The 63,403-nt window shown below is 37.0% G+C and overlaps 2 protein-coding genes across 5 annotated transcripts; one reads left to right on the top strand and one right to left on the bottom strand.

Annotated features, from left to right (window-relative positions):
• The first annotated feature begins 28,444 nt into the window (after positions 1 to 28,444).
• On the top strand, positions 28,445 to 41,172 carry LOC127851082 (DET1 homolog). 4 transcript variants are annotated; one of them, XM_052384559.1, is made up of 6 exons: positions 28,450 to 28,613; positions 28,812 to 29,021; positions 34,691 to 35,603; positions 36,637 to 37,116; positions 38,029 to 38,176; positions 40,140 to 41,172. In XM_052384559.1, the coding sequence occupies exons 3-6, from the start codon at positions 34,754 to 34,756 to the stop codon at positions 40,333 to 40,335; spliced, it is 1,674 nt and encodes a 557-aa protein (XP_052240519.1). In that variant the 5' UTR covers positions 28,450 to 28,613; positions 28,812 to 29,021; positions 34,691 to 34,753; the 3' UTR covers positions 40,336 to 41,172. The 4 variants fall into 4 exon arrangements, with proteins under 4 accessions (XP_052240518.1, XP_052240519.1, XP_052240520.1 ...); XM_052384560.1 differs by having other exon boundaries at positions 28,451 to 28,613; positions 28,894 to 29,021; XM_052384558.1 differs by lacking the exon at positions 28,812 to 29,021 and having other exon boundaries at positions 28,445 to 28,613.
• A 1,660-nt stretch (positions 41,173 to 42,832) lies between these two features.
• Positions 42,833 to 63,136, bottom strand: LOC127851353 (uncharacterized). The gene is made up of 13 exons (XM_052385080.1): positions 62,789 to 63,136; positions 57,488 to 57,734; positions 57,081 to 57,197; positions 56,465 to 56,654; positions 56,043 to 56,238; positions 55,587 to 55,657; positions 54,051 to 54,227; positions 51,550 to 51,715; positions 50,891 to 51,061; positions 50,300 to 50,406; positions 46,076 to 46,210; positions 45,561 to 45,695; positions 42,833 to 45,433 (listed from the first exon to the last, which is right to left on the bottom strand). Exons 1-13 carry the CDS (start codon positions 62,875 to 62,877, stop codon positions 44,943 to 44,945), a joined length of 2,292 nt encoding a protein of 763 aa, XP_052241040.1. The 5' UTR covers positions 62,878 to 63,136; the 3' UTR covers positions 42,833 to 44,942.
• Between the last annotated feature and the right edge of the window lie 267 nt (positions 63,137 to 63,403).

The following is a 63,403-nucleotide window of genomic DNA, read 5'->3' as shown; positions in this document are numbered from 1 at the left end:
AAACAGAACTCTCCAAATTATTCAATCGTTTCGCGTTGCAACGCTTTATAATTTTTATGTTTTAAAATCGTCAAAAGATGCATATAATGGCTATATTAGACCATGGTAAATGTTCAGTATTACTGTTTCCTCACAAATATCATAACTAAAACGAAAATTTGCGAATCTGAAACAACTTTTTTCAATTTTGTCAATTTACCAAAGCGTGAAAAGATCCCTTTAAAGGCATTGTCACAGAAAATACCATATTCGTAAGCATATCATGGGCGAGCCGAAAAAGCTAACTGAGCTCGTACAATATGAATTATTAATTCTGAGTGCCTCTATGCCTTCAAAGATAAATGTTTATAACATGATTGTCAGTCTCGCTATTGCACTACTAAACAAAAAGATAGTACTACATTCGGCCTACGAACCATTTTTATGAAGGTAACACAAACATACTGCTAAACATAAATTTGTTGACAAGTATTACTTTTATTGTTATTACGTTAATCTAAATGTGACCAACCAAGCGTAACAAAACTATACATAAACAATTTATATACATGCAACCAACTCTCCATTAGCAGTATATGAGGTAAACAGCTTCTTGATAAAACGTTTTTTAACATGGCGGCAGATATAAAAGTAATGCGACCCGTCCATGACAATGATGTTTAAAGTGTAGGGAGCTCGTAAAATATAAGCAAGATGAAACTTCAGCTGCATAGTCGCATAACATATTTCCCTTTAGATAGCGTTCTTTTATTTATGGCAAGGATCTAGTTGCCAAACGGTTTTCTGCGCCTGAAAGAGAATTGGCGCATAAATATACAGCAAAACCAACGATTCAATAATAGTTGGCATTCCAGCAGTGTACAAGTCTTTGGAACATTGATGAGGTTTAAAATATACAAACGAACACCATTTGCTATTGTATAAAACTCTCATTTCGTTGATGTCCTGAGCCAACTTCTTCTTCTATTGTATTCTGATTTGATATTTATTAACGTTTGATCTATTTTGAAAACAAAATCGAGTGTTCCCACTTATCCCCATAAAATAAGGAAAGTGGGTCATCTCATCTTTTTTTCCGTTAACATTTTTGATTCAGGTGTTTTCCACTAAACGAGAATAAACAATGACACACAGATATCTAAAAAATCTTTATATAACATAAATAACATCTATCATTTATAGTTTATTTAGCAATAACATTATCTGAAACGAAAATGTGAGTTTAGCGAATATAAACGATAACAGCAAAATTGATGGAAAACTCAACCTGGAATACCAAGAACAGTTTAGAGTAGGCACAACAAGTTATAATCGGCAGAATTATGGGAACAAAAAACCTTTTAACATATATAAGTGAAATAGGTAAAATATTGTACAACATTTTGAAAACGCCAGTGGAAAGAAATTTCAGATTTGTTTATGACTGGAAATCGGACAATAGAAGCAGCGTGTCTTAAGTGCTTTGTATTTATTTCAACTGATAAACAATTAATAATGTAAACATGCGTCCATGTTTATGAAAAGCCGTAGAAATCGGCTTGCTGAATTATGTGTAATGTACGTGCATGTGACTTGGATTTACAATACAAGTGCATTACTTTAAAAAACAAAAAAATGAGAGCGAACAGCTTGGCAAACATATTTTCTTGCTGAACACAATTAACAGCATACACTAAACAAATGGTTGCCTCTTAAGCATATGACGCACATCGCAACCCATCAGTCTCCGTTGCAAATAATAACAAGTCATAGTAGGGTATGAATAATTTATACTGAAGTTGCCGAATAATCCAAGACATTCTGCAGAGAACCGTCAGTCACCTATTTATTTAATGTATTTAACTAATATGAAGAACATAGGAAAGATACTGCTCATGACAGAAATAGGGCATGCTGTGCAGATAAAAATCCCGCAAAGGAGTCTATCATACATGTGTTCAAACATCTGAACAATTTTAGACAGGCAATAATGGTTTAATTCCGCCGGCAATTATGTATTTCTAGACCGCCAGAACGGATATTCCAATAAACACACTTTATTTGTACGGAAGTGTATCTTAACAACACTTTTTGAAAAAAAAAGCAATAAAAGGCTTGAATTTAGAGATGTAAGCATGGGAGCTGTAATGTTCAGGTATGATTTTTTTTAAAATGCATAAAATTTACTTGGCTCCTTATGCATCTTGTTCACAATCTAAGCATAATAACTACATAGTCATTCCAGCCTTAACAGAAACAACTACCACATTCCAGACTATTTCATAATTGCGCTTATGAATTTTCATAATTTTAGTTCATCGTACTTATTGAATGCATGTATTCATATTTCTGTTTAGAAACATGTTGAAATCATTAATATGTAAACAATTACTTTTAAAGCGGGTATATACGATTTTTTATATGTGTTTGATTGTAATATATTGATAAAATATGTTACAATAACACAAAATAGGCAAGAAAAATTATACATTAAAGCCGAATTTCATAAAATGCAGCAAAGAAAAATTAGCGCTCCGAGCCGATTGTGACGTACATATTTTCCTACAATAACCGAAGCATTCGTCTTTGTATTAGGATCGGAGTTAGTGTTCGCGTGTCGTATGAATAGATATCGTTGCAGGAATTCAAATAAACCGTTAAACTAAGTTTAGATTCACATCGTACATGTATGGTATACATGCTGGCGAATTCGGCTGTACAGCCGTTTTCAATTTCAGAATTTAATATCTGGCTTATTTCGCATTTTTCGACACATGTTCTTCTTAACTTTTATTTTAATTTATATTGAAATATATATATAATACGTTTTTTACACATTTTATATAAATTCATAAATATTTGACAAAATCGTATATACCCGCTTTAAAACGACTTACAGCATTGAGTTGTCATTACAGATAACGTTTAGGAAAACTGAACGTATGTTCAAAAAGAAAATTGCTTCGATGTTTTCTCTTAATTCCTTGTTCAACCTACACAATATGAAACTTTGATCACTGAGATATCGCGAGATCGCGTTATTTCAAATGATTTACGACAATCAGAAATCAGTTGCTAATGAGTTGCCAATGATAGGTAGCGGTGTGATTCAGGCTTGCCCAATGCCATCAGCGCTACTATTCCTTTCATCAGTGATAATTATGACGAGGACAGAGCAAAAATTAAGTCTATCGCTTAAGCCACTCGGTCATTAGTGCTCATACTATTATTGTTGTACTTTTTACTTTATGTAAGCATTCCTCGTAGTGTCACAAAATATGACGACAACAACAGAAGTATCCAAATTATTTAATCAGTTCGCGTTGCAACGCTTGATTATTTTTACGTTTTAAATCGTCAAAAGATTAATATAATGGATATTTTAGAGTATGGTAAATGTTCAGTGTTACTGTTTCCTTACATATATCATACATGTAACTACAACAAAAAAATTGCGAATCTGAAACATTTTTTTGTACATTTTGTCAATTTACCCAAACATGAAAAGATCCCTTTAAAGCGCGGTTGGTGCTTGCTGTATTATATTATTAAGTGCTACATGATATAGCATTCAAATAGTTCCAAGATATTGCCATGAACAGTGATACCATACCATTCGCCTAAATCCTGGTAACACGGCATAACATGTATTTAGACTGTACACGTAGTTTATGTTGACAATATATGGAACAGCAATTTTCATAAATACCATCTGTTCATAATATCCATATATATTAAATGATTGCATATGCATCAGCCAATGGATATGTATACGAAGATGAATATATATGTCAAATATCCAAAAAGAAAACGAATCACACACAAACTTAAAAACACAAATCATGAATTGCTCTTTAAATCAATTGTTATAAACGTCTGTCAGTTCTTTTTGGTTATGTTAGAAAAATATTATATTGAAACAGATAAAACTGTGTTTTACATAATGTCAAATAAAGTCTGTAGATTGTAGTGTGTACACAGTTGGACACACGTATAAAAGATACTCCTATGTAAGACACGCGTATGACTCTCCAAATGACCTCCCTACGCTGACGCAAGGACTGCTGTCAAATATAACCAATACATTGTTGATTTCCATCGGATGTGGTTGTTCCAAATGGAGTCAACATACCGTGAAAGATATACGAGCGTATGTCGTGCCTGAAATAATGACATCGATAAGCAGCGCAGTGTATTCGGAACACCACATTTCTGTGATTGTCCGGCATTTCGTCATGTAATGCTTTGTGTATGCGACAAAACAGAACATGTTGATAATTTGTTACCCCGCTTGTAACGGAAAAAAAATGTAATTCATCGATCCGTCGTTCAAAATTGACTCTTTGATGCCAACAACGAAATAAGTCAACTGTAGCTGCATATATAACGTGAAACAATTCACTTATGAATTCACACAAAAATGAACTGACCAGGAACACATATTGATAATATTTATAATATCTATGTGTTAAATACCGTATTGTTTAAACTTGTATTTTCAACTGGATAAATTCAAGATTGTAGATAAAACTTACATCATGGCGGGTACTGGAGCTAGTATTCATAAAAAGTAATGTATATACTGTAAATAACAAGCTCAACATGACTGCTTATGTTACATATCTGAAACTGTACTATATACAATGTTCAAATTATTGACTTACGTAAAATCTTAATAAATCTAAAGTTGATTTTATTGCTGAGCTTCGTTTGTACAGTGTGCATGAAACTTCAATTATTAATGATTGTTGGTAGGTGATTGGTATTTATAGCAAAGTCATCTTGTCGTATTATTTAAAGCAATCAGTGAATATAACAAACATAAATATTCAGTTTATAAATCACAATTGATTCAATCCAAAACGCGTTTAGTGGAATATTGTTGTTAATGTTGTTAATTATTATCAATTAAGAAATAAATAAACATGATCGATCATTAGTACAGATGTCACTTAATTACAGTGGTGTTCGCAAACGAAATAATTTCTGTTTTATGTCTGCAATCAGATACAAAATAACGGACTTGGAAATTAAAAATTCGTATTAGTTCGAACGATAACGATCTTATGATGTCTAGCGAAGTCATTATATTTTATATAGAAATAAAAGATGCACCAGATCGTTCGTAAAGCACACATCTCTGACAATAGCATCGTCTGCACCGCTAGTATTTGCATTTTTATGCTTTTTTGCACTATAGTTATCAGTGCGTGGAGTATGTTTCATGGAAATGCTGCATTTATTTTGAATATTAAACAAATGTGTTATTCAGTAGATAACGGTAAATACTGCAACAGAAGCATTGCGTTAATTCGACTGTGGGCAAATACCAGCGAGACGGACCACTGAGGACTTTCTATGTGCCATTCAGTTAATACATTAAACTGTTGTTTACACATTTCATAGAAACTAAAGAATTATTACAGTAATACGTGCAACTATTTGCTTTTCATATCCAAGAACCCCAAGTTGTTATGTTAATAATAAAACAATTCGATTTGCAAAACAAGCGCGATCATTTAACGAATTTTTAGCGACTTGTCGAGAAAGTGACTAATTGAAAAACGCACTTATTGAATAATATTGTAAAATGTTTAATAATTATTGTTATGGAGAGGAAACATATATTAGTATACGCAATAAGTAACAAAACGGAATTAGTTATCAACAGATGCTATATTCAAATACGCAGACTTAATATAAAACCATAGTTAGCGTTCTACAACTATTTAAAGTTGTATTCAATCAGCGATATAAAACTCATGTCTGTGTAATAAACATAGAATTTTAGATTTGAACTCAACTTGGACGTAAGTGCTAATACACATTAATGACGTACGGCAAAAAATCCTGGTGAAAATAGTTTTGCATGTGCCTATACGATTTGTTGTTTCACTATGGCTCATGACATACCCCGTCCAGTATAATGCAACAACTAAATGCACTTAGTAGATATATGTGCATATGTAACTTTGCAATATATAATTGGTATTTTGCTATGAACTGAATGACGTCATTAACAAATACTATCAATATATGATAATATATTAAATGAAATCTAATATTGATACTGTAAATCCGTCATTTGGAAATGATGAATATTAACCCATTTATGCCTAGTGGACTCTCCCATCTTTCTAAATTGGATCAATTTATTTCCAAAATCAGGGATTTCTATTAAATTTATTTCTATATTTAAAATACCTCTTACAGAAATTCCTTTAAGCAAACAGCTTAGACCTGAAGAGACGCCGCATCATGCGGCGTCTCATCTGGGTCTACGCTGTTTGCCAATGCCTTTTTTCTAGACGCTAGGCATAAATGGGTTAATATCAGACGGTATTGAATTGATTTGTACGTTATTAAGTTGCCATGTTGTAATCAAACCCTAAAGCTTTATTTCAGAACACACCGAAGAAAAATATTTTAAAAATATGCCAGAATTAATATAATATAAGACTTGAAACGACTTTGAGTAAATATCTGTAAATTACTTTGAAATTCCTTTGTGTGTTTGTTTTATATGTTTACTTTTATGCATATTACTAAAGGAAATATGGCTTTATTCAAATATTTTGACACTAACATGAAACCTGTGATCGCAGAAGAGAAAAGATACTTCTATTCAGTGTTGTAGTTTCGTCAGCATAGCGTATGTTATAACAATTAGGCATATACTACATATTGGTTGTTTATTATCTTTGATCATTCAGGCATAGTGAAATCGCGTTATTTCCTTGATTTGCAATATTCTGAAATCGGTGGCAAATGAATTGTAAATGATGGGCTGTGAGTGTCAGACGTGCTTAATGATATCAACGTTATGATCAGCGAGATCAATCGAACAAGCCAATTAATGGTATTCTATGAAATAGTCACAAAGCAAAGAGATGATATTGGAGATGCTATATTCTTTAAATTATTTTTTATTTTTTATTTATTATTCTCAACATCAATATTCTAAGGATATTTGAACATATGTAGGTGAAATAAAAAACAAGAATTTGCGGTAGCATGTAAACGTAATCGCACTATATGTGTACAACACTCGTATAAATGAAAATATTATTAGTTACACCCCAATTGCATTTTGAAGGACCTACTTTCATAAAAGTGGTGTGGAGTATAATATTGCCCCTGAACGTCTGTCCGTCTCAGTATCGCGGCTTTAAGGACCAAAATTAACAAAAAATATTTTCCAGCGTATTGCTCAATTTTTGTATTGTGTTTCGGTCGTTTCGACATAAACGGTGTTCTGGTCCATTTTGGACCGTAATTGACATTTTCAAACTTGTGTCGGGGTAACTCTAAAGGTTTTAAACTTATTAAACAGCTTGCGAACTTGCGTAACATAATATTTTTCAGAACTTTTGCACAAAAGAATACCAGCAAATTTACATGTGACATGGTTAGTTTGGTTAAGTTATGTTTCATCATACTTGGACTTTAACCTGTCCTTTCGAACATTGAGTATTTGACGTTATGTAAATATGTTCACATTGCTCAAAATACAAAGGTCTGCGAGATGAGATTATACATAAAAGGAATTAATTTGTTTATGCGTTATATTAAATTCGAGAGATAATGCTTCCGTTTCATTGATCAACTGGCAATATGCAGTGCTTCCAGGAAACTGTTTTACGATATTTGCATTTCCCTCGGATTGTTCATCAAGGAAACAGTACCATTCATTAGTCGTTAATTTCATTGATTATTGTAATTTTGAAAATTACATCAGTAACATGCAATAAACTTGACTTGATTTTTATTCTGCTGCTGGTAATACCCTTACGAAAATCCATAATTGAAATTCTGAAAATATTAACGTAGTTATAAGATCTGGACAGGGTAATGATTAATACATTCGCAGAGGAGAACAGATATTATTTATATTTGCGGTGGGAATAGAAGGCATCAGCCGCCCTGTCAGCTGAAGACAGCAGGATCTCTGAAGCTCATAACAGGCAATGATTTCGTACTTTTCTAAACTACATCGGACTTGTGGCTTAATATTGTACTAATTCACCGGAAGTAACCCATTTAACGCGATTGTGGTCGCAGAAAACAAGAACATTAATATATAAGTTACATTACAACTTGGACTTCGCACAATTTATGTATGGCTCAGTCAACGTTAATATCTGTCGTATATAGATCACTTCAATAGACGAATTATGCATTATAATGTTGTCATCTCCCTTATTATTTCCCGCAAGAATTGCCGTACACCAGTAACCGATGCATAACAGCATTAAGCGTTACATAGTATGTGAAGAACATTACTGTTTTATATAGAGTCATTGGTCGGACAGACGTTTTCATTTAACATAATATTTCGCTTATGACGCATATTATATCAATAGTGCACTTACTTTTCAGATACTTGATAGACTTACTGATTAAATCAGAAGTTAAGATGTGGGCTTTTATAAGCCTACCAAGCATAGATACTCTGCTGGAGACAGCCCGCTACATTGAGGTATCTTTGTAGTGATGGATCTGTAGCCGATGATGATACGGGAGCCGTACATAGCGCTTACTTCTGTGAACAATCGACTATAGAAAGTGTAAACTCCATCTTCCCGCTTCTATTAATCATTTTCATGTGGCCGTTTTTATACAAAATAACCATTTATTAAGAAGATATTTAAGTTGCTACGTCTGTCCTTGACTCCTCAAAGGTCAGTGGCCCGGACACAGTCAGCCTAGTACTATTTAAAAAAGGGCCTAACGAATTGCCCACTCATTTATGTAATTTGTTCGACAAGCTTTCATCAAATTCTTAGTTCATTTCATCTTGGATACTTGTTTTGTCAAGTCATTTTCTAAAGAAAGCTGATGCTTCAAAGCCTCTCACTTATCAACCTAAATTTCCATACAGAAACGCATAGAAAAGCTAATAGAGCATCGCGTCCGCAAACAACTATACACATACCTAATTATAAAAACATTCTGACACCATCCCAATCTCGATAAATTAAAGGCGAATGTACCATAACCCATATTGCTTATTTGCGCGACGGCGTTGCTAAAGAACATGATGGTGATACAAGAGGTCCAAGCATTTGTTTATGTATCGAAAGAGTTGGACCTGTGTATAGTATCGAGGTCTTTAATCTAAATTGTATTTTATTGGCATAGGTTTTCTTCCTTACTCTGTAGCAGAAAACAGCGAGTTGTCTTTGCGAATCTCATCCTGGTCGTCTGTTACTACGTATGTCCTTCAGGGATCCATTTTAAGTCAATTGTATTTAGTTTATGAATATTTATGACATGAGGGTAAATATTAGCTATCGACACAAGTCTTCATATCTGTATTGATAATCCTCAATAGTCTCCGAAATCTTAACAACTGTGATGTTTCCTGATCAAATATTATCTCTTTGTACATATTTAAATCAAGCGAACACAGAAAATGACCTCCTTAAAATAAAACCCAACATTCCGACCTTTTACTTAACAACATCACAGTTACGCAAGACAAGACACATGAACATTTTTTATTAACCCTTTCATATTATGCAAAATGGGTCTTGGAACAAAATCGGTGTCCGCCGTTCTTAATAGGGATAATACACGTTTTCGAGTGCATGATCATCTGCGGGCGCTCGAAAAATCCGTTCCTGTCCGAGTGCGCAGCACGAGGGCAGCAACGGATTTTGAGAGCGCCCGCAGATGATCATGTCCGAGAACATGTGTATTTTCGCTATTATTGCATAAACAAATCACACATACCAAAATAAATTAAAATAACACTGAAAACAATATCTCTTCTTCATTCGAGATCGACGAAATAATTCGATTATTTCAATACAGTTCAAGGTTGTGTTTTACATATGCCTTACTCGGTCTACATTCGAAATGACGAGGCTTTACCTTCGGATAGGCAGTTTTCGATTTAAAATGTGTTGAAACAGTGGATAAATGCAAAATTGAAATGCAGCCGCGCAAAGTAAGAAATGGGGAATTATTTTGGAATTTAAAACAGGAACGTTGAAGGTACATTAACACTTACATTTACAGCATAGTCTTTGAAAGTGTTGAGTAAATAACCTTAACTTAATTGACGTTGCCAATAAAATAAAAAGCTGTTGTCAAGAAAGTGCAGATGGTATTATTTGAAAAGTGAATTGAAATAGTCAATGTCATTATCCCTGCATGCATGAGGAAACTGGTGCTTATTCAGTTCCCCATTTATGCTTGGAAAGTCGTCGAAGGCTTGAGAAGGGAAGTAACTGCGCGTGGACCAGATTATGGATATGAAACACATAACAGGGCTTGAACGGCGCGTGAATCGCCTTGTTAATACACGATTTCTCCCGTTCAAGCTCTGCTTTTGCCAAGTTTTTGCACCCCGCCAGAGGGCATTATAGATAGAGTGTATGCAATAATAAAGTTTAAAGCTTCTATGAACCATAACGAAAATAAAGCAGCCAAAACCGAATCGACGAGAATTTTTACTAAGGCTAAAAATTGTGAAGTCTTTACCGTCTCCTGACGGATCTCAACTGGGAATCCCTAGCTGACAAATGAGAAAATCCTTACCTTCTACTACTTTTGAAGGTGACATCTATTTTACTCCACCATACTTTTTCAAGAATATATGCGTGCGTTTTGATTTCTTCTATTCGTGTTGTAACAGGAATGACATACCAAACATCTTTTCATAATATCAGCTGAAAGAGTATTCAATTTTGCCCTCGACAATCCGAGTCTGGAGTTCTCTTCAAACGAAACGCATCAACGGTACATACTTTCACACGCACACTCACAGGCACACAAAACACAAGAGTGCATAATTATTTACCATATTGACGATAGAAAAGTAATAAGCACATCAATGTCGGGTTGAATAATCTGAACCAGTACCTATGTACAAACTAATGGCATTGACTTTACATTACCGACGGCCATTAAATCGTAGCATGTCATGAGATCTCTAATTATTTAGTACAAATTTGTTTTCGCGACCTATAATCATCATATTTGTTTTCGTCATAATTGTGAAGAAACGTAATTAAAGGGGGAGAAAAGACCACAAATTAATAATTTCGAGTAATACGTTTTATTTTATTATTTGAAGTCAGTTTTCTGTGAACATATGACAAGCGTATGCCTGCAAATTAATTGTATTTATTTGAATACACCTGAGATATAATTGAAGCAAACGCGTCGTGAATGGCTTTATAAAATATTAATACCCTCGGGATGAATAAATGTCTTAAGACAAATGTACGTCGTTGGGAAAATAATGGTGCTTTTAATTTTCCTTTACAGACTAGAATAGAGGCGAAGAACCCTTCAAGATGTGTCATTCGAACTTCTGGTTATTACATTTAATATGATATTACGACGTTTGTAACCTGAACTGCGGTACTATTGCGCGATATTTCTGTCAATATGCCCAACCTTTTTAATTTGGACGAGCAACTTTATCATGATATGTTTTCCTGTTTATTGTTATCCTTTTACAAAAAAATATCCAGAGTTTGGATTATATCGGGATTCACAATGTGACTTTGCGCACTTAAATTAAATTACCTAAATTAATTTCTATCAACACACACCAACAAAAAACAGTTTTAAAAGGGATCAGTAGTTGTAAAGTTTATTTCAGGTCAATATATATCAGTTCAATTTGTCCTACATATGTTGTTTAAGTGCGCTATTAGGAAAAGCATACAATAACATTTCGTTTGTCAAGTGAAGGTGCCTATCGCTTTGAAATAAATAATATACGTTTAATAAATATTGTTAGTAAGCTCATGGTGTTTTTGTGTTATACAACATATATTTGTTATGCCATACGTATATAGGATTTTGCCATGTATTTATGCAACAATATATACAATTAAACCACAAAAACTTTGAAATATAGAATATATATATATATATATATATATATATATATATATATATATATATATATATATATATATATATATATATATATATATATATATATATATATATATATATATATATATATATATATGATATCTATATATCATCTCGTTGATGTCATGGGCCCACTTCTTCTTTTATTTGTATCTGATTTGATATTATAATCGTTTAAGCTATTTTGAAATCAAAGTTGCGTGTACCCAGTTATTCACATAACACATAAGGTAACAAGTAAAACGTCATTTGTTTTCACAACCATCGTCCCATAAAATAGGGAATATGGGGGTATCTCATTTTGTTTCCGTTAACTTTTTTGATGCAGGTATTAATTTCCACTTTACGAAAATGCCGGTATACAATGACAAACAGACATCTTTAAAATCTGTATATAACATAAATTATATCGATCACTTATAGTTAATATAGCAAAATCATGATCTAAAACGAAAATGTTGGTTTAGCGCATATAAACCATAAAAGCAAAATTGATTGAAAACTCAACCTGGGTACCAAAAACAGTTAAGAGTGGGCATAACAAGCGTCGATGGTCAGAATTATTGGAACAATAAACCTTTTAACACACATAAGTGAAATATATCAAATATTTTACAACACTTTAAAAACATCATTGGAAAAAATTACATGTTTATGTTTATGACTGGAAATCGTACAATAGAAGAAGCGCGTCTTAAGTACTTTCTTTGTATTTCAACTGTGACTTGAAATACAATACTAGAACATTACTTTTGTAAAAATGAAAAAAAATAAGAGAGCGGCCAGCTTGGTGAACATTTTTTCTTGCTGAACACACTAATCAGCATAAAAACAAAACAAATCGTTGCCTGTTAAGCATATGACAAACATCGCAACCCATCAGTCTCCGTTGCAAATAATAAAAAGTCATAGAAGGGTATGAATAATTAATACTGAAGTTGCCGTGTAATCCAAGACATTCTGCAGAGAACCGTCAGTCACCTATTTGTTTAATGTATTTAGTATGAATAACACAGGAAAGATACTGATAATGACAGAAATAGGGCATGCTGTGTAGATAAAAATCCTGCAATTAGTCTATCATACACGATCAATTTTGAGTTGTCAACGAACGATATGTGTTCAAACATCTGAATAATTTTAGACAGGCAATAATGGTTTAATTCCGCAGGTCATTGTGTATTTCTAGACCGCCAGAACGGATATTTCAATGAACACACTTCATTTGTACGGAAGTGTATCTTAACTTTTTGAAAAAAAATAGCAATAAATGGCTTGAATTTAAAGATGTAAGCATAGGAGCTGTAATGTTCAAGTATGATTAAAAAAATGCATAAAAATTACAGATAACATTTAGGAAAACTGAACGTATGTTCAAAAAGAAAATTGCTTCGATGTTTCCTCTTAATTTCTTGTTCAACCCACATGATATGTGGATCGCGTTATTTCAAATGATTTACGACAATCAGAAATCGGTTGCTAATGAATTGCAAATGATAGGTAGCGGTGTGATTCAGGCTTGCCTAATGCCATCAGCGCTACTATTCCTTTCATCAGTGATAATTATGACGATGACAGAGCAATGCTATTTTATGTAGCAATCTCTATTCATTGAGTCATAAAATTAAACTAATCAATTTAAATAAATTGATCAAATGGGCCTTTTCACAAATTTTGACATGTATTGAAGATTGTCATTAAATGCTTTATATTGATAAATGTAAACATTGGATCTAAAACGCTCTCGCAAAAAACAAGAGTACAATCAATGATTTAAAAAAGTAATCCTCATCTGGGCTCGATCCACTGACCGCTGAAGTTAAAGTCTATCGCTTAAGCCACTCGGTCATTAGTGCTCATACTATTATTGTTGTACTTTTTACTTTATGTAAGCATTCCTCGTATATAACGACAACAACAGAACTATCCAAATTATTTAATCAGTTCGCGTTGCAACGCTTGATAAATTTCACGTTTTTAAATCGTCAAAAGATGCATATAATGGATATTTTAGAGTATGGTAAATGTTCAGTGTTACTGTTTCCTCGCATATATCATACATGTAACTTCAACAAAAATTTGCGAATCTGGAACATTTTTTTTTATTTTGTCAATTTACATATGAAACTCTAATTCTTTCCACTGCTGCTGTTGAAAGAGTGTTTTCTCAAGTGAAGCTCATAGTCACTGAACACAGAAACCGACTTGAAGTAATGACTACAAACAAATTACTCATCATAAAGCTGAACACAAAATCTCATTGTGACATTGACATGAGAAAGGTCATCAAGTTGTTCCTGAAAAAGAAGAGAAGGATAATGTAAAATTCTGTTAAAAACAACAACAAACAAATGAAAACAATGTCATTACGCAGAACTTTCTGACTATTCAACAAAGTGTTAGTGTTTGTGAATCTCCATTTAAGATGCATATAAAGGACTTGTTTGAGCAATGTGTGTAACGTTTTAAATATAAATAATTGTTTAAGAGGGTAACTCATTTAACAGTATTCTAAGACTTCTTTGAAAAGCTATAGTTTGTATAAGATATATATCCTATGGTGTTTAATCTTGTTTTTTGTTACTACATGAAAATATAAAACACATAATAAAATATACATTCTGGATTTTGTTGGTTTAATTATTCAACAATAAATCTCAAAACTATACATACAATGCTTGTGTGTAACAAAGCTTGTTATTAAGTCACTATACAGATATATTTGCGCCCTTTTTATGGATGTCGCGCGCTAAAGTGCCCTTTTTTGAAATTTTGCACCACGCCCCTTTTCCTTCCTGTATAAAACACTAATTTACCCAAACATGAAAAGGTCCCTTTAAAGCGCGGTTGGTGCTTGCTGTATTATAATATGCTTGCTGTATTATAATATTAAGTTCTACATGACGACGCCAATGACTCCCCAAATTACCTCCCCTCGCTGACTCAAGGACTGCTGTCAAATATAACCAATACATTGTTGATTTCCATCGGATGTGGTTGTTCCAAATGGAGCCAACATACCGTGAAAGATATACGAGCGTACGTCGTGCCTGCAATAAGAACGTCGATAAGCAGCGCATTGGATTCGTAACACCACGTCTGTTGAAAGCGATTCGTACGCATTTCTGTGCTTGTCTGGCATTTCGTCATGTAATACTTTGTGTATGCCACAACACAGAACGTGTTTATAATGTGTTACCCCGCTTGTAACGGAAAAGTGACTGTATTCATCGATCCGTCGTTCAAAATTTACTCTTTGATGCCAACAAAAAATAAGTCAATTTTAGATGCAAATATAGCGTGATACAATTCATTTATGAATTCACAAAAAATGAACTGACCAGGAACACACATCGATAATATTTATAATATCTATGTGTAAAATACCGTATTGTTTAAACTTGTATTTTCAACGAGATTAATTCAAGATTGTAGATAAAACTTACATCATGGCGGGTACTGGAGCTAGTATTCATAAAAAAGTAATGTATATACTGTAAAATAACAAGCTCAACATGACTGCTTATGTCACATAACTGAAACTGTACTATATACAATGTTCAAATTATTGACTTACGTAAAATCTTAATAAATCTAAAAATGATTTATATTGCTGAGCTTCGTTTGAACATTGCGTATAAAACGTCAATGACTAATGATTGTTGGAAGGTGATAGGTAGTTATAGCAATGCTATCTTGCAGTATTATTTCAAGCGATCAGTGAATATAAAATACATTTATATTCAGTTTATAAATCACTATTGATTCAATCCAAAACGCGTTAAGTGGAATATTGTTGTTAATGACTTCTAACTTTTATAAATTAAGAAATAAAAAAACATGATCAATCATTAGTACTGATGTCACTTAATTACAGAGGTGTTCGCAAACGAAATAATGTTTGTGTCACGTCTGCAATCAGATAAAAATATAACGGACTTGGAAATTACAAATTCATATTAATTCGAACAATAACGATATGGACAAACAAGCTGGTAATGAAAAGTAAAAAACTTTGTGTGAGAGATACGTGCATAATTATTTCTATTTCGCGATCTTATGGTGTCTAGCGAAGTCATTGTATTTTATATAGAAATAAAAGATGCAGCAGATCGTTCGTAAAGCACACATCTCTGACAATAGCATCGTCTGGACCGCTTGTATTTGCATTGTTCGTGCTGTCTTACACTATAGTCATCAGTGCATGGAGTATGTTTCCTGAAAATGGTGCATTTATTTTAAATTTGAAACAAATGTTTTATTCTGTAAGTAACGGTAAATACGGCAACAGAAGCATTACGTTAATTCGACTATGGACAAATACCAGACGGACTACTGAGGTCTTTCTATGTGCCATTCCGTTAATTATTAATACATTAGACAGTTGTTCACATATTTTATAGAAACTAAAGAATCATGACACAATGAATACATGCAACTATTTGCTTTGCTTTTCAAAGAACCCCAAGTTGTAATGTTAATAATAAAACAATTCGATTTGCAAAACAAGCGCGATCATTTAAAGAATTTTTTGCGACTTGTCGAGACAGCGACTAATTGAAAAACGCACTTATGGCATAATATTGTAAAATGTTTAATAATTATTGTTATGGAGAGGAAACATCAATTAGTATACGCAATAAGTAACACAACTGAATTAGTAATCAATAGATGCTATATTCAAGTTACGCAGACTTAATATAAAACCATAGTTAGCGTTCTACAACTTTTTATAGTTGTATTCAATCAGCGATATAAAACTATTGTCTGTGTAATGAACATAGAATTTTAGATTTGAACTAAACTTGGACGTAAGTGCTTATACAAATTAATGACGTACGGCAAAAAATCCTGGTGAAAATAGTTTTGCATGTGCCTATACGATTTGTTTTTTCACTATGGCTCATGACATACCCCGTCCAGAATATAATGCAACAACTAAATGCTCTTAGTAGATATATGTGCACATGTAACTTTGCAATATATAATTGGTATTTTGCTACGAACTGAATGACGACATTAACAAACTATCAATATATGATAATATATGAAATAAAATCTAATATTGATACTGTAAATCCGTCATTTGTAAATGATGAATTTAGTTTTAACATCAGACGGCATTGAATCGATTAGTACGTCCTTAAGTTGTCATGTTTTGATTAAACGCTAAAGCTTTATTTCAGAACACACCGAAGAAAAAATATTTTCCAAAATATGCCAAAATTCGAACGTCTTAAATATACGTCTTGAAATCACTTTAAGAAAATGTATGTAAATGACTTTGTAATGCCTTTGTGTGTTTGTTTTATATTATAACTGTTATGCATATTACTAAAGGCAATAAGGCTGTATTCAAATATTTTGACACTGGTATGAAACCTGTGATCACAGAAGAGAAAAATATACTTCTATTCCGTGGTGTAGTTTCGTGAAAATAGCGTATGTTATAACAATATGGCATATACTACATAATGGTTGTTTACTATCTTTGATCATTCAGGTATAGTGAAATCGCGTTATTGCCTTGATATGCAATATTCAGAAATCGGTGGCAAATGAATTGTAAATGATGGACTGTGAGTGTCAGACGTGCTTAATGATGTCAGCGTTATGATCATCGAGATCAATCGAACAAGCTAATTAATGGTGTTCTATGAAGCAGTCACAAAGCAAAGAGATGATATTGGAAATGCTATCATCCTGTAATATTTTTTATATTTTTTCGGCATAGCTGTTTAACGTCACTTTTGACCTTACCTGACCTTTGTAAGTGTCCAATAAAATTCAAATAAAATTTCCCGCGGCTAGACACGAATGCATACACTTCATTTATTCCGTTGGCCGATATGAGCATACCACCAGAACATTGGAAACATGACCGCGTCTTTGTAACACTGTTTTACTGCGAGTTCAATATGAAACAATTTTATCTCTAATGAAAAGGCTTGATAGATATAACAGTTTTACACTCAACTCTTGACATCGATACAGTTTGTGCGTGCACCTTTTATTTTCAGAGGATTGCCAGCGCCAGAGCGTTTGTACCTAAAGGCTATGTTGTCATATTTAGTAATTACTTCCATATTCCTGTCTGTGTACTAGTATATTTAAGTTCATAAAAGTATCGTTTTTCCCTATCCTGATATTCCTTTTGGCCAAACCATTTTAAATTGTTTTCGAAATTGAACATTTAACACGTTAAAGTATAAAATGTTAAACAAGCCGTCGTTCCAGCAGTGGAAGCGTGGCCTCACTTTAATGCATTGCATTCCAACCCGCAAGGTATCAGGGTCAGTTCGCGGCCAGTCAAATAATCGTTATATAATATAGACGCTATCGCGTGAACTATGTGAACTGGAATTTTCTTTAGACCAGAAATATATTAAATGAAGATATTAAGCGATATAATTATGGTACCTACTGTTAATAATCGAATCAAATAGCAATGCCCGACAAACCACTAAGACAGGTTTTTTCGAAGAACGCGCGTATAAATATTTAAAATATGTACGGATACTTCGCGTGTTGCCGGTTGACTCATATGTTTTAATTTCACTCCCATTCTTCTTTTGGTTTTCTGTTTTGTATCTATAGGTTTATGACCAGCAATATGTAATTATGTAAAATAAGCCGCGAAAACTCCGCGTAACATCCCGTACTGCGTGTGATGTAGCTAAGAACTGCACAAAAAAAGACATTCGCTATCTTTGATCTCATTCATTGAACTCTTTACCTTTCACCATCTCCAGCCACAATCAACGCCGTATATCTTTTTAAAGATATTTCTTGTTATTTATTATTCTCAACATAAATGTTCTGAAGATATTTGAACATATGAAGATGAAATATAAAAAAGAATGTACGGTTGCATGTAAACGTAATCGCACTATATGTGTACAACACTTGTATAAATGAAAATTATTTGTTACATCCCAATTGCGTTTTGAATAACCTACTTTCAGAATGGGGGCGTAGAGTATAATGTTGCCCCTGAACGTCCGTCCATCTTAGTAATGCGACTTAAAGGGTAAATTAACACAAAATATTTGCCAGCATATAACTTATTTTTATTGTGTTTCGGTCGTTTTCGACATAACAGGTGTTATGGCCCATTTTGGACAGAAATTGAGATTTTAAGACTAGTGTAGGTGGGACTCTAAAGGTTTTGCTGGATGATTTAAACTCCATAAAACCTATTAAACAGCATGAGAACTTGCGTAACTTTATATTTTTCAGAACTTTTGCAAATAATTAAACAGCAAATTTACATGTGACATGGGTAGTTTGGTAAAATTATATTTCATCATTAGTGGACTTTTCGAAGAAAAAAAAAAGAATGTGCATAGGTGTCTTACGCACACACGTTTAGTATTTCTAATTTTAAGTATATTTTAAAGAAAGGTGAATTTATTTGTTTATAAGATTTAAACACGCATTCTATTGAAATGTTACAGTACTCATACGACCGTTATTCGAATTAATACGTACGTGCATTTTTGCTATGCATATCATCTTGTCATATTCAGAAGGTCGACGTACATCTTCAATTGATGCTTAACTTATATGCCATAAAAATCCCCCCCCCCACCCCCCAAAAAAAATCAACAACAAACAAAACTGAAAACAAGCATGTGAAAATATATCACGTTAATGCGAAACATCGTGTTTTGAGTCATAACCAATTCTTAATCAAGGTTGTCTCTTTACTATTAGGCACACATAACTAAATATTAGTGCCAGCAGCAGGTAATAACAAGACAGTTCGGATTATGAATAATTTAGACTGAAATTACACGGTGATCCGAGATACCGCTAAGAGAAGTTGGTCAATTATTCATTTAATATTTCTAGACAAAGCGCCGAAATTGTGTCACAAATTGTGTCTGTAATGCTTTTATGTATCGCCGAATATGTTAATACCGTTATGTAACAGTAAAAAGATGCAACCGTAAAAAAATGGCCTTTGGCTATATATTATTAATTGTATTCGAAACGTTTATTACAAAATCGAAGCGGTGTAAACGAAAAAAGAATGGTCAAATTTGTATTAATTTTTAACGCAGGTAAACGTAGTCGTTTGTGCAAATAATGATTTAGTTTCTCTATAGTTTATGCACCGATGATAACCAGAGATATGAAATTCGATACATAATATTTTGCAGATAATATGTTGTAAAATTTCGTTAACTTATCCGTCTTTCCATGAAAATTTGTGAAAGTATAGATCCGGTTTTCCTCTATTTGCATACAGTTCATACGCTTATAGGCTTATATTTTAATTTACATGTATAGAATCTGGAGTGTACATTGTGTTTTTTAGAGTATAAAATAGAGTTTGAGAAAGAGTATTATTTAACTGGATTGAGATTGCAAATCGCTAAAAACTGTAAGGAGACAGTTCATCTAGTATTTTTTTACGTGTGACAAGTGATTTTGTCTGTTAACAGTTAAAATGCACGAATGTTTGAAAGGCGACTGACCATGACAAATGACCTGCCATACCCATATAAAATGTTATTTATAATAGTCTTTATTTATACTTCTAGACAACTTAAAAATGTGACAGCGATACACAAGAAAAACAGTGTCTTAGAAAAAGCAACTAAATTCCAATTAGCCTTCAGACAATTAACTCGAAGGCAATTTACATAAGTTCTGGGGATTTTTTTGAAAATATTTCACCCTCAGTAATGATTAAAGATCGTGCTATCGCTGAAATTCTGCTTTTTTTTAAATCATAGGGGATTGGTAACGTTTATATATATGTGGAAGCAGTGCTGATGGACCTCGCAAAAGTATTAGATTGCCGTCTTTTATTTGACCTAACCACTTTCACAATATTTATAATTGTATCAGTCCTGTCATGTTTTAAATATGATTTTTATCTATAAATTTATTTTAATTTTACAAATCAGTGCAATTGTGTTTATTTCAAAAGTCAATGTAAAAAGCTAGTAACTGTAGAACTTATGTTATCCGTTGTTAAACTGTTCGAAGTTTATGAGGTCCTTCCGCGACTGAGACTGAATTATGAGTGGACGCTGTGCGTGTCGCAGCTCTCCTATACAAATAACTCACAATTAAAATTATAGCTGCAATTTCATGCAACTTAATATTCACTGAAATATTGTCAATTTTGGTGATTTCGCCTTTTTGGAGGAGCCGAAGTACCCGCAGGAAACCTCATTTGTCCGGTACGAAGACCATCGACCTAGCTCACATACGCCGTGAACCAGAATTGAACCCGGGTAGCCGTGGAGAAAAGCGCGTGTTATCCGTTCTTAATCTTACCCTGTGTTGATATATCTGCAATGTACGTACCTTTAATTGACTTAAACCAATCAATTAATTTATAATACATTTGTTTTTTCGTTTATATCAAGAAGCTAGCAAAAGCTCGCACATGCGCAGTCTAGAAATCCAAAGTCAGTATTGGTGTTTGTTAAATCGCAATTGAAAGAACTTTTTCTTGTTTTCCAAATGTAAAGTGATGCACATCATGGTTTTCTTTCATGCGTCAACTGATACAATACAATACAAAATCTGAAGTGCTCTTCTTAAGATATTTGAACAAACCAGCCTTTCGCCGGAATTCTGCGCTCTTGTCCTAAAGATATTTGATACTAGCATGAAATACAATAGAAATGAGAGTCGCATCTAATGGCTCACCGAAAGTGTATACATCGTATTCGACATTTATGACTTATGCAACAGTCGTTATGTATGATTACTGTGTGCGTTTTTGTTATATGACTGTACAACACTGGGCTATCAATAACGTTAATACAGACAGGGTTTTGGAGAAAATGCTCTGTATCAGATAATTATTTTTGTTATAGTGTGAATTGCTAATATTGGCCTAGAACGAAAAAGTCGCGATTGAACACGATTTATTTCATTAAAATCTCCATATCATATATGCTGATACTTTCGCAATTATAGTAGAGAAAAGTATAAAGCAAGCTTGCGATGACCTATTGAAAAACTTTTGGAGACACTAAATACTAGAATTCACAACATATTGGACATTGAATAGCATTCAAAATGTGCTATTATTGGAACCCCTACCCTGTTTCAAGAAAGACCTACATATGGTGATACGGTACAGAGCTAAACTTAAGTAACGGGATAAAGGTCATGGGATTGCGATTCAACGCTTAGAAATGATATATACTGAGTATCAACAATTGTTCAAGATTCGTTTATATACTTTACAAACATATCCTCCAACATGTTGAAAATCCTACCTAAGTGTTATCATCAGCTCCAAACTAAAATAGGATACCCACATCACTATATAAAATACCCACATCACAAACCTAATTATGGAGTCTTATTGTACACTTAAGTTTCAAAGAAGAAATCTCATTGATTGTCCAATGGCCTGCATGAAAACAGACTACTAAGCTCTACACTACTACAGACTACAAACTTGTCAAGGGGAAGTTGCCAGCCTTAATATGATCTTCTTCTTACGGATTAAGTGCTGTGCCCTTCTGGAGCATCGTCGCACAATTGTGAATATGTACATGAGTGAAGGGAACATCAGTGCAGTAAAAATCAGGTTAAAATCATTTTGCTCCAGAGTTATACATGTAGCGCAACCATCCTTGTCTGGAAGACCTGAAGTGACGGGGCTGACATAACTCCTTCTGGTAAGCTGTTCCAAAGTTTGATTCCGGAGGGGAAGAAGGAGAACTTGTAGGAGTTTACGCTGGTGAATGGTTGTAAATATCTGTTGGCGTGGCCCCTGGTGTGTACCCCAGTAGGGTTCAGTATGTGATGTGCTCGGATATCTACCAGATTGTTGATGACTCTGTACGTCATGACTGCTTTGGTATATTGGCGGAAGGATGCTATGGTGTCCCAGCTCAGTTGATTCATCATAGCAGTGACGCTTCTGGTATTGCGATAGTCGCCTGTGCAGAACCTGGCTGCAGTCCGTTGGCAGATCTCGAGCTTGATGATTTGTGTGTGGGTCCCATACTGACGACGCATTCTCGAGCTGGGATCAGACCAGTGTCTTGTAGCATGTTGCCTTGATGTTACGTGGGCAGTGAGATAAGTTCCGGCGGAGAAAGACAGCTGTTGAGTTCGCCTACTTTGCTGTTGAGTCGATATGGCTGTTCCAGGAGAGTGTGTTGACGATCGTAACACCCAGGTACTTTTCCTTCTTCGTCTGCTTCAGTGTTTGGCCATGGAAGGCGTGTCTATAACTGTTCGCTTGTTGGTGATGCGAATCATCTCGCACTTGCTTGGGTTGAACATCATTTGCCAGTCCTGCTCCCAGTCTTGGCGCTCCATATCCTATTGTGTCCTCCGTGTCTCCCTTTTTAAATAGCAGTGTGACAAGTGCGCTCTTCCAGTCTTCTGGCACATGGCTCTGGTCGTGATAAGCTTGGAATATTAGGGTGAGCATTGATATTATGGTGCATTGCAATCCTCTGCGGAGCCGATGTCCTCTAAAGTAGGCAGTCATCAGCGAAGATGCGTGCTGTGGATGAGAATCTACCTGGCAAGTCGTTGATGTAGACTAGGATCAGGAGGTAGTCGTTTGTGCAAATAATGATTTAGTTTCGCTATAGTTTATGCACCGATGATAATAAGAGAAATGAAATTCGATACATAATTTTTTGCAGATAATATGTTGTAAAATTTCGTAAACTTATCCGTCTTTCCATGAAAATTTGTGAAAGTATAGATCCGGTTTTCCTCTATTTGCATACAGTTCATACGCTTATAGGCTTATATTTTAATTTACATGTATAGAATCTGGAGTGTACATTGTGTTTTTTAGAGTATAAAATAGAGTTTGAGAAAGAGTATTATTTAACTGGATTGAGATTGCAAATCGCTAAAAACTGTAAGGAGACAGTTCATCTAGTATTTTTTACGTGTGACAAGTGATTTTGTCTGTTAATAGTTAAAATGCACGAATGTTAGAAAGGCGACTGACCATGACAAATGACCTGCCATACCCATATAAAATGTTATTTATAATAGTCTTTATTTATACTTCTAGACAACTTAAAAATGTGACAGCGATACACAAGAAAAACAGTGTCTTAGAAAAAGCAACTAAATTCCAATTAGCCTTCAGACAATTAACTCAAAGGCGATTTACATAAGTTATGGGGAATTTTTTGAAAATATTTCACCCTCAGTAATGATTAACGGTCGTGCTATCGCTGAAATTCTGCTTTTTTTAAATCATAGGGGATTGGTAACGTTTATATATATGTGGAAGCAATGCTGATGGACCTCGCAAAAGTATTAGATTGCCGTCTTTTATTTGACCTAACCACTTTCACAATATTTATAATTGTATCAGTCCTGTCATGTTTTAAATATGATTTTTATCTATAAATTTATTTTAATTTTACAAATCAGTGCAATTGTGTATATTTCAAAAGTCAATGTAAAAAGCTAGTAACTGTAGAACTTATGTTATCCGTTGTTAAACTGTTCGAAGTTTATGAGGTCCTTCCGCGACTGAGACTGAATTATGAGTGGACGCTGTGCGTGTCGCAGCTCTCCTATACAAATAACTCACAATTAAAATAATAGCTGCAATTTCATGCAACTTAATATTCACTGAAGGATTGTCAATTTTGGTGATTTCGCCTTTTTGGGGGAAGCCGAAGTACCCGCAGGAAACCTCATCTGTCCGGACCATCGACCTAGCTCACATACGCCGTGAACCAGAATTGAACCCGGGTAGCCGTGGAGAAAAGCGCGTGTTATCCGTTCTTAATCTTACCCTGTGTTGATATATCTGCAATTTACGTACCTTTAATTGAAATAAACCAATCAATTAATTTATAATACATTTGTTTTTTCGTTTATATCAAGAAGCTAGCAAACGCTCGCACATGCGCAGTCTAGAAATCCAAAGTCAGTATTGGCGTTTGTTAAATCGCAATTGAAAGAACTTTTTTCTTGTTTTCCAAATGTAAAGTGATGCACATCATGGTTTTCTTTCATGCGTCAACTGATACAATACAATTCAAAATCTGAAATGCTCTTCTTATGATATTTGAACAAACCAGCCTTTCGCCGGAATTCTGCGCTCTTGTCCTAAAGATATTTGATACTAGCATGAAATACAATAGAAATGAGAGTCGCATCTAATGGCTCACCGAAAGTGTATACATCGTATTCGACATTTATGACTTATGCAACAGTCGTTATGTATGATTACTGTGTGCGTTTTTGTTATATGACTGTACAACACTGGGCTATCAATACCGTTAATACAGACAGGGTTTTGGAGAAAATGCTCTGTATCAGATAATTATTTTTGTTATAGTGTGAATTGCTAATATTGGCCTAGAACGAAAAAGTCGCGATTGAACACGATTTATTTCATTAAAATCTCCATATCATATATGCTGATACTTTCGCAATTATAGTAGAGAAAAGTATAAAGCAAGCTTGCGATGACCTATTGAAAAACTTTTGGAGACACTTAATACTAGAATTCACAACATAGTGGACATTGATTAGCATTCAAAATGTTCTATTAGTGGAACCCCTACCCTGTTTCAAGAAAGACCTACATATGGTGATACGGCACAGAGCTAAACTTAAGTAACGGGATAAAGGTCATGGGATTGCGATTCAACGCTTAGAAATGATATATACTGAGTATCAACAATTGTTCAAGATTCGTTTATATACTTTACAAACATATCCTCCAACATGTTGAAAATCCTACCTAAGTGTTACCATCAGCTCCAAACTAAAATGGGATACCCACATCACTATATAAAATACCCACATCACAAACCTAATTATGGAGTCTTATTGTACACATTAGTTTCAAAGAAGAAATCTCATTGATTGTCCAATGGCCTGCATGAAAACAGACTACTAAGCTCTACACTACTACAGACTATAAACTTGTCAAGGGGAAGTTGCCAGCATTAATATGATCTTCTTCTTACGGATTAAGTGCTGTGCCCTTCTGGAGCATCGTCGCACAATTGTGAATATGTACATGAGTGAAGGGAACATCAGTGCAGTAAAAACCAGGTTAAAATCATTTTGCTCCAGAGTTATACATGTAGCGCAACCATCCTTGTCTGGAAGACCTGAAGTGACGGAGCTGACATAACTCCTTCTGGTAAGCTGTTCCAAAGATTGATTCCGGAGGGGAAGAAGGAGAACTTGTAGGAGTTTACGCTGGTGAATGGTTGTAAATATCTGTTGGTGTGGCCCCTGGTGTGTACCCCAGTAGGGATCAGTATGTGATGTGCTCGGATATCTACCAGATTGTTGATGACTCTGTACGTCATGACTGCTTTGGTATATTGGCGGAAGGATACTATGGTGTCCCAGCTCAGTTGATTCATCGTAGCAGTGACGCTGCTGGTATTGCGATAGTCGCCTGTGCAGAACCTGGCTGCAGTCCGTTGGCAGATCTCGAGCTTGATGATTTGTGTGTGGGTCCCATACTGACGACGCATTCTCGAGCTGGGATCAGACCAGTGTCTTGTAGCATGTTGCCTTGATGTTACGTGGGCAGTGAGATAAGTTCCGGCGGAGAAAGACAGCTGTTGAGTTCGCCTTCTTTGCTGTTGAGTCGATATGGCTGTTCCAGGAGAGTGTGTTGTCGATCGTAACACCCAGGTACTTTTCCTTCTTCGTCTGCTTCAGTGTTTGGCCATGGAAGGCGTGTCTATAACTGTTCGCTTGTTGGTGAAGCGAATCATCTCGCACTTGCCTGGGTTGAACATCATTTGCCAGTCCTGCTCCCAGTCTTGACGCTCCAGATCCTATTGTGCCCTCCGTGTCTCCCTTTTTAAATAGCAGTGTGACAAGTGCGCTCTTCCAGTCTTCTGGCACCTGGCTCTGGTCGTGATAAGCTTGGAATATTAGGGTGAGCATTGATGTTATGGTGCATTGCAATCCTCTGCGGAGCCGATGTCCTCTATAGTAGGCAGTCATCAGCGAAGATGCGTGCTGTGGATGAGAATCTACCTGGCAAGTCGTTGATGTAGACTAGGATCAGGAGGGGTCCTAGGACTGTGCCTTGTGGGACGCCTTGTCACTTGTGCTGGGGAAGATTTTTTTACCGGTGAGTACCACCTGTTGCTGTCGATGTACGAAGAAACTTTCGATCCATCCCAGAGTCTTGCCCCTGATCCCGTAGTGTTGGAGCTTGGCTGATAGACGTCGATGAGGGACCTTGTCAAAAGCCTTGGAGAAATCAATCCGTATTGTGTATATTTGTTGTTTGTTGATCAGGCCTGCTGCAAGCTCCTGGACAGTGGTGATGAGTTGCGACTCGCAGGATCTCTTCTTCCGGAAGCCATGCTGTTGATCGGTGAGGAGATTGTTGACGTCGAGGAAACTCTTCACGTGGCTATGGATAATGTGTTCCATAATCTTGCAGAAAATTGATGTCAGCGAGACTGGTCGATAATTAGACGGGTTACTCGTGTCTCCCTTCTTAAATAGCAGTGTGACAAGTGCGCTCTTCCAGTCTTCTGGCACCTGGCTCTGGTCGTAAGAAGCTATGAAGATTAGGGTGAGCATTGGTGTTATGGCTGAGGCCACTTCCTTCAAAACTCTAGAGAAGATCTGATCAGGACCTGTAGCATCGTGTGGGTTGAGATTCTCAAGGAGTTTCTTCACGCCCTTCTCGTGGATATGCAGTGGAGGTGCTGCTTCTTGGTGACTTGGGCCCATGTTAGGAAGGTTCGTAACATCTTCTTCAGTAAATACGGAGGAGAGCTGGCTGTTGAGAATCTCGGCTTTGGCGCTTGGGTCGGAATGGCTGGTACCATCTTTCTTAAGGGGTGCTACCCCGAGCTGTCGCTTTTCGTGCACTTCACGTATGAGTAGAGCTTCTTAATATAAAATATTTAAGCCAGAAAGAGTTAAACCTAACGTTAAACCTAAAACTGTTTGTGACTTACTATCCTCAAACATTCTAATCAACCAAATGCCCAACGGCATATTGTGCTTTTGAATTTAAACGTGAAGAACTGAGCAAAATAAAAAGTATACTTCTTTTCCTTAACCTTTATTAAGACTGGAATAATTTAGGGATTGTGTTATATGCGCGGCTACCGTGAAAGGATTTATAACTGCGCTGAAAAATTCACCTTTATATAAAAAAAAACACGCTTTCGTTGCGTCATATTCCCTACAAGGCCCTGCAATATACTAATTAAGATCAATATTTAAGGAACATCAGCGGACTAGAGCTAACAGGCTTTCCGGCCAGCGCACTGGTTGGTACACTCGCTTCTCACCTAGCCGACCCGATTTCATTGTCCGTGCCCGTGCTCCGCGTACTCCCGCCCCCCCCCCCCCCCCTAACACATGACCACATCAAAATTGAAAATCTTTCAGTAACAATGAAATAGTTGGAAATTGCGGCAACAATTCACAATTCGCCCCTTCTTTCGTGAGTCCAGTCAGTTTATTAGATAGCAGTACTGGGCACACTCCGGGTCCGCACATAATGTAGCATCTGGCTCGTAAAAACCTCAACAACCTCGAAATATACTTCGGGTCATACGCGGGTTTTGATCGTACCGCCCGGCAAAGGGACCATTTCCGCTATTCACTTATACAGAATTCGCATCCGGTTAGAATAGAACATGCGAATGCTAACAAAAACAATGTTTACCCAATCGTGTCTGAAGATCATACCAGCGATTTAAGAAATAAATAAATTACTGGTTTCGAACGCTTAAAGTATTGCAAGGATAGTGTGGCCTGTAAGTTGGTCACTTTAATGTTTTACTTGTTTTGGCTAACATGATGTTTATTCGTACCAAACTTAAAATTCGGATGCAATAACACACATAGTTACAGATACTCGCTTCTTTGACATTTGAAACCTCTGCCCGTTTAGAACTGCGGATTTGTCCACAATTAAGAAAAATAAAGAAGTTCATTGTCCTATTTCATTTAAGTATGAACTCTGCTGCCAGACAGGACAAGATGTCTGAAGTTTCCAACAGAATCCTCACTTCCTTGGTTTAAATGTTCTTGTAGACTGAGCGGGGTCTTCTCTCCTGGTTTTTGGCCACTGCCTGATTCTTTCCAATGGTGTAAGTGCCATCTGATGACACAATTTTTGATGGCACTTCCACTTTTGATGTTGCATTAAGGAATTTCATCTGGTAAGTCCTTTTTTCACTATCACTTTTGGAGCGCCACACCCCCTCAACTAACCTAAACCTAGCATATTGGGCACTAAGAGAATAATTGTGCCTCTACCATACAACGCACGTTTGACATGTACATGTTGAACCCTTACAGTGAGTGTCATATAAGTGTTGGACTAGTTCATCAGTCTTTTTCGGCCTCCAGTCTGTTGCCACTTTCAGTCGATTGTTCATTGACTCGGTGTTGTTATTTGTCCACAATCCATCCTGGTCATTGACACTATAATCCGCGATTTTGCTTTTCACATAACTTTCATAATATGCTAGGAAGTCTTCATGGCCCTTCTCCCTTAATGACTCTTTTAGCTTTTCATTTCTTTCTTCAAACATCGCACTTGTATCTGAGCATGCTACACCATTTAGGCCAAATATTTCTTTCACAATTTCATTTCTTTTATCTCATCTTTGGGAAATTTTTGGGTCATTTGCTTTACAAGGTTATCTTTTATGTGCTAAGTGCACTGCAGTCTGCGCTTAGCCTCAGGAAAGACAGAGTCTATTGCATTTTGTCATAGCCTTCTCATCATCCGTCCCAATTAATATTTAAATGCTTTGCAGGTCAAGATCTAATATTCCACAAAGATACCAAAAGAAGCAGTAATACGTTTCAGTGCTTTCCACAGGATTTTTGTCAGGCGCCCCGGGGCTGATAGGGGTGGTTCTTGAGGGGTGTCCCCTCCCGACGTTGAATTTTTTAAAATTTAACGTGTCAATTAACGCTCTGTGGTGCGTTTTAACTCAAAGAAAAACAGCGTCGAAAGACGTCATTTGGTGCGCTTTGACTCTTCAAAAAAATCCCCCTGTCATTTAAAAATATATATACCTTTTTATATTGTGTAATTGTTTTAAAACTTTCCCGTACTGACAGTAAAATCCTGACTTGAACGATTCTCCAATACATCCGTTTCAACCCAACTCTATTACTGCATACTTACTACTATTCAAGTTTCTATTTATTATCCGCTAATCCTGTTTATTCCGTTTTTATAAATCACTTTCTGGTAAATATTAACGATAAAAGCTCTCAATTATTTCTTTTGAACAAACCTTGCCATTTTTCTATAGTATCAAATAAATTTTAAGTGACTATTTATAGATTTGATGAAATATTTCCTCTGAACATGTGTCAAACCTCTGACGTTTTGTGTGCTTGTTAAAACAATGCACGCGACGTTGTACATGCTGCATAATTTCCGCGCTCTTTTTAATTGAGAAAAAGATTCGACACAAAATAAATTTGCACTACTAATTTGAAGCAAGAATATTTTAACGTTGCGGTAACATTTACATTCGGAAGTGTGTTTCGAATTAAAAACACGTTAACGTTGACATACGGGAAAGGGTTCGGATGACAAATTTAATTATTCCCATTTGAGATTTTAATAAATATTAACAGTTGCGTTATGAATTTAACGATAATTTGTTTAAACACTTAAGTCGAATAAATGTTTTGACGGAATTATGCATGAAATTCACGAGGATTACGGCCGGTTGCCATCATCAGTCTTCTAAGTATCGATTATCGGACGAAAAATTTACTAGTGTGCGTAATTAATTCAACGAAAATTTGTTAACGCATTACGTGTCGAATAAATGCCAGAAAAACGTTATAAATGGACATGATGAAATATACATATACTGGAATTAAATTGTTATCGCATAATTGTAACCGGGAGTTATTTTCACAACTTACTCGCTATAAGTAATTATGTCTTTACCTCTTTCAGTTAATTTCTTGTATTAATTACAAGAGTCATAGGTAACACTTGTTTACAGTATAAAGGTGTGGTGATGATGCCCGAAACCGTCTTTAATGTACATTTTTATTACGTAAATGGTACAAATTCTTGCTAATCAAGCTGCGATAAACTTTTACATCGTGTCCGACGTCAATAAAAAATAATGGTCGATAGTTAACCCCGCCCTCATAAGCGTAACTGATTGGACGATGAACATCACAGTTTGACAACTGGAAAGTTACTTGATACATCCTTGTCAGCATTTAAATGACTGTGCAATGTGGCTAGAATAATCTATACGGGCGTCATGCTATTCTCTTATCAGTGGATTATCCATTACCCCATGTGGTGTTTATGGCGATTACTTGTGAAAGTAGGTACCGTGTGCTCTTTTAAAACAGGGAATATTGATACACTGATAGAGAAACCTTTGTTGTTTTTTTTACAATCTCCACTTTCTTTCACTGAAAAACACACAGGTCGGAAAATTTCAAGCGCCCCGGGAACTCTGATTTCGAAATTCAAGCGCCCCGGCAAGGGGCGCTTAAATGGCCTGGGGAAAACCCTGCGTTTTAGTCTTGCCCTCCCACTGTAATATCATTGGTCCTAGCATTTTAGGGGGCTCACCAGTTACTTTGCGAACAACTTTAACACTTTGTACACTAATAATGTCACAGCATCGCCCAAGAAGAAAAGTCCTGTCGATACCCACAACACCTTCATTAGATCAGCTTATTGTTCCTCAATACAACCAAAATGAGTGGCTGTTCAATGTCTCTAGAATGAATGATTTCACTAACAAATGGATGGCCATTCAGTTCTCTTATTACATTTAAAATGTTATCTGCTGCATTCTTTGCTTTCAAATATTGGCATTGTTTTATCACATGTCTTTGGGGAATGCTGAATAATCTAATTTAGTCACTTTATTGAATACTTCAACTGGTTTTTCATATTTCACTGATAAATAAGTAATTCTTTGATACAGTGTATTGTTTCTGGATGTGTCCTTATCATGTTTTACTATTAGCATTAATATTAGAATTACCATGACTGTGTTTTCACTTGGATGTCATTTTCTCCCTGGTACTCTATTATAGCAGGGTTTTTTTTGGCCCGATTTTATAGCCGAAATTCGGCTATGTTCCCAATCCCAAAAAGTATACTTTTTTCCCAAAATGTGGCAAAAAATTCCCAATTGCCAAAAAAAAAAAAAAATTTTTTTTTTTTTTTATATATTTTTAGAAAGAAGTCTTATGTGTATTTTATCTCAATTTTAATTCAATTACATCTAACAAAGTATTATATGATTTTTTTCTTATAATTTGAATGATTATAAAGAGTTAAATCAAATTTAGTATTTCCCTAATCAGTGGACTTTTCGTGTGGAAAAAAAGGCTACTGAATTTATTTTCCCAATTTCATGAAAATGCCGATAAAATTCCCAATTCCAAAGCCATGGGCTATCTTCCCAAAAAGTGGAAAAAAAAACCTGTATAGACACATACTGCCTTGCCTGAAGTGATTCTGGCAAATTTTCTAACCAACTTACTCTTTTCTCATATTCTTCATTTCCTTTCAAGACAATATAATACCTATGTATTGTCACTACATTGTTCAAATCTGGTTGAGGTTGCATAGGTGTTTTACAATTTTCCCCTTAACTTTATTTTCTACACTAACTACATCATCTTACAATTTGGGAAATTCCTCTATCAATATTGGGAAAAAATGACCTACAGCTGGAGCATTCCATAAATTAAGTTCAAAAGGTCATCAACTGGAATGAACTTTCCGTTAGGCAGAGTCTTAAAAGGTCCATTGTGCAAATCATGCTTCCGTACTGTATGTATGTATGTTTATTCGTATTTGTATGCAATACACTGATCAATACGCGTGTCACCAATCAGAGTCATAAAATATTGTGATGGTATGATTGCATTTCTTTTCTTTTTTTTTAAGAAAAAGAATAATATATGTTTATTTTTTAACACCAATCACCTGGCATACATGCAGCATGTTTTTCTTTACCCATAGCTCTTGGCTGTTTTAAATTGGATGCCTTATTAAATAAACACCATTGGTGAAAAGACCTTATGGTCGACAGAAAAAGGTGTCATCAAGTTGTTATCTTTAAAATTTGAATTTGTTTTTAGATATTTAAAGATAAAGAAATGTTTAGAACTTGAAAAACATATAGCTGATCTGTACAGATTTGCTCTGATATAAGCAGGACTCAGCCTACATTCATATTTGAGGGAGAAGTTACTTCTCCTTCCGCTGTAATTTGCTAGTTTTTGTTAAAATTTAGGGCTATTAATGGAAACAAGTATATTTTGTTTCCAAATGGGACTTAAATTTTCCCAATTGAAGTTTAAAAAATATATAAATAAAGTAAATCTCAACATTTAGTTCATCTTCCATTAGTTGAACCTTAGTAAACATCAGATTTAATATTGAAAACACTTTTATTCCAAATTTGTAAGTATTTGTCAGCAAAAAAACAACAAGACTTAGTCATTTAGTTCCCTATTTTAGTCAAAACAAAGAGAATTTTCCCAAAACCAAAGGGACCTGGGCTGGCGCCATTTCCAAAATGGTAAAAACACACACTGAAAAGCCTCATGCCCTGCAGGGCTACCAGCTGGCAAAGAGTGCTGATTGACCAAAAAACTTGTCAGGCAACCGTTTTTGAAATCATGTTCGTCTTGATCAAACTTTAAGTCACCAATGTAAGTTGGGTTGCTGTATTTTACACCAGAGGCCAATTAGTGACTTATTTTTAATTAAAACACTACATGTAAGGTCAGGCCTATACTTACAGTGCAAGTATTATAGTTCTCAGATTAATTCTGGATTTTGTTTGTGATTGCCTATAGAAGTGGCCATCCCCCTCAGCATTGTCTTTTTTTCCTTAATACTAATGTGGCTTTTTTCCCAAAAAACACACTCAAATTGAGGGGCAAAATGACAAGAAAGGGAACAGAATCTGACTTAGGGTGTAATAAAATACATGTGTACATAAATATACTGGCAAAGTATCATGGACTTTTATATTTATGCCCCCCTTCGAAGAAGAGGGGGTATATTGTTTTGCTCATGTCAGTAGGTCGGTCCGTCCGTCCACCAGATGGTTTCCGAATGATAACTCAAGAACGCTTAGGCCTAGGATCATGAAACTTCATAGGTACATTGATCATGACTGGAAGATGACCCCTATTGATTTTGAGGTCACTAGGTCAAAGGTCAAGGTTACAGTGACTCGAAATAGTAAAATGGTTTCTGGACGATAACTCAAGAACGCTTACGCCTAGGATCATGAAACTTCATAGGTACATTGATCATGACTCGCAGATTACCCCTATTGATTTTCAGGTCACTAGGTCAAAGGTCAAGGCCACAGTGACTCGAAATAGTAAAATGGTTTCCAGATGATAACTCAAGAATTCTTACGCCTAGGATCATGAAACTTCATACTAGGTACATTGATCATGACTGGCAGATGACCCCTATTGATTTTCAGGTCACTAGGTCAAAGGTCAAGGTCACAGTGACTCGTTTACTATATAGCCTTGCATCATGCAGAGATTAGTGTACAAGTAGTACTGCTTTGTACGTTGTTAAATATTATATGTTAAAGAATAAAAGAAACATTAAATGGTTGAATTTGGTCAGCTGTATCGGGAGGAGGAGGCTGAATATGTCCCGAAATTAGTGAGTGAAAACCAAGATTTGGTCAGGGAAAAGTCAGTGAAAAGTCATTGAATTTTATTTCATCAGGTTGGTGGCAACCCTGATAAACTACATAGCAACTTCATATTTGGCTAACTGGGGGCATTGTGTTTCTCAAAGAAATCTTGTTAAGTCATGTATTTGTCATTTCAGCTTGACTGACAGCTAAAGAAATGCAAGAGATGAATGGCAACTTGAAACTGAGCTAGCACAAGAATGTCTCGTGTGACGCAGGAGGGCAAAAGCTATCACAATGAAATTTTAAAACCAAGGAAAATAGTAAATCAAAATGTTGTTTATAGGTTGTACCACAGAGAAACTCACATTGGTGCACCAGGGACCCACTTTCATAAAGCCAGAATATTTCACACCAATGTTTTTCCAAATTTCACTGTTGTGAATGTTGAGAAACCACCGTGTTTTCTGAGGAAGTTTTCCCCTGATGGAAGATTTTTCATCGCCTTTTCAGCGGACCAGACTTCTATCGAGATTTACAGCTTCGAAGGTTCGGCTGCTGCAGAGACTCTGATGAGGAATGTGAAAGGTGACATTGCTGCCTCAAGCTCAGATACAGAGTCTAATGAGATCAAAGCAAAGTTGTTTGAAAAGTTCTTCAAACTGAGGTGCACATCACTTGTTGCTACAAATGGTGGCCACCTAAATCGTGAGTGCAGCCTTTTCACAGATGATGGCAAATTTGTGATAGTTGGATCGGCGCAATACGTCCCCGAGGAGCCTCATCCCCTGTTTTTCGATACGCACAGAAATAACGAAGCAGTGAATGCCACACCTCGGTCACCTCTGGAAGATTACTGCCTCCATATTGTGGAACTAGAAAGTGGGCACCTGTGTGATTTTAGGAGTTTCAAGTATGATAAAATATTTTTGTCCCACAACCAGGGCCTATACTTGTATAAAAATACTCTGGCTGTATTATCTGTGCTACAGCAGACAATTCACATATTTCACGTGACTCCAACCGGGGAGTTTATAGACGTTCGAAGTATAGGCAGATTCTGCTACGAGGATGATGGCTTGTATTTTGATGTCTTTCAAGAATCCATGGGTATGACAGCAGTACTGCATATTTTATAGTTATCACAGCATATTATTTTTTTCCAAATCGGAAAAAGTACCAGTGCCAGCGCATAATTATGGGAAAAGTTAGGGCAAAAAACCCTGAAATTGGAAAAATTCATTGTGAATTCTTCAAATTGGGAAATTGTTGTATTTGATTTTTGCTAAGAAATGCATGTACTTTACAATTGATTATTAAGTGTTGCTTAGTTGTCAATATTATATTTACTTAGGTTCAAGCCATAGAATTGACTGCATAGGGAAATTAACTTAATGTATTTATTTACCAAAACAATACTTTATTATTTCTCTAACCATATTTATTTTTTTGGAAGGCTATTTGGAATTTTGTATTTTCTTTCATTGGGAAAGTGCCGTTTTCTGGTATTTTATGTTAATTGTATTTCATAATTGTAGTATTCCTGTAAGGAGGGGATATTTTGGGGTCACTCTTGTCACTTTGTCTGCATAGAATGTTTGTGGAGCCATTAAGTTTTAACTTCAAATATGTCAGCTACATGAGGTGCAGATGTGTGTGTAAGACCCTTTTCATCTCCAGTGACCCAAACATTTCTAAGTTATTTGCTGTTGAACAAAAACAAGTCTGCAAAACTGGTGTGCGAGATGTAGATTTGTCTCAATTTTGTAATATTGGGTAAGGTTGTTCATGTTAATAAATTTGCTGTTAGAATTTTAAGTTAAAAAGAACTTGTAATACATTTTGAAGATTTTACTATTAATTGGACTTGAATCTGCATAGTGTTAATTTATATTAACCCTTTCAGTGCTGGAACCGAATTTTGAAGGCCTTTGCAAACAGTTTGGATCCAGACTGTTTGCTATTCTGATAGTATTCTTTGAAAAAAATGGAAGAAAATGCTACTTTAAGAAATTCAGCAGACAACATTTTAGCAGACGACAAATTTCCCATTATGCAAAGGGTTAAATATAATAGAATATGAAAATGATTTTGGATGAAAGTTTTATAAGTCTATGATATGTGTTGATGTTCTACTTGTAAGGTCGCAGTTCTCAGTCACAGTACATGGAGAAGACCATGAACTCTCTAAAACAGCGCTTGCTCGTGTTCCTGTTCATGAAGGCCAAACAAAGCGGCTCTGCCTATGAGCTGCGCAGGTTCTACCAATACTTCGAGCAATTCGCTGCGCTAAAAATGTGGAAAATGCAGCTTTTAGATGAGGCACATTTACTGATAAAGTACGCCAGTGAAGACGTAGTTACTCTGAAAATCACTGACCCTAACTCCCAGCCTTCGTTCTTTGTGGTATACAACATGGTGGAGACGGAAGTGGTATCGGTGCATGAGAACACTAGTGATGACTTGTTGATGCTGTTTGAGAACTTCTGTGACATGTTCCGCAATGCCACTCTGCACACTGAGGCCCAGTTCACGTGTTCGTCCTCCAGTAATCTGTACGCACGGCAGATACAGCAGAGGTTCAAGCAGACCATTATTAATGCAAAGTTTGGTGGAAATACTGGTGGGTTACTACAGCTTGATTGGTCATTGTCGGCTCGAATACTTCTTAAATGACCCTGGGCATTCTTAAGTATACTAAAATGTACCTAGGATACGGTAAATATACTTAAATGTACCCGGCCAATTGTAATGCTAAATTGGTCGTTGTCAGCTATTATTTGTCAAAATTATTATGGTCATATTTATGTCAATAAACCACCAATGACCAATAGAGCCTTACAACATGTATTAAACTTGGGGCAACTATTTATATAAAGGTGTTTAGTGCATTTACAGATTTCTTCTTTTAAAACCTTGTTTACCTTGCTTTTTAAACGTATGAAAATGTCTTGTATTTGAAAACATTTTACATATTTCCTGGAATCTATAGAAAATGTTAGATTCTTGTTTAAGATTTTAAAAGTAAGTAACAGCTTTCTCCATTAGTGTTAAGAAAGACACAAACTAAAGTTCCATTGTTAATACTTTTGAGACTCATAGATGTATATGTAATTAAGAAATACCGAAATTTAGGCACTGAAGTGTCATATTGAATCGTTTCTTCTGCAAGACTACACAGTTTGTATTGGAAGCTTACCTTTGAAATAACAATTTCTATGCACATCCACTACCCAATGGCATAGAATTAAGCCTCTGTCTGGGAATTGAGATTAACTCATGTGCTTAAAGTGTCGCCCAGATAAGCCTGTTTGGGCAAAGCAGTCTTATCAGGTACAACACTTTCCGCCTAGACTGGATTTTTTTGTTCAAAGAGATTTTCTTCTAATTCCATAAAAGTATAAAGTGTTGTCCCTGATTAACCTGTGCAGACAGCACCGGCTAATCTGGGATGACCTTTAATGCAGATTCATTAAGCCAAGTTTCCCAGAGAACCAGACTCTATACATTACACTGTATTTGCCCCCCTCCCCAGAGGCTGTAAAGCGGTTGTTGGCCCAGCTGCCTATCAGTGCCCAGTCCTACAGTAGCAGCCCCTATCTGGACCTGGCCCTCTTCAGCTACGATGATAAGTGGGTCTCGGTCATGGAGAGACCCAAACCCTGCGGAGACCACCCCATCAGGTCTGTACATAGGGAGGTGGATTTCTGCATACCACATAGTAGATAGCAGATGTTTGGATCATATGGGTTATATTTTCATTACGGTATATTTTTTTCTCCACGTTTTTCTGACAACAAATGTCAAGTTTCCAAATTGATTGATCGATTGATTTAATATGTTTAAATTGATTGATAAAATTATTTATTTGTAAATCACACATTCAAAATACTGCATGATTGAATGTTATTAACTGTCACACATTATGATCAGTGATAGAATATGCTCATTTGTTAGTGAATTAATTATTATCTTGCCAAAAAGCATTGTTTATATTAGTAAGTTCTTTTTAGTATAATGAAATAGAACCTGCATTCTTTGAGGGAATTTGTTAAACCTGAGTTGGACAAAAGTATTTTCTCTCTGAGGACTTTCGCTCTCTTCAAAAGCAATTTTTAGCTCGACTATTATTTATGAAATATATATAGTGGAGCTATCCTACTCCCCCCGGCGTGATCGTTAGCGTGCAAATGTTAAAGTTTGGTACCACCTCAAATATTTCCTTTGACATATTGCTTTTATATTTTGCGTACTTCTTAACCAACATGATCCCAATCTTTAAATAAGAGCAGACAACTGTATCAAGCATTTTGACAGAATTATGGCCCCTTTTATACTTAGATAATTGAACATTTGGTTAAGTTTTGTGTTTTGGTCCATTTTACTCCTAAAGTATCATAGCTATTGCTTTCAGACTTGGAAAACTCGCTAACTATCGTAAGGGGACTGTACAGGGCAAGTTGCATAGCTCTGGTTGGCTTTTTAACTGAATTATGGCCCTTTTTATGCTCCCCACAAATTTTTGGGAATAGCATATAGTCGAAGCTTCGTCTGTCCGTGCATCCGTCCGTTCACAATTTTTGTCCGTGCTATTTCTCAGCAATTAATGACCGGAATTCAATTAAACTTTATGGGAAGCTTCACTACCAAGAGGAGATGTACATATTATCAGCCGGTTCTGGTCGGATGATTTTTCACAGAGTTATGGCCCTTTGAAATTTTCCATTAACTGTACATATAGTGCATTTCTTGTCCCCCAACTACTAACTGGAATTCAATGAAGCTTTATGGGAAGTTTAACTACCTTGAGGAGATGCGCATGTTATTTGTGGGTTCTGGTTAGATGATTAATTTAGTGAGTTACGTTATTTAGACAGTTATGGCCCTTTGAAATTTTTAAGTTGCTAAACCATCCATCGTATTATTTTGTCCAAAGTTATGCCCTCAAGACGTTTCCTTTTATCTGAATATATAGTGCAATATTGTGACAAAAACAAACTTTGGGGAGCATCACCGGTCTCTGACGGTTTCTTGTTTGTCTTAGTAACTTTGAATATTTTGTTAAATTTTGTGTTTAGATCCACTTTACTTCTAAAGTATCAAGGCTATTGCTTTCAAACTTCAAGTACTTTCTTTCTATCATGATGGTACTGTACCTGGCAAGTTGAATTTGACCTTGACCTTTGAATGACCTTGGCTCTCAAGGTCAAATTAATAAAATTTGCTTAAATTGCCATAACTTCTTTATCTTCTTTATTTATGATTACATTTGATTCATATTGTGACAAAACAACACTTACCTGACATACCAATATGCACTCCACTCAAACCATCCCCCACCCCCACCCCAGAACCCCCCCCCCCCCCCCCCCCGAAAGAAAATATATAAAAAAAAAATCTTATTTTTGAAAGATCATCTATTTAATGACCACACACCCACATTATACCCCCTCCCCTCCCCCCCCCCCCCCCCTCCCCCCTCCATGACGGCTTACGTTATACTGTCAAGCACTCGAATAGTCGAGCGCGCTGTCCTCTGACAGCTCTTGTATAAAGGCCTACTCATTACAATGATGCTATTACAAAAATAAAAACAATTGAGAACTACATAGTAAATGAAAGAAACAAACACTGCTATCTTTCTAGGTTCTATGCGCGGGATTCAGCCTTGTTGAAGTTCAAGATCTACGCAGGCGTCACAGGCAAGAATCCCCCACCAACAGCCCGGCGTCTCGTGGCCTTCACCTTCCATCCTAGCGAGCCCTTTGCCATCAGTGTGCAGAGGACCAACTCTGAATATGTGGTCAACTTTCACATTAGACATGTTCATGTGCCAAAATAATCACCTTCTTTCTAGAGTTTAATGTAGAGAAAAGATCTGTGAATAGATGTCTGTGCAGTGCCACAGAATGCAGTAATAGTCACACTAGTATTGTTAATAAATATAATTATCATCAATATCTGTTTAATGTCTTTTTTTCTTGTATGGACTTTTTTATTATGTGAGATGACTTGTTTTTGGTTTAAACCTATTTGTTAATCTTTATTGCTTTTTTAGCATAAGGCTAATGGAAAAGCGCTTGAGTAAATTTCAAGAACACTCAAGATGAAAATTGAATGTAGCCTCCCTGTTGCTAGGCAGACAACACATCTACTACAAGACTGCAACCTTAAAGTCTTGATACTGTAGGTAAAACAATCCTTATTATGATTTCATTTCGCTTCATCACTAAATATTTAAGATCTCTTGTAAATTGATAATGCAATCAAGTTGTTATAAAATAATAAATTTTAGTGGAAACTTAAAACCTTTTGATGTACAAATGTAGAGATGTATATAAATTGGTTTGTTTGATATAAATGTCTAAAGTCAAACGTCGCATGTATCTAATTAATTTGAAATGTATTCTTTACTGTCCAGAATTATGTAATGGAAGAGTTAACAAATAATGCACATCTAGTCAATCGTTTTGCATGACCTTTTTATTTGTTACCTTGCTGACTACTTCAATGAGTGTTCTATTGGTTTGACACTTATTGTGTTATTTTTGTTGTGAGTATATTATGTGTTACTTCATTTGCGTGCCTATTGGAAGGAGGCTCATGAAGGTTGCTACATTGTATTGTATGCCATATAACGTGTTTCATAGGCGTCATTAAATAAATGCTGCATATGTTATGACACAATTTTGCTTATTCATGAGATAGTATTACACTTATAAGGACTGTGTGTTTATTGCGTAATACAAAGTAAAAGAAATTTTTTATCAACGCCATCTGTTTTGGCACTTAATGTTTGTTTAATTTGGGGTAACTGTAACATATTTTCGTTGATTATGCAACAAGTGCGATTGTACGATCGATCCACAACACCATGTTAAGGAGCTAAGCAAAAGCATTGCAGCATTCACAACCGGTACACGTGCGAAAACTGTGACCTTGACTTTGAGGCGACATTATTTTTGTTCGCAACATGTCTTTTTGGTAATGATCATTTGCTAGTATTGATTTTTGAGATCCTACCATGCATATGTACAAAGTTTTTATTCATATAAAGCAGGTGTTAAAATTTCAAGGGTCCACTCTGACCTTGACCTTAAAGTGAGTGACACGGTTTTTGCCTACAACAGGTTGGCTTGATATCATGATCATTTGTTCCAATTTATTTCGAAATCGCACAAAACACGACAAAAGTACGAAATAGATATATGGAATATGCAAAAACTCACAATCGTCAACTGCTACCTTCACCTGAAAGCGAACGACATGGTTATTAAACGCAACAAGTCGTTTTGATATGATGATCATTGTTGCCAAAATTATTTCGAATGTATGTAATGCTTTATGTACCGTTTAATGTATGTATGTGACCCAGTCATGTTGTTTTAATGCTCTATATGATTGAAAAAGTTAAAACTACTGACAACAGCCCAAAACTACTGAGAGATGCCCTCCAAACTACTGAGAAGCAATCGGTAGGGTAAACAGGTCTGATGCATGTGTATCTCATGGAGCTGCACATTTTGAGTGGTGAAATGTCAAGGTCATCCTTTAAGGTCAAAGGTTTAAAAAAATCAAAGCGGCGCAGAAGGGGACATAGTGTTTCCGACAAACACATTTCTTGTTTTACACAAAATGACCATTTTTACCATAGCAGCGCGTAACTGGAAATGTATTCGCATTACAGTGATGAAAGTTAGTAAGTTTACAAATTGTATGGTTGATACATACTTCAACCATTTCAACTAGTCATATTACGAAATGCGCTGAAATATTTTATTTTATTTTGATAAAAACAAGCGTAATAAACCGGCTGGTATTTTATATGAATTACTGGGAACATGAACATGAAATTATCAAAGAAAGTATCAACTGGACAACAACATTGTACTGTAAAATTGATATAAAAACAGTAACAATAAAACATGTGATTATACATAAAGTTTAATACTTGCGTGTACTATACATGTACAGTTGTTGTGACGATACAAGTAGTTCTTTCTACACATGCTAATACCTGACTTTATATGGTTTGTTATGATGTTTAAAAACGCCATACAACATAATACTTTCCTTCCAGTAAATATAGAAAGAAAACAATGAATACATATGAGCCTTGTTCTGAGAAAACTGGGCTTAATGCATGTGCGTAAAGTGTCGTCTCAGATTAGCCTGTGCAGTCCGCACAGGCTAATCAGGGACGACACTTTCCGCTTGTATAGCATTTTTTGTTTAAATGAAGCCTTTTCTTAGCAAAAATACAATTAAAGCGGAAAGTGTCGTCCCTGATTAGCCTGTGCGGACTGCACAGGCTTATCTGGAACGACACTTTACGCACAAGAATTATGCCCAGTTTTCTCAGAACGCGACTCGTATAAATTATAAAGAGGGCCATGAAGGACATAAAACTCTCGCCTGAGGTCATTATTCAGTTCTTATACTATGAAGTGTGGGGGAGGGGATATATTGGTCAACGGTGACAACATGATTTTAGCAATCTGGTTGAGAACTATTCGATGCGGTATACATGTATTTACGAAATATGAAGGTTATACTGATTGCTGTTTAAGATTATAAGCGTTTTGAATTGTTCATGTTCAAACCACTTATTTGTCAACTTAAGCTGGATATTCAGTGGAGGGGAAAATGTAGGCGGATTACCCAAGGATACCATTTTATAAAGTTTGATAAAGGGCAGAAAGAGTAGACTTTACACAATGTGGACGACGGATGATGAACGCAATAAATGTGTTCATCACACAATTTCACAAGTTTTTTTCTGAAATGTTGATCTTAAACGATTGCTCTAATGTGATTGAAAGTTATTCCGGATGCAAACTAGTTGTAAACACGTTTGCGTTTCGCTAAACGACTAGTCTCCATTACAGTCTTATCTTCTTCGTTAAGCACCCCCCACGCTCATCTCCGGTTGTCACGTATTTGTTATCTCACATGCTGTGTCTAGGTGTATTATGTTTCGCATCAATCACATTGTCAACAGTAGTTGCCTCTTTCTCTCCGAGCACATGGTCGCCAATTGTCATCCTTGGAATCTCCTGCTGTCTGCTGCATCAAAAAAACTCGAAATCTTATCATGCCAACACAGTCACGAATCTTGCACATACCGCATCCGGCAACGCCCAAGTGGCCACGTGGTTTCTATATAGAAATAATATTTTTCAAATACCTTTGGTAACTGCACGAGTCAGAGATTTCATACCAAGCACGCATCATTATATATAATGGTCACCTACATAGATTTTCCATGTAATTCACATTTAGTAACACTAATGTAAACTAGTTTCAATAAAATTAATGTTCAGTTTGCATATAGAACGAACATATATAACATCTCCGGAAACTGAACATCTTTAATATTGATTTAAGTTTTTCTGCAGTCAAAATTGCTCTTCAAGTGAAATAATACCCTTATTAAATGAGGTGCAAATTGCATTTTATTCACGTGAGTCAAAAGTTCTCGTGTTAACGTAATTGTCATCAGGTAGCTCGTATCCGTTTACCGGTAGTCGAATTCCAACACCGCTTGCTTCAACTCATTGATACTTGAACAGGTGATGCCTACGTCTGTTTACTATTCACCAACATCATGCAACAATATTTTTCCCTTGACATATATTTGGATTAAAATAATTCAAATGTTGAATTAGTAACTGTGTATTTCATGGTTAAATCACATTCACCGTATTGCCTGCTAGCACAAGCGCCACTCATTGCATCACATGGATACGTTTACATAATTATATTCCTTATGACCATCAGAATCTACACATGGCATCTAACCGCAATTGAGTTTTACTTTAACTTAAAAATCATTCAAACCGCCTTTTTTTGCAGGTTAACACGAACGTACGTTCCGTCTGGCACCAACACGGACTGCTTGAAATCTTTGTAATTTGATACAATATCACCCAACTCTACATTGACCTTGACCTACTTGGGACTGTGAATATTTTAAAATTGCTTGGTGAACAAGAGTGCATCTTTCCTGCTTCACCACTTTGGTAATTACACAGTTTCCACTTATGATTATTCATCAAGGCATCAACGTGTGGCATATGTCTTTTCAAGCACAGCGTCCTGTGTCGCGATTTGGCTTGATTTTGACGTATACGTTGAATGCTTTTGAAATAACTAAGCACACATGTAACGTTGTTTTGTTTAGTTTGATTTTTTCAACAGTGTAACACACGAGTTGACATAGATGGCATTGTGCGTCTTGCGCCTTAAAACAACATGGCTACTTTCAAAGTCAAAGTCATACATCGACATCATGGTCAAAATTCAGCACTAATTTAAAACCCATTCTGTGCATAAACGGTACGCGGGGATAAGAACATCTTCAGTAATTGCACTTTGTTTTATTTTGCATATAAATGCAGTGTATCGTTATGAACATTTTGTGAATCTTTGTTAAGCACGTACTTATGTCTAATCCGCACTGTTAATTGTCTTCAAATTGTACGCGCTATTTGCGGTTTCCTTCTGGCGTCGCTCGCTATTATTAGCTCTCACTCTTCGCACCACTTGAACAACCTCTTCGACCGGTGCCGCAACAACCACAACTGCCGCCATAGCGAAGCAAAACCACTGCAAAACATGTGTCCACACCGTGAACTGCGTCTCGCTGAGCACGTGCAAACTAAGCATAACGCCCGGAACCAATCCCACGCACAGCACGAGGGTGGCAAGTCCGCCGATGTAAGCGGCGAGGCGGGCCCTGCCGAACGCTTGCTCAAGCTGCTTTACGCTCGGCCTTTCTCCGACCGCCAGGTCGGGAATGTCCTCCGTGTACAGCTCGGACCAGGGGTGCAGAGGGTTGTCAATATCACGGAGCTTACGCCATTCGTTTTCAACGTCTGCATCAGTGTGTATTTTGTGCGTGATCAATGATACGACAAAACAGACTATAACACTCAAACCTGGAACACAAGAAAAACAACAGACCATTTTATAATTTAAGGCGCTAGTCACAAAAATGAGCGTTTTAATGTGAGAATACGATTAGTTCTTGTATATTAAAGTTCTTTTTTTTTTGTCTCCACATACCAATGCTAGTGCCGGCGCCTGCCATGACACACAAGTTCTCAGAGGTGTTCTTCTGGAAGAGCTGAAGGCCGCCCGGGTACGTGGAGGCGGTGCCGAGCAGCGCCCCCACACCGCCCAGCATGCCACACACAGCCCCTGAAACATATGCACGATGTGTAATAAACTGATCGAAGGAAAGGAGAAAACGGTTAATAATATTACTTGTATGTGATCAGACATATGTTGGTTAAATACAATACATTTAAGGTTTAATCTGTGTGAAGCTTAATAAAGACATATATCATGCATCTCAATGATTTTACATAACGAAACTGTGGGTGTTTTAAAAACTTGTGCTTTACATGCCTACCTGTCTTTACACTGCTATTATATGTACATAGCGGAATACTTGTTTGACTTTTCACTGCCGGTTAAAGGTCAAATGCCTTTGAAACTTGTCAAAGATGTAAATCTTTCAAATACTAACAGGGGGATTTTCGTATAATAGTATCAATATGTGGGTCCAACTGTTCTACCGGCAATGACGCCGTGCCCTGTGGTTTTGCTCCAAAATATAGACAGCACGACGACGGGGAAGCAGGGCAGCGTGAGCACGAAGCCGTTCAGCATTGTCCAGTTCAGCTTCAAACCGCTCATCTGTACGGCAATACCTGCCAGGTACAAATAGTTAAGATCACTACAAACTTATCTAATCGAGTATTATGTATATGTACATGTCAATAGCGTTCATCTGTACGACCACACTTTCAAAGTACAAACAGCCAGAGTAAATACAAATTCATCTCAATTTTTCTCAGATGATGCACATACCCCAGTGTTACAACATAAGCTCCAAACCACCCAGAATAAGTTATTGCGGTTTGTCCCAGGTCTCGATGCAAGGGCACATATTGGACCAGAACACTTTCGATTGCTCAACTGGCTACCAGTTAATAAACGTGTAGACCAGATTGTTCTTGGCCATGTGTTTAAGATTAAAAATGGTTTGGCCCCTGACTATATGGGAGAACATTTTATTCCGCAGGCCTCTATTCATTCATACAGGACCAGGTCAACTCAAAAAAGGTGCATTTGCTGTCTTCAAAGTCAAAGGTTTGGGGTCAAAGTCCTTTTGTTACACGGGATGCTCATTGTGGAACAATTTACTCTCCAGTATAACACAGATTGATAGATTGTCTGTTTTTAAGTCGTCTTTAAAAACTAATTTATTAGAAAATCTGTAACTTTTTATGTGTATTGTTTGTTTCTTTAGATTCAGGAATCATTTCTAGTCATCAACTTTTATCAACATTGATCCTATCTTCCATATATTTATGCATTTTCCATTTTTATAAGTGCCACTCTATGTCCTGCCACCAGCACAAAGGACCACAATGGAAATATGGGTTTACTCATTTTTGTGTTATCCTTGGTGTTGGTGTGTATGTCGGGGTATATTTATCTTCATGTATGTGATATTTTTATATTTTGTACATGTTGTGAATGCCCATGTATGCATTCCTTGCCGAAATAAATCTATCTATCTACCCAGAGACACGATCGCTAAAGTGACAGAGGATGCATATACCCAGAAACACGATCGCTACAGTGACCGACAGGATGCACAGACCCAGAGACACGATCGCTACAGTGACCCAAAGATGCACATAATCAGAAACACGATCGCTAAAGTGACAGAGAATGCATATACCCAGAGAAACGATCGCTACAGTGACCCAGAGGATGCACATATCCAGAGGCACGATCGCAACAGTGACCCAAAGATGCACATAACCAAAAACACGATCGCTAAAGTGACAGAGGATGGACATACCCAGATAAACGATCGCTACAGTCTCCCGGAGGATTCACATACCGAGATACAAGATCGCTACATTGTCAGAGAACGCACATACCCAGAGACACGATCGCTACAGTGACAGGGGCTGCACATACCCAGAGACACGATCGCTTCAGTGACAGATGATACATATAACCACAGGCACGATCGCTACAGTAATCATGATGATTCATATACCCAATGGAACGATCTACAGTAACCCAGAGTATGAACATACCGAGAGACACAATCACTAGAGTAACAGAGGATGTACATAACCTACCAGAGACTCGATCGCAACAGTGACCCAGAGACTGCTAATACACAGAGGCACAATTGTTACAGTGACAGAGGATGTACATACCTAGAGACACGATCGCTATAGTGACCCAGATGATGCATATACCCAGAGACATGATTGCTACAGTGACAGAGGATGCACATACCCAGAGACACGATCGTTAAAGTCACCCAGTGGATGCACATACCCAGAGACACGATCGCTACAGTGACACAGAGTATGCATATACCCAGATGAACGATCGCTACAGTGACCCAGATGATGCATATACCCAGATGAACGATCGCTTCAGTGACAGAGGATGCACATTTCCAGATACACGATTACTACAGTGACCCAAAAGATGCATATACCCAGATGAACGATCGCTGCAGTAACCCAGATGATGCTTATAACCAAAGAAACGATCGCTAAAGTGACCGATGCTGCAAATACCCAGATGAACGATAGCTATAGTGACCCAGAGGATGCACATAACCAGAGATACGATAGCTACAATGACAGAGGATTCATATACTCAGAGACACGGTCGCTACAGTCACCCAGAGGATGAACATAACCACAGGTACGATCGGTACAGCGACCCCAGAACGCACATAAATAGAGGCACAATCGCTACAGCGACCCGATAACGCACATAAACAAAGGCACGATCGCTACAGCGACCCAAGAACGCTAATAACATGAGGTGCGATATCTACAGTGACCCAGATTATGCATATACACAGAGGCACGATTGCTACAGTGACCCAGACAATGCACATGCTCAGAAGCACGATCGCTACAGTGATCCAGAGGATACACATTCTCAGAGGTACGCTACAGTGACCCAAAGAATGCACATACCCAGTGACACGATCGCTTAAGTGGCACAGAGGAAGCACATAACGACAGGCACGATCGCTACAGTGACCCAAAAGATTCATATAACCACATGCACGATCGCTTCAGTGACCCATAGGATGCATATACCCAGAGACACGATCGCTACAGTGACCACGTGGATGCACATAACCACAGGCACGATCGCTACAGTGATCCTGAGGATACACGTTCTCAGAGGCACGATCGCTACAATGACCAAGATAATGCATATAACCAGAGACACGATCGCTACAGTGACCAAGAGGATGCACATAACCAGAGACAAGATCGCTTAAGTGACCCAGAATATGCATATACCCAGAGACACGATCGCTGAAGTGACCCAGAGGATGCATATACCCAGAGACACGATCGCTGAAGTGACCAAAAGGAAGCATATACCCAGAGGCACGATCGCTACAGTGACCAAGAGGATGCATATACCCAGAGGCACGATCGCTACAGTGACCAAGAGTATGTACATTACCAGAGAAACGATCGCTACAGTGACCCAGAGGATGCACATAACCAGAGACACGATCGCTACAGTGACAAAAGAGAATGCATATACCCAGAGGCACGATCGCTACAGTAACCAAGAGGATGCATATACCCAGAGGCACGATCGCTACAGTGACCCAGAGGATGCATATACCCAGAGACACGATCGCTACAGTGACCCAGAGGATGCATATACCAAGAGGTACGATCGCTACAGTGACCCAGAGGATGCATATACCCAGAGACACGATCGCTACAGTGACCCAGAGGATGCATATACCCAGAGACACGATCGCTACAGTGACCCAGAGGATGCATATACCCAGAGGCACGATCGCTACAGTTACCCAGAGGATGCATATACCCAGAGGCACGATCGCTACAGTGACCAAGAGGATGCAGATACCCAGAGGCACGATCGCTACAGTGACCAAGAGGATGCATATACCCAGAGACACGATCGCTACAGTGACCCAGAGGATGCATTTACCCAGAGACACAATCGCTACAGTGATCCAGAGGAGGCACATAGCCACAGGAACGATCGCTACAGTGACCCAGAGGATGCATATACCCAGAGGCACGATCGCTACAGTGACCAAGAGGATGCATATACCCAGAGGCACGATCGCTACAGTGACCCAGAGGATGCATATACCCAGAGACACGATCGCTACAGCGACCCAGAGGAGGCACATAACCACAGGTACGATCGCTACAGTGACAGAGGATGCACATTACCAGAGTCACGATCTCTACAGTGACCAAGAGGAAGCACATAACTAGAGAAACGATCGCTAAAGTGACCCAGAAGATGCATATAGTCTCAGACATGATCGCTACAGTGATCCAGAAGATGCATTTACCCAGAGACACGATCGCTACAGTGACCAAGAGGATGCATTTTCCCATGGAAACGATATCTAAAGTGACCAAGAGGATGCATATACCCTCAGACATGATCGCTACAGTGATCCAGAAGATGCATATACCCAGAGAAACGATCGCTACAGTGACCAAGAGGATGCACATTACCACAGGCACGATCGCTACAGTGACCAAAAGGATGCACATTACCACAGGCACGATCGCTACAGTGACCAAGAGGATGCACATTACCACAGGCACGATCGCTAAAGTGACCCAGAAAAAGCATATACCCACAGACACGATCGCTTCAGTGATGCAGAGGATTAACATACCCAGAGAATAATAAAAAAAAAAAAACATTACATGTATAAATGATGGACATACCTAGCGGCACGATCGCAACAGTGACCCAGAGGATGCACCAGCTCTTGTAGGACAGCATGTCCTGCTGGTACTGTCTGTACAGCCCGTGATGCGGACACGTATAATGCCTGCAAATATAGTTAACATTTAATATAGCACACGTCTATAAACACAATTGACTATCTTGCATATTTGTTTTCGCTTTGGTTTGAAATCTTTTAGATTTATTTTGCACGCGAATAATGCATTTGGCACTAAATCTAAATGTTAATGTGCTATAATGTCTTCGAGATAATAATTATAAAAATATTATTCATGTGTAATATAGTGGTATGTCAGACGATAAGCAATTACAATATATCCGATAAGTTTTTGATATTGCATAACAACGACACATTTTTATCCAAGAGTTATATGATATTAAAGAAGGAAACTCAAGGTGTAATGTAAACTTGCGCATTGCATGTATAGGTTTATATACCCCTATCATTCCCAATATGATCCCTCCTCTTCAACTCATGCGCGACACAAACATCTGTGCATGAAGTTTGCACGATATTCCAGTCATACATTACAAAAGATAAGTCGTTTCGATCTGTACCAAGTACTTGCTTGTGTTCATAGTTACTGCCTTCCTTTCGCTCGGTGGATGACTCGAGGTCACGCCGACAGGGATCACAGGTCAGCACGCCCGGACAGTAGCACTTGCTTGAATCCTCGTCAGCGCCATCAACAGGTCGCGTCTTCCCACACAATATGCACGAATGAGCGTCCTGATCTTTTCTGAATTACATGTGTAATGTGTAATCAAACTCAAATTTTAAAATACATTAAGACAAAATAATGAAATTTCGAAATATGCTGGGTTTTTTTTATTTGTAGCTTTTGGGTTAAACTTGAGAATTCCGTCGTCCCATGTCAACGTTTAGATCTACCTCTTGAGCACTACAGGGTCACATTTCTTGCCTTATCTTCTAAGTTGGTCACAACACTTTTTCGGACAAAATCTTAGCCGAATGAAAAACTGTCATGTGGGATTAAACACTCTTGCCAAGTGAAATTATAAAAAGTATTCATATCTTATATGTAAACAATGTGGATACAAATACAAATAGATGGCAAAGTGGCTTTTACATATTTTCATTTTAAACAAGGGCTTCCCTTTAAGCAAATTCGGGTTCAAACCAGAAAATAGACTCGAAAGCGCATTATAAGCTTTAGATGTGTAATTCTGTTGAGCTAAACTTAACACAAATAGCTGTTGTGTGCACCTGAACGGGTGTACGTAGATTTGGTAGATGTCGTACACGATGATGGAGGAGACCGCCATCACCTCGCCAGAGCCCGTGCTCATCAGGGTCATGGCGATCATGGTGAGGATAAGCACGCTGCCCATGCCTCCTAGCAACCGCTCCGCCATGAACGGCGTCACGAGGCCTGTATCGGAGACAAAATCGATGTCATTTGGTTGATGCGATTGGTTGTTGTTGTTTTTTTAAACGGACTCTTTCGCGCATTGTTGTATAAAATGCCATTACGTGTATTTACTAACAAAACTATAATATTTCGAATAATCCTATGCAATTATAATATCGATAAAAAATATATTAAGCCTGTATCGGGATTTTTTGTTTCTATCTAATCAATTACGATTCATGACTATCCATATGAGAAAAGAAATTTTTCGTAATCATGCGTTTAGTTACTCTTTTTATTGTGTTGTGTGAAGTCAAATTTGTCGATTTGCCAATCTCTTAACTCGTATTGTATTTTAATCAAATACTAGTAAGCAAATAATGGGCGATATAGCCGTTAAAAAAAATATTACCATTTTAAAATTGATTTTTCATGCTTATTGATTATCTGTGCGTGCCCAAGTTTAAAAATCAATGTCAACTTTAAAAAAATCCGTGTGTACTGACTACGAAAATCAATATTTTATTTTAACCAATTAATATGTAACAGTACGTACAATATGAGCTTAATTCTCCATCTAGGCCTCAATTGACGGGCGCAGCCCTGTGCCCCCCCCCCCCCCCTGATCCCTGCCAACTCGGACCCTCGCAATAACTTTCAAATCTCTTAAAATTATTGTACGATTATTGTAATTATTTAATAATTATAGAAAACGAAAATGCATATAGCATGAAATATATCTCATAGTACATATTGATTTAAATTAAAATATAATTATTATGTAGTATTAAATAGATCTAACATTACAAATTAAAAATATGCACTCAAGTGCCCTCTCGACAAAAGAATTATATGCTAGATGGAGCACTGCTGCACTGTATTCTGTTTTTTGACATCTAAGTGTGACAATTGACATGACGCCTTATCTATGATCGCTCCGCCCACTAGAATTGATCCACCAATCAGCGATCGATTAATCGGGCGCACTCGTTAGCAACGACCTGTCCGCCATTTTCTAGACAAGCTACATTTTTAGGTTCACTTTTATTCCAACGAGTTTCTTTTGTTTTCCTCTTTAAAAAAACGATTGCAAATGGTTAAACGGTGTCAATGGGGATTATGTAACTCGGACAATCGATATCCTGACAGATTAGTTGGTGACATTGAATTTATTTCGTTTCCAAAGCCGAAAAAAAGATCTTGATAAGTGTAAGAGATGCTTCAAGAATTACCGAGATCCCCTTTATAGCACATTAATTTATTTCACAAACTTGAAATGTTATATAAGCAATAACTAAGCATTATTAAGTATGTATTATGTCACGTGTGCATGTAAAATAATTGAGAATTTTGGTACCCAATTCGTGTAACTTTACGAAATCCCCGTTAAAAATCGCGTTTCTGTGTGTGTCAGAAACAAGTGAAAACCATTTTGTTATTATTTTAATAAAGACGTATCGATAAATGCTATTGTAAAAGAGTTATTATTACTGATATTGGTAGCCTTATTAATTTATAATAGCCTGACCGAATTCCATTTTTTACAACGCTAATTTTATATCAGACAATGTCTAAACTACTGTGTTATTTTTGCGCTTTAAATTAAAGTGATTGATAAATGTCCCATAAGCAATGTTTAATATGATTAATATCACTTTTATACGCAATAACATGTGGGATTGAGGTACCCACCCGGCGTCAGAATTCCCAGTTATAAAGCGCTATTTCGTGTCAAATACACGGATAGGGGGGGGGGGGGGGGAGTTTCGGTAATAATTTTGTTAATAACACGGGTAAATACCGGTGAAGTGTTAATTTATTGCAAATACCACCATTACACGTAATAACGGGTTCGATTTCGGTAAGCGCGCAAGTGTTTGAGAGCATGTTTAATGTACCGATTTACCCGTTATAAATAGCTGATGTTCTCTTTAATCGTATATTTTTTGCATTTTCAGAATAACTAAATGGCATCAACCCCTTTACAAGTGTAATATGGTGTTAAACAAGTCCATCAAATCATCTGGAATATCGCGTAAATCTATATGCAGTCTATAGGCAAAGAAGCCATTTTGGTGTTAGCTTGTCTAGGTTTTCTTCCCGCTGAGCCACGTGATTAAGTGGGCGGAGCGATCACTGATAAGGCGTCATGTCAATTGACCTTTCAGCTAGAGACTCAAGTGTTGCGCGCAACATAGCGTCTCCAATTGGTGATGGTTTCTTGACATGATTGTGTTCACAATCGCCTGATAAATGATGACTTTAAAGTTCAGACAAGGTGTCGGGACGCACGGACCGACGCATGAATTGCTTAATAAGGACAGTTGTGTTGGAAGCCGCGTAAACACAATAAAACCTTCGTCGATATCGGACGGCGACAGAACGCTCGTCGTGTTGGTGGCGGCCATGGCGATATAAGCGAGCCCAGCGGAAGTAGAGATGGATATGGGGATGGCGAACCAGATAAAGGCGGCGATGAGGAAGCCGAGGACGCCCTGTAGCGGCTTTGCGGCGATGCGGCTCTGCCAGGCGGCTATAGAGAGAGGCGAGTACCGGAAGTCAGCAACACGGTTAATAAAGGTAGCGCATTATGAACAAAGATAGGTCGTTTATATATCAACAGCATTGAACAGTTCGAAGCAAATCCCTAACGTGAGAGCAAACAACTTGACGGTGGTTGATTGAAATGTTTATCGTTTAAAAAAAGCTGTTTGAATTATTGACTGCAACCGTATAAGTCAAATTAAATAGAATATTACTGTGCGTGGCATGCAATTAAAAAAAAACACGTATTTCTTCCACGACTTGTAGGAAGTTACAGGGTTAAAGTGGCCTTTTCACAGATTTTGGCATGTTTTGAAGTTTGTCATTAAATGCTTTATATTGATAAATGTAAACATTGGATCTAAAAAGCTCCAGTAAAAAAATCAGGAATAACATTAAAAAAGAGATAAAAAGTAGCCCGTACCAGGGCTCGAACCAGTAACCCCCGGAGTCCTGGAGTAAAAACCAATTAGACCGCTCGGCCATCCTGCCAAGTATGTACGATTGACGTATTTTATACTTTATATAAGCAATCTTCGTAGTTTCACAAAATTAAACGACAACAACAGAACTCTACAAATTATTCAATCGTTTCGCGATGCAAAGCTTTATAATTTTCAGGTTTTTAACTCGTCAAAACATGCATATAATTGCTTTATTAGACCATAGTAAATGTTCAGTATTTCTGTTACCTCACAAATATCATAACTAAAACGAAAATTTGCGAATTTGAAACAACTTTTTTTTCAATTTTGTCAATTTACCAAAACGTGAAAAGATCCCTTTAAGTGTGCACTGATATGAGAATCATGTTACCGCTGAGACAAGTTAACTATTTATGCGTTTAACATTTGCAACAAACATGCAATTCGATATGATTGGGAATGCTTAAATAATGTCAACTGCCTAAATAATTGAGCCTCGCTGTGGGAAAACGGGGCTTCATGCATATGCGCAGTGTCATTCCAGATTAGCCTGTGCAGTCCGCCTCGACTAGGTTTTGCTAAGAAAAAACTTCCTTTAAACGAAAAATATAGTTTAAGCGTATAAAGTGTCGTCCCTGATTAACCTGTGCGGTCTAAACAGACATGCATTAAATTCGGTTTGCCCAGAGCGCGGCTCCACGTTAACTCTTTGCATGCTGGGAAATTTGTCATCTGCTAAAATGTCGTCTGCTGAATTTCTAAAATTAGCATTTTCTTCGATTTTTTTCAAAGAATACTATCAGAATAGCAAACAGTTTGGATCCAGATGAGACGCCACGTTCTGTGGCGTCTCATCTGGATCCAAACTGTTTGCAAAGGCCTTCAAAATTCGGTTCCAGCACTGAAAGATTTAATGCACAAACCCTGGTCGCAGTAGGTGATCGAGGCGCTCACACACAGCCCCATGAAGGCGTACACGAATCCGTTCTCTGACCTACAGTTGACAGATAGACGGTGTTTGAGTGAATAGAACAAAGCTTATTAACCTGTGTGTCTATAAGCATCAAAATACGCTGACACCCATGGAACTAGATGGGATTGCGACCATTAGTTTCTAGCAGTTATGATTGTGTCGAACATTGGCTAGAAAGCCGCAGTTTACCTTTTAATGGTATCAGATCATAGTATTTATTTTACATGTACTTCTCATATAATGTGTCAGCATTGCATGCATCTGTAAATTCTGCAAATGTGCATTCATTTTTTTTTAAAAACGCTTAGTCACGCACATTTCGAAGTATAAAGCAATGATGCGAATTTATATGTGCTTACAAAGACCCATTTTATATGACCATACATTATTTAGACTACACAAATACCAGAATGTCAAATAGCTCCTATTCTCGTTCCCTGTCGGCCCTTGCAAGCATTGAATGTGTGCATACAGGTTCTTAATGTTACCGCCACCCGTTGTGGAATCTGACGAGTACAATATCTTTATGTTGAGTGCAATCAGTATCGAGAACGTCAGAACGGCGTTGAAATACGACACGTAGAATGTTGTTCCTAGGCCACCTAAACAAAATACAACACTATTACTAATTGTGTTTTATATGGTATCAATATGGAAATGCCATCGCTAAGTACGTGTATCCATATGTATATGTACATTTTAACTATGAACGTACGTACAGGCAAAAAAAAACATATATATCAGTCATCTTTACATTAGTATTTCAATGCTATCAGCGCTTTGATTTTTGTTAAGATAATTTGATACTCTTCGAATGTTTGACCTTGCCTATGAAAGAGTAAGATCCAAACAGGACGGCGATGATGACGACGCAGAACTCGTCGGAAGCGTCGACGGTGGCGGCCTTGATGGTGCTCACGCCGGCGACGATGAGGACGGCGATCACACACAGGTTCACCATCAGAGCCATCACCACGAACAGGATGTGTGCCGCACGCCCGTAACGCGCGTACATTATCTGCAACGGTGTATATATACATAAAAACGCCAGCAACACGCACATGATGAGCGACCCTTGCCTATACCGCGTGTACATGATCTGCAACAGTTGGTGAACAGTTTCCTGTATGCAACTATGCTAGTGATTTTGATTTTTTGTTTGCTTTTTTTGTGAATTAATGGGAAATTATTGAGTTGACTCCTCAAATTGTTCGCTGCGTTGAACTACTTTTAATGTCATAAATAATGTACAGTTTGTTTTTTGATAACCTTTATATCATCATAGAGAAGGGATACAATTTACATATTTGTTTAAGAAAATTGTGCCCCTATTTCAAGTGATTTAATATGAACACAAATAGCACCATATAATGTAATACATAATGCAACGAAAAAAAAAGATCTGCACACTTATATTAAAACTCAGGAAAGTATATTTATTTACCTGGAGGTAGGTTTTAGCGCCCGGTGCTCTCGTTTTCAGGTATACAGACACTATCGGAAATAGGGCAATATTCATTACGGCCCCGACCGTGTACCACAGCGGACCGGATATACCAGTCTGAAATGTCATATATCGAACAGTTGAACATGTAACCCGTGTATGCATTAATGAAAACCCAAAGCCCAGTATTGAGTTAATCTTCGTATGTAATATTATTTAAATCTTGGTAATGACATAAGTTTGTCTGGTCGTCTGTGATACTTAGAGGTATAATTGACATTGCATTGCATACATGTGTTATAGAGCACTTGATCTGAACCATCATGCTCTGGCAAAGATAATCATAACGCGTATTTTAATAGTCCTTAAATTGGTCTGGTGAAAAAGAGACGCAAAACTACTGTTACCTTGACGGTGATTGTTGAGCTCTGGAGGATGTCGCCGGGCCACAGGAATTGCGATGCCACAGTGACGGCGGTCAGGCTGGTGCTCACACGGCCGCCGGCGTCGAACGCCGTGTCCACGTTGTTGTCATCATGGAAGACGCGCTTCCGAACCTGTCTGTGCAACAGCGCCAGGAGTACGGACACGCCTCCAAAACCAAGGATCATTAGCAATGCCGCCTCTTGGCGCTCAAACACGGGAGGTATAGACCTGCAACAGAAACGCAGACACCGACGCATTTCTTCTTGATTGTTTTAAATAAACGCAAGTACCTTTAAATACGCTATGCGTCTATATTGGTTTAATTGCAGCACACGTTCCCTTTATTATTTCCCGCGATTTCTTCGAAGACTGAAGAGCCTGTTTAAAATTGCCGTAGTCGAGTGGTTAACGCGATAGACCTGATTTTTTGGGGGATTTTCCCGCGGAGGTTCGAATCCTGCCGACAACGCATACTTTTTGCGGTGCGTTTTATTTCTTTTCAAACGTAATTTGATGTAATTTAGCATATCAACTTTGTTAATTGTTAAATATGTTGCAATTTTTATGCACATTCTTCAATTTTTTTAATTAAAACAACGTTATGGCTAAATTTGGTGATTTACTGCTGAAAATACGAATCTTGCATGTTGCATTTTAATTTTTATTTCAAAAAGTAAACGGTTAATCTGTCTATTTCTTGGTATTTTGGCAGTATATAGTGTGTCTATAAAAACTAAGTTCACAATATTTCTTAAATGATACTATTTTTAATTTTATGACATTTTGTTTTTAACAAACCCAATATCAACTTAGCTGAAACCACTTCCGTTTCACGGCGTTCTTCCATAGATCACAAGTTATAAAAAGTAAATGTCTGTCAAAAAATACTAATTTCATCTTGTTCAAACTTTAAACATCTTTACTGCATCTGTACACACCAACTGCATGCCCATATTTGGAAATCTGGATGAATTATGGAACTTTCATATTCCCTAGGTGTGCAAATAAACTGGACAAAAGCCGAGCGTGGGGTGGTTTTGAAAAAAATCAGTATATTTTTTTAAAGCACGGAAAGCCTACCTAAAAATGTGCAAGTAGTTCAGTGAAATGATGCTGATTAAGAAAATGATACATTAGATTATATTTGGATAGGTGCCCATTATGGGTGCGCTACCTTAAATACGCAATAGATCTTTGTTGGTTTAATGTAAACACGGGTTCCTATCAATACTTTATGCTCCCCGAGTGGTTTAATACAAAGGCATGTTCCTTTAAGTAGATCATGTTATGCTTCTTGATTGGTTTAATGGTATGTCCCTTTGAATACGCCATGCTTCTTGATTGGTTCAATGGATACGCTCGTTCCTTTAAAAATGCAATGCATCTCGATTGGTTCAATATGTAGCGGATCCGTGGTCTAGTGGTAACACACTGGCTTCACAATCCAGAGATCGCTGGTTCGATCCCCCGCTGCACCTAACCTTCTAACTCGTCTTTCGCATGAGACGTTAAACCGAGGTGCAGTGTACTAGGTGCTATACACCGGGCACTAAAAGACCCAGGGTCACCTCTGGAACGGGGTGTCTCCTGTATCTTGCACTATCCCCCGTAACCAACTAACACGTCTTTCTGGGGGCGATGGCCATATGGGAGACAATCCCGGTGCACTCGATAAAAAACAAAAACAACAATTGGTTCAATATAAGGCGCATTAATTAAAAACACTATGCCTCTTGATTGATTAAATGGAAACGCGCATGCATGTAAATACGATTGTTTTCTTTGATTTAGTGGAAACGCGCATTTATTTAAATACGATATGGCTCTTGATTGGTTTAATGAGAACGCGCATTCATGTAAGTACGCTGTGCTTCTTGATTTGTTTAATGGAATCGCGCATTCATGTTAATACGCTATGCTTCTTTATTCAATTTGGTTAAATGGAAACGCGCATTCATGTAAATACGCTATGCTTCTTGATCGGTTTAATAGAAACGCGCATTCACTTAAATACCCTATGCTGCTTGACTGGTTTAATGAAAACGTGCGTTCCCTAAAATACGCCGTGCTTTTTCATTGTTTTTGTGGTTACTGAATATAGTCAGAGGAGTGTCATGTGTAACAAAATGACATTAAGTGCGTAAAAACATTGTTTATTTATCTATCGGCTGGATAGAATTAAATTCTAAAATATAACTAGTGTAGCTATTTTACGAGTTTACTCGACAGTTGATGCTTCCAACGTATAATTTTTTATAGCGAAGGCATTTATATATAATAGGTATTTTAATTATCAATCTAAACTGGGGGCGTATCTGAGCTTCACTTTGTTAGACGCTTTTAATGATAATTTTTTATAAACAATTAAACGTTCAGTATTGTTATGAATATGTTATTACTGTTCAAGATGCTCCACGATTGGCGTCAGTTACAGAATTTAAATTATGTTTTATGCAGAAATATATCTTTGAATCTTGCTTGTTCTGTCATAATGTACTGCACATCGATCATTTGGGAAGTCCAATTTATGCTATACGATGTATAAGATAACCATAATGAGTATATACATTGACGTTTATTCCGCTAATTGGCGTGATTCTTTGAACGGGTGTCATCGAAAAGCAGATGATTTAATACAATCAACATTTGCTATTATACCAAGATACACATTTCGAAATCTTTCGTTCGAATGACTTTTATATTAGTATATACATTTAATTTAGTGTACGTATTACAAAATTCAACAATATATTTCATTTAAATATATCCCATCGTGGCCTAATGACCAGTGTTTAACCGTTTTTGATCTTTTTAAACAATTTTCCCGGCAATTGCAAATGTTTAAACATATTACAAAATGTACTGTAATCATTCTCATGGAAAGAATAATCATTATTTCAAGCTATGTCATTTTCGAAAAAAAAATATTTTCGGCCCTTCAAGTCACCACTTTCTCGGAAAGCAAAGAAAAAATCACCATATCTCGGTATTTCCCACAAGCACATTACAGTATCGAAGAACCGTTTCAACACGACAAATATTACATGTATATGGGTCATAAGTTTTCAATAAGGTCACACTTAAAAATTCAAATGTCAGATTGTAATATTCGCTGTCTTCTTGATTCAACACGAGTAAACATACAGAGCAGATGTGGGGTGGAGTAAACAAGTTTGTATGATTTTAAACATACACCGGTAATAAAAAGACAGACAGACAGACAGACAGACAGACAGACAGACAGACAGACAGACAGACAGACGGACGGACGGACGGACGGACGGACGGACGGACGGACGGACGGACGGACGGACGGACGGACGGACGGACGGACAGACAGACAGACAGACGGACAGACAGACAGACAGACAGACAGACAGACAGACAGACAGAAAGACAGACAGACAGACAGACAGACAGACAGGCAGGCAGGCAGGCAGGCAGGCAGGCAGGCAGGCAGGCAGGCAGGCAGGCAGGCAGGCAGGCAGGCAGGCAGGCAGACAGGCAGGCAGGCAGACAGACAGACAGACAGACAGACAGACAGACAGACAGACAGACAGACAGACAGACAGACAGACAGGCAGGCAGACAGACAGACAGACAGACAGACAGACAGACAGACAGACAGACAGACAGACAGACAGACAGACAGACAGACAGACAGACAGACAGACAGACAGACAAACAGGCAGGCAGGCAGGCAGGCAGGCAGGCAGACAGACAGACAGACAGACAGACAATCATTGTAACAGCGACATATAAATATAAATCAAACTCATTGCAACATCAACAAAAACCTTTATTTCGTGGAATATTATTCTAAGCATATCAGCCAGTTTTTATTCTCAATGGGTGAGCAGATAATCTTAATCTTACACAAAAATAAGCCCAGACGTCTAGGAAGCAGAGCTTAATATTTCTCATATTCCAACGCCGTTTTAAAAACTTTATACATATCTAATATGGAGCTGTTCATTTTACCAAACCACTCTTGTTAAAATTGTCAACCAGTTTACATTTAAACTCGCTAATAAAGCTATTAACTTGCACAACGTTTGGGTTATCAAAAACATTACAAAATCCAAAATTACTTAATATGTTCTTGACACGTGTGACCAAATATGTCTAACATTTACTACAGTCTCGTTTAAGGCTTGTTTGTAAACAATTTACATTATGATATGTGTCTTGTTCTGAGAAAATTGGGCATAGCGCTTGTGCGTAAAGTGTCGTCCCAGATTAGCCTGTGCAGTCCGCACAGGCTAATCAGGGACGAAATTTCCGCCTTAACTTGATTTTTGCTGAGAAGAGACTTCATTTACACGAAAAATGTCATAAAAGCGGAAAGTGTCGTCCCAGATTAGCCTGTGCAGCCCGCACACACTTTACGCACATGCATTATGCCCAGATTTCTCAGAACACGACTCATATTTTCATTGTTTAAGATTTAAAACCAATATTTTATAATTTAAATAAATCTAATGACGTGCAATGGGTATCTACCTAATTCTCCATAAACAGCATTACATGTATTAATCGCTTGAATGTTAAATGTATACGTTCGATATTATCTGACTTTGTGAAGCCTAAACTTCTGAAGCATATTTTAATATAGAACCAACAAAAGAGTAAAGCAACAGACAACTAATTTTGTCTAAGTAATTGCTTTAAACAATAGTGTATTCATGACCTTAACAACCAAATGTTGCTGTGTTAGTTTATAACTTCCAGTGCAATTCAAAACTGTTCCTAAATAATTAAAATTATCAACGACTTCAATATTGTTCGTTTTCTTTTAATCTTCCGTTCTTGCGATATTCCATTATTTTTGTTTTTGCAGTGTTATCAGTAAGCCCCCAAGAATTGCAATATAAATACAGGTTATCCAAATGTGTGTGAACTTCAGCAGGCAAAAACAAAACAAATACGTTGGCCATGACACTGCTGCAAAACTCTGTCAAATAAATTAAACATGATTTAATTTCGAGGAAAAAAAATAATGTAAAAGAATATATGCAGTGTGAAAATAAAGTAAATGTAATGAGAAAATTACAACAATAAGATTTCAGATTTAATGCGATGCAAAGTACACCGGTGATAGGGCCAAGCATCATATAATACAAACAAGTCAGTTTTGTTTCTTTCAATCTTCTATGCATGCTTCGTATCAGTCTTCATTTTATCTATGAATATTAAACCTACACACAGTGATTAACATACAAATAAAGAAAAGAGCAAGTTTTACGTGGACGATTAATTAAAAATAATCGGTGACTACATACCCATAAACGGCATGTCCAGAGTGGTTGGCGGAGGGCGGGCACTCACTTGACCCTGTAGTGGGCGAGACGACTTGCGAAACCGTTGCCATGGTAATCAGTATAACTTTTCGCGACGTCTTTATATCTTCCTATGTGTCACCAACGCCGATTTAAACGCACAAAAATAATCAAGTCCGGTCACTTACACTGTTTTGTTTCTTTATTAATGTCGTAATTGTATAAACTAAAAGCTCGTGTTTAAATAAACTAAAGCCTAAACCCTTAAGCGCATACATCGTAAACGTGTATGTAGTTTAATCGCTTTGTTCTAATTATCAGAGGCAGTAAAATATAGGTTGCGTTGGCAACCTCACTTCGCTCGTTTGGCAAGTACATTTCAACAGTGTATAAACGATTTGAATGTCGGACAGATGTTGTGATTGCGATGAATATACATGTAAACACGTTCTAACATACATCAAGTTAAGAATGATTCAAGATTTTGTACTAAACGACGGTTCGTATATTTGATTTTTTTTGGCAAAAATTATCTTTTTCTCGACTGGTGACTTTAAAAATATAATGACGTATTCAAGAGATAAAGTCATAATTCGACTGCCATTTTCGGAAAACTTA

This window comes from Dreissena polymorpha, chromosome 11 (genome assembly GCF_020536995.1).
Source record: "Dreissena polymorpha isolate Duluth1 chromosome 11, UMN_Dpol_1.0, whole genome shotgun sequence".
Classification (NCBI taxonomy): domain Eukaryota; kingdom Metazoa; phylum Mollusca; class Bivalvia; order Myida; family Dreissenidae; genus Dreissena; species Dreissena polymorpha.
The sequence above is the reverse complement of the archived record's forward strand: the minus strand, read 5'-3'. Positions and strand labels throughout refer to the sequence as shown.

Bases quoted from the DNA above. Each gene is read 5' to 3' on its own strand.
- LOC127851082 (XM_052384558.1), top strand. From the start codon at position 34,754: ATGTCTCGTGTGACGCAGGAGGGCAAAAGCTATCACAATGAAATTTTA. The intron at 35,604-36,636 runs GTATGACAGCAG...TCTACTTGTAAG, and splicing joins TGTCTTTCAAGAATCCATGG to GTCGCAGTTCTCAGTCACAG. The intron at 38,177-40,139 runs GTCTGTACATAG...CTATCTTTCTAG, and splicing joins TGCGGAGACCACCCCATCAG to GTTCTATGCGCGGGATTCAG.
- LOC127851353 (XM_052385080.1), bottom strand. From the start codon at position 62,877: ATGGCAACGGTTTCGCAAGTCGTCTCGCCCACTACAGGGTCAAGTGAG. The intron at 57,198-57,487 runs GTAACAGTAGTT...ATGACATTTCAG, and splicing joins GCTCAACAATCACCGTCAAG to ACTGGTATATCCGGTCCGCT. The intron at 45,696-46,075 runs GTAGAACAGTTG...CATATGTTTCAG, and splicing joins AGGGCACGGCGTCATTGCCG to GGGCTGTGTGTGGCATGCTG.